Here is a 60,948-nt window from a genome sequence, read left to right on the forward strand (position 1 = left end):
GCCCTACATGTAGAAGTCAGGTTCTATTTAATTATTAAAGCCCCTATGGAATAATAAGAAAACAGATCGATCAATCAGATATTTAACAGTGCACAGGCAGTGGGACAAAAATATACTCAATAAAATATATTTAACCCCCTGTATGCATGTGCACACTTATAAGTATGCTCACATGCTGTAGCAAACCCATAAGAGTGCACCTTCACAGCCTATTAAAAAAAGCATTTAATTTTCCAGCTTGTGCTGGCAGTGGACTTTCTTGCCATTAGTCCTCAGTGCTTGGGCACTTCTGGGCAAGAAAATTAATAGTCAACAGGTCATAGTTCATACCCAGGCATGTAAATAAACTTTATAGTTTTCATGTGTGTTTCTTACAGAAAAATGTACTTAATTTGACCCACAGGAATTTATATTTAACTACATTTGTATCTTGATGATGACAGGTAATTTTTTTTTTCTATCTCATATGCAAAAGTATTAGGAATATTAATAAGATCACAGAATTATGTTTGTTAATTGATCTATGTTACAGCTTTAGAAGGCAATTTTGTGCATACAAATATAAAGAGACTAAAACTAGGATTTGCTTAATATACAGGATTCCATTTGCAGAAGTGTTCAGCTGAACTGTATGAGTTTGTGCTTTATTTTCTGAGGTTGACAATGAAGAAGAAGGTTACATTTTGGTCAGAGGTGAAGGGCTGTACTATACATCTTTCTCCTTTTCCACAATACTACTTGATTCCTCTGAACTTGAGCATTCTAAAATTTTTATCTCATTATGATTAATTATATCACTGCAATTCCAAATAACATAACAGTAATATTTATATGGAAAAGCAAAATGGCTGCTTTTGTTCAGAATTCAATTTGGCTCCTTTCTAGCAAACAAACTGAAAAATTTCAGTTTTCATTAAATTTTCCCCTTTTTTAGCTATTAATCATTTCAGCCTTTTTAATCAAAACCCTTCAGTTTCAGAATATTTTAGCTAATTTCATTTAATCTTTTTGTGTACATTTCATTTGGCTAGATCTAAATAAATTGCTGAACTAACAAAAAGACCGGATACCTAAGGAAATTGTTTCCCTGAATTTAATTAGGCACACAGGCTTCCTCTGGACATCCTCCTCTCCACAAAATACTTTCTGGAGTGACTTCACTCCATTTCCATGTTTTAAATGGCCAGATTTTACAGAATATTTAAGTCACACAATAATAGAGTCACAGTCTTAATGGGGGAAAGTAATTGGGCAATTGTTATTCCAGATGCTTGTATAGAAATACATATTAAAATAAATTCAGATAAGTAATATTTAGCAATATTTCCTCTTATTTGTACCCAGAACTTGTTGCATCAGCTCAACAGCAATAACCCATCACTTATTACCGATGTCTCCTCCATGCTGCTGTAACAGAGGATCACTGCAGTCTCTGAATAAGTGGGTTTCAGCTATACCTTAGACTGTACACCCAGGACATGATTTAATTATCCTGCAGTATGAAAGCTAATTTTTATACTTTTAAGAGTGTGGATTTTGTAAATGTGAAGGCATTTAGGTGTTCATTGAGACTTCCAAAAGCATCAAAGCATATGAAATTGTCAGGAGTTCAGTCCTCCTACACAGCACCCATCTGCCTTGTTAGGCACTGAAATGCTTGTTAAAGTCTTGCCCCTTGCTAAGGAAAACTATGGCCCAGAACTGATTTTCCAGCCATTCAAATGAAGGTAATTATTGTGCCAGTGCTGTAGCTGACCCACCTTCCAAAGTACTGTTAGAGGCGAGAACTCCTTCCTGTGATGAGCTTCCAGCCTGAACACTGAAAGTGATGGTGAAGCATTAACATAACTTCAAATACCAGGCAGAAATAGCCCAAACCCACTGATGTTAGGCTGACCCTAGACTTTCTAACTACTGATAAAACAGACTCTTCCCCTCTAAAAGACACTAGGAGATATTTAACGAGGATGTTTTAGGTTTTCTTCCACTGCGTAGGAGTTGTGCCCCACTGAGAGCACTGACAGCTCTCTCAGCAGAAAGGCCTGAGCAAAGCTTGAGACTGACTTGTATTTGCAGGTGGATTTAGCCAGGATGGCTGGAAGAGCCCCTGACCTGCTGCTCCCAGGGGCTGCTGCCCACAGAGCAGAGCAGCAAGGTAGCGCTAGTGTTCCCCCTCGTGCAGAGCAGCACGGAGCATCACCCTGTGTATCAGCATGGTATGAAGTGCATACAGCTGCACTGGTACATCAGGCTGTGACTCCTGCCCTTTGGAGGTGGACAAGCATCCTGTTCAGCTTCTCCCTCTCCAGGGACACCAGGCACTGCAAGAGGAGTGGTGCAAACAGTGGGAATGGCTGCAGCTACACCCACAGCTCTGCTGTGAACACAGGCAGCAAAGGCAGCAGGAGCAAAGGCAAGCAGGAATGCAACAGTGACCAGACATCAGAGATATGGCTAAGAAGAGATTTTTTAAAGCAGCATTTCTCAGAACAAGCAAAATGCCCAGAATGGGAATAAGTCTTAAAAGATATATGGACAAGTCCTTTCTCCTGCTGTCCCCTGAAATGAAGAGCTGGTAAGGAACAGTTGTCCTCTGCAGCCCTGAACTGAGAAGGAGGGACTTTGTGGCTGCATTAATAAATTAAATACTGCTAGAGACCAATCCCTGGCAACTTAAACAACTGGAATGGCACGGCAATGTCCCCAGTGTCAAACTGGATCAGGAGACTTGTTAACAATTAAACTGAAAAAATGACTGGGCTACAATGCTTGTATCTATGCCATAGCATTTTTTTATCTACTAGAAGGAACAGAGTCCTCACAAAATCCTCTACTGATATTCCTCAGTGGGCACCAGTTCACAGGAGTTTTGCAGCTCCAAAATCCATTCAGTTCATGGTTTGGGAACTGTCTCTGGTGTTTGCTGTAGTCATACCTTTCTGGTTTCACACAAATTTCTGCAGACATTCAAACCTAAGCTGCGGGCACACTTGTTCAATCTCTTGAAAAAGAACCAACCCCACAACAAATTACAATCCCTTCCACAGGGCCTGTTATTACCTTGCTAATCAAAGCAAGTACTATCAAAGGACCTGCAGAAAGGAAACTTGCATATATACGTCAAGCTTGTTCCAATTTAAAAAATCACTCATTGCCTAATTCATTAACCAGTAGGAAATAGAAATGAAACGTTAAATTTAGCAGAGATGCTACTGCTAATTATTAACCACAGTCTCTCATTAAGCACTTGCCTATCATTCTAATATACAGTATGAACAAAAGAGGATAAAATATAATCTATAATTAAATTGGAACCTAATGATATCCAATCGAACAAGCATGTGGTCATTTTCTCAGAAGATCAACCAGTAGCTTCCTCTTGCTATTGTTAATTAACAGGGGCCTCATTGTCTGGAAACAGTGTGCATTATTTCCATATCACATTCATTACTGTCACAAATAAGGACAGAAGCGTACTTCACACCTAAACAAGAAGCACTGTCACAGGATGTAGCTTCAATTGCTATCTTTGTACTGCTTTATTACATAAGGGACAATTATCTTTACAGGACAATATCTCCACATGTGACTTAGGTTTGACTCTTCTCATGGTCAAAGGAATTGCTTTGTGTAGACATTACACAATTTACTGCTCTCTTTGCTGGGTTCCAAAGCAAAACTGTGCAACTCTTAACTGCCCTACTCATCAACTTTGAAAGGCAGATCAATATCCCATTGCTCTGTCCTGGTAGCAAGTTAGTAATTTAGAAACCACCTATTCACACTTGTGTTGAGGCCAGTGTTTCTCACTGCAAATGATGAAATTGCTAAGGTAAATGCTGCCTGTGTGGAACTCGGGGTAATAGCTCACAGCAATATTTGCAGCTGTCGCTCTTCCCAAGAAAATGCAGATTATAATGGCCTCTTATTTTTTTCTGTGAGGCTTGAATCAACTGAATCCAATAGGCATCAGTGGCTTTCTCAGTTTTTTCCATCTAGCTTTGCAAATCTGAAGTGGGTACTGGGGAAAAGAGAAATTTTGTGACCTATGTGAGATTCTGCTGCTGCCTTGGCCTAACTCAAAGAATTCCTAGGAAATCATATTCAAATTTGAGCTTGCTTCTAAAAATACACAAATGGCAAATGCCATCCTCTCAAATCCATTCTCATCTCCCACCATTTAGGAAATCAACTACAGATGAGCCCGACTGTGACAAACCATGAGAAAGTAAAAGCAGTAGGATTTAAATGATACAATTATAGATGTTGGAAAGTTAGCTGCCTAGGTGTCAACTGCCCTGGTCAATCCACAATCAAAGGCAACTGCATAGAGCAATTCATTTGACCAATCTCAGCCTGAGAGAAATTGCCTTCTGGAAAAGCCTGGTTTTATCCACTGACTACAAGAGTGTCTCTGCTAATTATCTTTGACTTAGCCACCTTTTAGACAGATAGTTAAGTAGAGATGCATGTCACCTTATGTGCCACCTTACATCTACCATTCATGAAATAAAGATATTACATATTGATGCAGTTTTCAATATGTTAGAATTCTGGGCTTCCAGGCTGCACAACTATTTTCTAGGCTGCCTCCAGTATTTCTGCCCTTTGACAGGAACAAATGCCCCTTGATTTTCTTTACTTTTCAGCTCCACTGAAATGCAACGAATATTTGAATATGGGTTTCACAATATTTGGGGGGTTTAACAGGTAGCTTTAAAAAGCCCCTATCCTGCATTGCTTTGTTTTGCAGTTGTGAGCACACAGCAATTCCCTACAGCTAAGGGTTCTCATTTTTCTTTGCTCCAGAAGTTCATCTTAAGACATATCAAAATAGCTAAAAGAACACTTGAAGATGGTCTTTTCTGAAAGAGATTATTAATTTACCTTCTGATTTCCCATGTTTGCTAAAATCTGCATTGCTCTCTTTACTAATTCCTCATCTCTTAACCTGCCATTTAAGTTTTTGCCCTTGGCCTTCAGAACCAAACCTTCCTCTTTCTTGATCTTGCAAATAGGTCAAGGGGCTGGTTTTTTAGTGCTTTCTATCACTCTCATAGACTTCACTACAAGGAAGGCTTTGAAAACGTCTCTGAACAGTCAGCATTTTCCCTGGTTATTGCCCCTCTCCTTTATTATCAGAAAATTTCAAATTACCATTGTAACATCTTAATTTCTGTCAGATTTTGTGACTGTCTAATCAGCATTAGCAATTTAGTATAAGCATGTCCAAAAGGTAACATTCATCTTGTCAGGACAGTTAAAGAACTAAAAATGAAAGAATTTGTCTTCAATAATACATTACATAAAGATTTGCTGTGAATGCTGCATTCCTAAATTAAGCTATTCCTACTCCTTTCCTCTAACAAGAAAGGCTGTCATAGTCTCCCAGTCAGTTTCAGTATTTTAATATTTTCCTGCAACACATTGCAAAACAATGCAACCCAGTGCCCACCAGAATCTCACCTGCAGCTTTTGTCCCCCATCTCCCTCTGCCAAGCACTCAAATGTGTACCCCTTTTTGCCTGCTGCCTTCATCTGGCATGGTTTAACCTGTAACCACTTTCATCACTGCTGATCTCATCACAGATGGATCATGTTACTTGGCAATTGACTTTACCACGCCACCCAATGCCTTGGAAAGTAACTTATTGTCTCCAAAGTCCAAGTCAGTGGGATATCTGACTGTGTTTTTCACAAAAGACTATCAGCTTTTCAGCTATACCTACTTTGGAATAACACTGTTCAGTTCCAGTCTGACCACATCTGTGAGTAGCAGTGTTCATATATTAGATCTGGAAAAAAGCATTAATAAAAGGTGCCAATGATAAGAAAATTGAATAGTAGGATTATGTCACAGCATAAGCCACAGCACATGTTGCAGTCGAGATGGCTGTGATACACAGAGTATCATCATACAATTTCAGAAAGCTTCAACCCATACAGAGTAACACCAAACCACATCACAAGGCTTCAGGTGCCTGCCCATACAGAGCAACACCTCAGCACTTCAGAAGGCTTCAGGTGTCTGCCCACACAGAGCAACATCTCAGCACTTCAGAAGACCGCAAATATCTGCCTTTCTTGTTCTTTAGCCCAGCCTTTTATACCTCATGTTCATGCATTGCACATGTGTGCCCTCTGGTCCCTTTGGTAATTGGTCAACACACCTGGGCACTCCATGGCTTATTGCTTTCAATGCTGTTCACCTGCTTCTCACAGCTGTAGCCCATCAGGGATGAAGCTCAGCTGCAGCCCATTCCCAATTACCACAAACTGTGCACCTACAAGATTATACAAGCAAACCTAAGTATTAAATCATAGGACAGAAGTGAGTAGTAGTGCCTCTTTGCAGTAGGGACAAGATTCCAGCTCCACTCACACCATGGTCCTGTCTCTCTCCTTGGCCTCAGAGGCCCTGCTTGCAGTTGAACACTATGGCCACTGGGTATGTGCACACACAGGGAGGAATTTCTCTGGACTTATGCAGGTAGTCCTCCATCTGAATCAGTCAGCTGTGTAACCATCATTAATGGCATGGAGAAGTTTTAGGCTTTGATTCATCTGATTTATTTAGATATCTGCTTTAAGATGACATGAATCACATCTTAAAACTGCCTGTCTCTCACCACAGAGCTGAGAGTGACGGTGATTTAAATGTACATAGAAACAAACACCTAGAAGTAAAATCCATACTAATGTTGTAAACAGTACCAGGGCCAGGTGGCAGGAGCAGGCCAGACAAACGCTCTCTCCACCTCCAAGAAAAGATGGTGATGTGTGACCAGCCCATGGGAAAAAGCCTCATCCTTGGATTCCCCCTCAGTTCTTCTCATGAGATCTTTGGGGGAGTGCTAGTTAAATGAGACCAAAACTATGTCAATGACTTTTCTAGCAAGTTTACAGTATGGACAATCAAGCTTGCAGTCCATGGTCCATAGCTTGGCACTCTTGATTTAATGTATGTTCCCAGAGTGTCATAGGTACTTTTTAACAGAATCCTGATACCAAGTTTCTCTTTCACCTCTGTGTGCTAAAACAGTCTTGGGACCAGGAAATTTTGGTAGCTGTATTATTTCTCTCTTTTCTCAGGACATCTAGGAATTTTCAGGATCATCACCTTCTCACGGACAGTATTGCTTTGTTGAACTGCTTTACTGTTAGACAAATCACAGTTTAGTATCACATGCCATCACCTGGTAACTTCAACAACTGCACTCATCTCCATCTGTTATTAAATGTTTACTTAAGCCTGGAGGGCATGAGGTGCCCAAAGACAAACACACAGAGGAAAAAGGCATCACTTTGTGATGCTGTTTCCATACAAGACCAAAAAATTTACTGAGCCCCTGTCCACAGCAGTTCTATGACCTGTTCTACAGGATGGGAGCCAGAGCTTCCCTGCGACACTAACATGCTGTCTGCTTATCCTGCCCACCGATGCATGAACCTTCCAGCCCCTTTTACAAGGAGGAACAGCTCCAATAGGAGGGGTTCAGCACCCCCTCTTTTTCACCCAGAACAATGTAGCTCAATGCTTAGTTTTCATATATGCAACATAGGTCTGAAGCTGCTCAGTCAAAGAAGGTAACAGAATAAATAAGCTCCCATATACTGTTTTATTGCTTTGGTTGGGCTGAGCTCTATTGAGCATCTATTAAATCTGCAGAATTACTGGGTCCTGTCAGGATATGGTATGAGATAAATAACTCTGCACAGCCCTGTAGAAAACAAGGTTATTCTGGCATGCACAGAAGGAGTCCCAGCTCTTGCTGGACTGTTACAGAAAACTGAGCTGCCTGTGAAGCTCAAGCATTTCTGGCAACAACTCCACGGGAGTTTTGAAGATTTAAGTCTTTGACACCCAAGATAGAGATTAATTTGGGTTTATGCTCAAAGGTCTCAATCATTTGCCCAATAGAGAAAATGCCATTTCCTCATGGTGGTGTAAAAGGGACATCCTGAATCTTGATGATATAGTCAAAACTGTGGGTTCTCTGTCTTCCAGCAAGTCACTTGGCTATGCTTTGAGGGTGGAGGTAATCTTGGGCCACTGGTTACAGAATCCCTAAAACAGTCTTTATAAGGATTTTTCAATTTGTATAATTTGATGTTTTCAAGAAAGGCAATTTGAACATACCGAATATCTTGATGCAAGCCTGGTAGCAATGTCATAGCAGGTGTTGAAATTTGTAATTAATGCAGAGCTAAAACACCTTTATTTCATACTTTATGATTAAATTTTCTCTTCATAACCCCTGCAGTAACTCTTCATGGGACTGTAATATCATCTGTATCATATTTTTAGAAAAATATTCCCCCAACTATTGCTAGGGAACAATTTAAATTTCTCTATCCTGGATTTTAGTCTCAACTTTAAGGATTTCTTATCCTCATCTGCAGCACAAGCTGCATGCAATTTTATACCACTTCTTCAAATATAAGTAATCTTAAAATTCATCCACAAGAATGTGACCTCTGTATGTTTACCTGGCACAAACTCTAGAAAAAAATTTCCCTGCTGGGAAAAGCTCAGATTGGGGAATCATTCCTTTCTGACAGACCAGAGCATCAAGTTCATAGCCTTTGTTATTTTGAGACCTCTCTATCCACAAGAAGTTCTCTTGCGCTGCCCTCCTGCTTGGCCTCAGGGAATTTAGCAGTGAAGAGCCAGGATTTAGCCTCTGCCCCACTAGAAATGACTCATTCTCCCATCTTTGTGGCTCATTTCAGGCGCAGCCTCAGCCTATAGCAGCTTACAAGACTCATACTGAACTGTCTTAGGAGGAACAGAAAGTGAGACAGGGGCACGGGGATGGAAACAGTGATTGCAGCCAGGCTGTCATGCGGACTCCCACACCCATAGGGTGAGCATGATTCAAGCAGCTTTGACTCTTGGGAAATAATATGATGATAGTTCTGTTCATATAAGTTTGTGGTTCTAGAAGGTTCCCCAGTTTTTTCCCCCTGATTGGTTGTCACTTGGTGTAGAGTTTTCCATATTCCTAATCATTGTTTACCCTCAGACCCACCCCTCAACTGACCCTACATATGTATCCTGCCTATCCTATTCTGGGTCTTTGGAATTAGTCCCATACCATTGCTGGGCTTCTCCTGTTTGTTGTTTTTGTCATTAAACCATTTTAGTTTTTGGACAATTCCACCCCTTTATTTATCGCCACCTTAGTCCCGACCGACACAGTCCCAGGGTCACGGAGCTGAGGCCACAATGAGTTGCCTTTGCCCACCTGGCCCAGCTGGAGAGCTCTTCCTTGGCTTCTCACAGCATGAACAGGAAGAAGAGGTTTTGAATGACATCTCTTTATTTCCTTGTCTTCAGAGTCTGCTTTAATGAGATATGCAGATTAGCAAACCAAAGTTAATTATTTTCTGACACAAATTAGGGGAGATGAATCACTGATTACTAAAGCAACTTTGAGATGTCTCTTTGCATGGCTTATGTAAAATAAAGGGAAAATTGACAGCCACACAAAACTCTGGTGATGTCTGTAACACCCTTGAGGAAGTAAGTAGGGGTAGATATTTCCACAAGTATATTTCACAGCCACCAAAATCATAGAATCATTTGGGTTGGAAGGGACCTTAAAGATCATCTAGTTTCAATGCCCCTACCATGGGCAGGGAACCTTTCACTAGACCAGGTTGCTCAAAGCTCCATCCAACCTGGCCTTGAACACTTCCAGGGATGGGGTATCCGCAAAGACTTTGAGCAACCTGCTGGTGTCTTACAAAAAAAAAAAAAAGGTAAAGGTGAGTTTCCCAAATGTGCCAAAGCATCTTGAGGAGCTGATATTAGCCATAATGGGCAGGAACCCACTTGCTCACATTTCATCTGCCTGAAGGCTCAATATGGCATTCAACCAGGTTCTTCATACAGTTTCTGACAGAAAAAAACATAAGTGAGATTAGCAGTTATCTCTCTTAACTACAAAGGCAGCCTAAGATCCCATCTTGGTTTAAATAACTGTTTGACATTGAAGTCAAGCAGACAGCTCCCATTCTAGACACCTCCTTTTGCACATTTGTCCCCTGGGCTTTTCTAATCACTCTGACAAATGGCTTTAAAAATACAGATTAAGTGTTCTTACAAAAAAGTTACTGGGTTTTGGGGAAGGAAAAAAGTCCCATGGAAATTTAGCTTTTCATCTTGTCTCCTAGCTCTAGAAGTCATGGATGAACAATACCCCCTGCAAAACAACTATGCTTGAACATATAGGATTCTATTTGTATTCATAAATTAAGTTACAGGCATAGGCCCAACCACGGGATTTTCTAGAATGGCTACATCATTAGAATAATCCATGGCATAAATTTGTCTCAGGCCAACTAGCACTTTCCTACACAAGCTGCAGGTATAGTTTTGGAGTTAATGTAAACAAGGGATTTTTGGAGTTAATACAAGACAGGGATCAATCAATAAACACACATTTTTCAGAAGCTGAAGAGCTCCATAGTGTGGTAATAGCCAGATAAGGCCAGCTGGCTTCAAGGCCAAAAAAGGCTCCAGGTTTTGCTGAATTTACAACTGGCAGTATAACTACAGTATATCAACAGCCCAAAGCAATGAAACCAAAAGATCCATATTGCCCCCTTAATCATTCTTCTGAAATTGCAATGAAATTAATCCATTTCGAGGTTAAAGGAGGAAAACTGGCATTATATGCCTAAGGCTAAAAATATAACATAAACCAACTAGAATTTAATCCCTTTGGTGAAATCTAGATTCTGGATTTTGTGTTCACTGTTGGTGTCACTGTTTTCACATGCAGCAGTGTAAGGAAAGTCCTTGGGGGTTTTGAAGAGTTTAACTGAAATAATCTGGGCAGGTTACTGTGATAGCAAAGAGTTGGGGTGTAACACCAGAGCTGCACAGGCTCAGAGGTTCAATGACAGGCTCCAAGAATATTGACACTTGTCCAAATGATACCTTGCTTCCTGATAATGCATATTTGCACACTGCCATGTGTGGCCAGCTTGTATGATCATACTGTTTACTTCTCATGAGGCACCTCCAGAGGCTAAAGACATGAATTTGAAATGTAGATGTTATAAGACAGGCCTTTAAATCCATCCACTCTGTCTACTGTTTTGCTGCCCTCTCAGTGTGATTTCAGAAGCTTTAGCAATGCAAGAGCTGTGAAAAATAGGCTTTTGCTCAGTGTACTGGAGCCTTGACATCTGAGCCACCCCAATCCAAGCACAGTAGATTTTGTGACACCTAAAATCAGCATCAGCCTTTTCTCCTCTGCCCTGCTAAAAGACAGTATATTGGTGGCTGCTCACCTGAGAGCCCACCGTAGCAAAGTTCTGTGAAGCCCAAAGGTGAATATGTGCCAGTGTGACCAACTCTGGCACGCAGGTTTCAAGCAGTGAAACGTTCTGTATGTTTCCTTGAAGACCATGTTTCCATCAGTATTGGAAAAAGCAAGCAAAGTCTTTACATCTCACCCAAGTAACTCTCGTAAGCAACAAAGAATGTTGTGGCCCTAAAATTTCACATTTCACAATAGGAATACAGACCAATTTTGATTGTTCCACACGCATGAACTTTCAACTACTCAGTGTCAAGTTTCCTTCTGAATCTCTTAGCATCCATTCAGGACCCTGCTCATTAAACAAATGTCCTTCAACATTTAAGAAGCTGCTTGTTTTAATTTTAGCAATGTAGCAATGACATGTTCTTGCATTTCCCTTCATTGCCATACTGTCAGCCTCCCAAATTAACACTCAAGATCCTATTTCTATGTCATAGACAGAGGTGACAGAAGAATTTATGGGGTTTAACTTGAAATATTGCCCTGTTCCCTGCATTTAAGTTTTTTTCTCTAAGTTACAACTAAGTTTATTTCTCTGCTACATCCATTTCTGTTATACCTGGTGATTCTGCACCAGCATTTGCCTAATTAAAGCAAATGTCCCTATATGACACTGATGATGTTAAGATTTGGAACAGAAACTTCAGGATCCATCCCAGTAGAGCAAAAAGACAAATGTCTGGATGCAGATGCACCATAATGCATGGAAGAAGCAGGGTGTAAGAATGGCATGTGTTGGCACCTAGATAAGCTCATCATCAAGTTCATAGCATATCTACCAACAGTTTCTGCAAGTCTCACACCCAGGCTGGGTTAAAAAAGGAGAGCCTAAAATAAAGAACATCCTACATCAAGAATAAAACAAAGATTCAAGACATTACAAGATGATGGTAAGAAGATGAGGAACAGGGAATTTCATTTAAACATAAAAAAACCTTTTTACCTGACGGGGTATTTAAAAATGGTAGTTGTGGAGTCTTCACTCTTGGAAATATTCAAAACCACACCTGGCATGGTCTAAAGTAAACTGCTTTGGTTAACCCTGCTTTGAGCAGGTGTATTGGAATAGATAATCTTCAGAGGTCCCTTCTAACCTCCACCATTCTGTGCTTCTAAGAGGGCTGGATCCTTAAAAACTCTTCTTAAGGAGACAAAAAATCATGAGCAAATTCTCTGAATGAGGTACAATGGGATAGTAAGACGAGATCAAGGTCATCATCAATTTCTGTGGCTGCAAAAATGCTTATCCAAAACTATCAACTGGTCATCAAACTATGGAGAACCCAAGAAATTTGATGAGTACTCAATAATCAGAGTCCTTTGTATATTTTTCCTCCACAATGTATATGGACCAGACTATCTTGTCTACCTGATCAACATGATCATCTCAGATGCCTGGTGGGTATGTGACTTGGAGACCCATGTCTTAGTGCTTGAGATCATTCAGGTATGAGGGTGGGAGAAAATGAGATAACCTTTCCTTCCATATAACATCTGCCTTTGAGCTTTATAATATTGTTTCTACAATGGTGCAGCATTATTTCCTACAATGATGTGATGCAATATATAGCAGTGTGAGCAACCTTTTTCTTCCACAGAAGCACTGTAAAATTCAGTGCACAAAATTTAATGTAACATTTCCTCATATGGGATAAATGAATACTGACCCAACTCCTGACTTAATTTTTAAACTGCAGCTGTCTGCTTGTCTAAAATATATGAGCTAATTCAGTTAGGGGAAGCCCGAGGATATTTGTTTCAACCCAGGTCAGCCCACACTATCAGAATGAACCCTTCTTGCCCCAGATTAACTTATGAGTACTCAGTTTAAAAATACAACACATTACGTCTAATTTTGCACATATGATTTTCCATTTTAGTGCTAGCAAACAGTGCAAATTGCCATGGCAATGCAGTAGTTCAAACTACTCTTATTTCTGTTAGTTTCCATCAAAATCTTAAGGACTGTAAGACTCACTCCTGTTCAACCATTTTACTCTTCTCCTTCCTTGATCTCCAGTCTCAAGCACGCAACACTTCAATGAACAGACTGTTCTGACAGTACCTACAGTACAATGATGAGATATGCTGCATGTCAAAGGCAAGCAGCACCATCTGCCAGCTCTTTCAGAGCACTGCAAGGAGCAGCAGGCTTGCACCAAACTTGGGCAATCCTGCAGTAGAAGTGGGTGAGAAAAGGAAATATGATATTTCTCACACACTCCCCAATTCTCTATAAAATTCCAAAGTAAAGATAACTGTTATGTGCCATGGAATCAGTTCATGACTCAAACTAATCAAGATTTTTTGAAATACACCAAACTACAACATATTTTTCTGAACACTTGGATTTGTTGCAATAAAAAAGCATTCAAAGTAATATGCTACTTTAATTGAAAGGCTTTGGGGAAAATTTTCCTAAGGTCCAAGATGGACATCTGGCAAGAGACTTGACCACAGGCATTCACATATAACCAATATTCTCTTGTCTCAGATGATTCTCTAATTTTTCTCCCAGAGAATCTCTTAAATAGAGTGTAGGGGCTGTCTCTAGTCCACCCATTTATATTCTTTCACTCCATTTGCTCTCCATCCCCTTTCCAGATGTGTGAGTATCTGAATGAATATGTCTCCCTGCACAGGGACAATTGGCTAGAGACTTTCTAAATATTCTTTTTTAAGAAACTTTAGGGAAACAATGCTTTTTCTGGTAGCATACAAGCAGGTTAATTATGAAAACAGCCTCCTCCTCCTCTGAGGAGGAGTTGATGCAAGACATTCTCCCCGATAAAAGATAAAAAAAGATAAAAAAGTAAACACAAGATAGTTCTCCAGACCTCTAGCTTCCAAAGACTAAACACATGCCACAGCTCTGATCTCCTAGAAATACCCTTTCCTCAAACTGCTCTTCTGTACAGTAGTGGGAATTAGCTTTCTGATGGATGACATGTTTTAATTAGTGGCAATAGCAGACTGAGTGAAGGGAAAGGAAGATAAGTAAGTTTGTAGATATACAAGTTCTGGCACAGAAAACATGTAGCACAGCAAGATCTAAAATCCAAAAGGATCCAAATACTAACACAAGGCAAACACATGCCTTTTCAGATGCTTAATACAGACTTCACATACTTCTAAAAGCCATCAGTTGAGTCCAGACAGAGTACCAGCTGGTGTCTGGAGATAAGGTGTTTTGACTTCTAGCTTGTCACTCATTTGTCACTCAAATGAAAAACTGCAGAACTCACAAGATGACTAAGACAATATTTGAAAAATAAAGGGCATCACTCCAGAGAAAGACAGTATTCCACATGCTAAACCAACAAGTGTAGGCAGAGGATCAGCACTGAGTTGGTAGCTGGTTCTACTCATATAGTGTAAATCAAGTTTGTGAAATACTAAATAAATCAGAGTAGCATAAAATATGCATCTGGGATGACCAGCTTCTGGCTCATCACACAACCTGCCTGGCCAGGTTGGCCAGTGGCAAGACAAAAGAGACCCCGTGTGGCTTTCAATTGTGGTTCCATGTTCCTTTGCAGCCTTGCTCATGCTGAACCTCTCTTTCCATGGGAATGCCGCAAACCGCAATGTTACTAACACACAATTTACTATATTTAAGTGGTTTTGTACTAGAGGGACTCAAGTGAAACTGGCTGTTGTTACATTTTAGCATCTTTCCTGATAAATTATGTATCTTCCACATCTTTTTCACATGCACAGGGCTGCCATGTAGATATGTGCCTGCACTGTAACCCTCACCATCCCTACACTTACAAAGATAAGCATGTAGCAAATAAGGTTAAATGCAAAATGGAATGTGCATAGGAGAAAGTCACAAGACTCTTTACATGAGAAAAGCAATTTTTTTTCTGTTTTCCAATTTAAAACATGGACATATTCTCAACTTCTTGATACTCATTAGCTTGATAATGAGTAACCCACATTATTTGCTTCTGGGGTCATTTTATTTATTTTGCAAGTTCACTAAGTTTTGCAAATTCTCTGGAACTCAATGCACATGCGCACACTCACACAAGTCTGTTACAAATTCTTCTTGTCAGAGATCCACCAACTGAAGTGAATTGGAGATGCTAATTTGATCCCCATATCTAAGCGATCTATGACTAGTGGCTCAGCCTAGTATTGGGTGCTGAGATACCAACATATCCCAGAGATGCAACTGGGGTGGAGTTGGAAAGGGGCTGCCAAAGAAAGCCTGGAGCTGCAGAAAGATCTACCCCATGGGGACTGTGTAGCTGGAGGAAAGGATCAGGCACTTTGTCTAAGGTCCAGCCAAGGACTGAAGTTCAATACAGAGACAACAGATAATCTCAAAGCTACACCTGTAAAAGGCTGGAAGGTGTCTTTCCAAGTAAACTAAAGACTGATGCCAGAGGCCACTTTGGAAGAGTGCCATCAGCCCTGCTCCTGGAGCTCTGGGCTTTCTCTCAACCCAACACTGAAGTAAAGCAATGGCATTACCAGAGGTCATATCCAAAGAATTCTGATTGGGAAAGATCACTGGCCTGTGGCTTAGCTTTTTGCTTGGGACAGGACTAGATCTGAGAGCCACAGAAACAGCAGGAGCAGGGCTGCAAGATGACAGAAAGGACTGCAAAAAGTATTCTTGGGCGTGGTGTAACTGGGAGAAGGTTTGGGCAACCCTGTCCAAGTGACACTCTAGGGTTAGGTTAAGAGAAAAAGCCAGCACAAAACTACAGCTGTAGGGACCCAGGAAAGTATATTCCAAAGCAAACTAAGGGCTAATGCCGTAAATCTTCTCTAAGGAATATTCAGCTCAGAGGAAGCTCTTAGCTTAGCGGTAGTGTGGCTTATTCTCACCAGAACTTTCTAAACCTCACTAACACTTTTTCATTTAATAGTGACTAAAGAGGTTGCATACAACAGCACTGGTAACATCACTAGGAGATTACATCACAAAGGAAGCAACATGAAGCACTGCTGATTAGGTGACAATTTGCTAAAACACAGCAGAGGGTGTCATCTATAGGGGTTTTTGTTTTAATAATGTTTAGGTGCATTACAAAGCTCTTGCGTGTTTGTGTCCCTATCCAGTGGCCCAGAATGCAGGTTTTACTGACTGTCCCCACGCTCACAGTCACAGGCAAATGGCAACTCAAACCCAGTACTAATCAAGAGAGCTTATAGAAAAATATTGCAAACTTCTTACAGAGTAATGGCCACTGCTGCTTTCTGTTGTATAAGAACTAGACCCGCTAGCATAACCTCAGTGACAAATAACCTTCCCTGCTGCCTTCTCTGTCAGTGCTGTCAGAAGTCTCTCTTAGATTATATGCACACAAAGCCACTCACACACATCTCCAAGTGTTGTGCTGAGATCCCCATGAGCTAAAGGCATCAGAGCTGCCACTGAAAGGAACATACTGTGTCTGTAAAGGGCACGTAGTCTTACACAGAGAAATGGCACAGTGGCACCTAGTGGTTATCACTGCGTAGCTGATACAAATAATCCTTGATTCATTAGGGCCGTGCCCTGCACCAGAGCTCAGACAGGGAACTATAAAAAACTGTAGGGCTATAAAAGCTGAACTAAAAAATACAAAAGCTAAAGGGCCGGGGAAATCTGGAGCTCTGTCTTTCTGCCTCCCTTTCCCCTGCAGAAAAGCCCCCAGGCATGAGGGGCAAACCCCAGGCTTAGTCATTCTCTATAGCTGTTCCAACAAACAGCTTTCATGAACTCGTCCTTAACTTCTTCTCAACTCTCCTTCATTTGCCATCTATTTTCATTGTTTACTCATTACTAGGAAACAGGCCAGTCCTGTTCTTTCTAAACCTCTGTTACCTTGATACCCTTCTCTAAAATAATTTCAATTTATTGTTGGCATTTTGTTCACCAAAGCAGTGCCATTTTCTTTGTTACGGTGCAAATAAATCTATTATTCTGCTAATGAGGGAATTTATGTTGTCCATTAGCAACTCAGGCTAAGAAACTCCAGAAAAGCAAACAAGGTTGATGGTAACTGCCCTACACAAGCTTTTTTCCAACCCCATCCCCAAAATAATCAATTCCTCAATGAAAGCTAGATAAGCATTTGAAAAAATAAAACACCAATATGAAATCGGGCCAAAGAATAAACCAGACTGTACCTTGGAAGAAAAATACTGCCCGCCATTGTGTACAAATACTCTGGTGCATTGCACTGCCATCCCAGACTGACCAAGCTGAAGGGAGAGGAGCATGACAGGGCTGCAGAACCCTGTCCCATCAGCCAGTATCTCCAGGGATGCAGGTACCACTAGAGCTGACTGGATGTGCAGGCTCCCTCTTCCAGTCAGACTTACTTCCACCAACCTGAAACAAACAAACTAGTAGAGATCTACATCGATGACACCTAATAAATATACCCCTTCACTGCCACTCATGGTATTTTCCCCTTCTTTTTACAGTTTCCCTTGGTGTACATACACTGCTGTACTTTTCAACTCCCTCAATATCTGCTCTCTTAGTCTTGTTCCATCACTTCTCAAATATCCTTTAAAATCAACGCTTCTGAAAGCTTCACTAAAACACAGGAAAAGCCAGACTGGCCTGTGTTTATTGGAGCTTAAGGCAAACTCTCCTGTTCAGGGGTAGAAGGGAACCAGTACAGCCCAAAGCAGCTAAATGAGGAAGGTTTCTATATTTGATGACTTAGTAAAGCAAGACCAGGAGAGGAAGCTAAGGGGGACTCACAAGCTATACACGAGATGTCTGAAAACACTGCTTTCTGCTGAAACACATATTTGTAACAAGATCATACAGCTTCAGCCTTTCAGGAACAGTTAAAAAACATTTGAGTGGTTTAAAACTTATTTACAGTCTCTCTAACACAATCTGACAGGAAGGTCTGTGGTGGTGGCTCTTAGATTTTCAATGGGCTGGTGCTTTGACTTTCTTGAGCAGAGATGTTAAGCAGCCATACAGATGCTGCAAACACATGCAGTGCTTGTCTAGCAGAGTTACAGTGATTTGATGTGTAGAACTACACAGAGCTATTAAGCTTGTGTGGCAAAAGCTTACCTCAGCAGACAGTCTTGCACAGAAATAGTTTGTCATGCAAAAGAAAGCATTAACTATGCTAGCTGTGTTCATTGTACAGGTAGGTGGCAGAGATGGGCCTTCATAGAGTCAGGAACACTGGAGGTGATCCTCAGAGCCACACTTAAGTCTGGGTGCTCATGGTCAGAGTCCGAGTTTTAATATCCCTAGGGATGAAGGTTGCAAAATCTTTGTGTGCCAATGCTCAGTCACTCTCAAAGTAAAAACTGTTTTCCCATCATGTAACCATTTCCTTTGTTGAAATTTTCCTTGGTTTAAACATTTTTCCTGGTCCTTTCTCAAGACATAGTGGGAACTCAGGCTGAGTTGGCTCTGTGAAGGCTCTCCTCACCAAGGAGAACAACCTGTGATCGTGGACATTCAGAGGGATTTCCAAGGCTTTTCTCTACAACAGGCCAGCCTGTATTTCATACATTCAAGTCAAACCTATTTTTCTTAATGAAAGACAGCTATTCTTACTTTATTACAACAGATTTTTCTCTTTGGCACAAATGGTCAAATAAAACAAGGCAGTCATTACTCTGAAAAATGTCAAGACACTTAATGGACTTCCGTAGCATTAGGTATCCATTATACTTGTCTTTTCTTGACAATCCCAGGGTGACTTCCAAAGTGACAGATGGTATAGCTTGCCATACAACTACACATGACCTAGTCAGCCCTGAGATTCATGAAGAAACTGTAATTCTATGTTTAGCACAGAAGAGAGGCTCAACTGGAGATGCTCCTAAAGGATCTTCTGAACTACAACACAGTCCCAGCACCAAGCATCATGTTACTTCCTGAAAATCTTATTGGTTTAGTTGAAATGGTTTTGTGTAATTTTTTCTTTTAATGCAGAATATTCAGGTAGATCTGCCAGAAGAGACAAAGGATTTTATTTAGTGCTGAAAATGCTGTTTCTGTGCTGTCAAGCCTTGTTAGATACTTCAAGCTAGAAGGTTTGAGACTTGCTGTGCTTGCAAGTTGCTTGATCAAGCTGAAGAATGCAGGGAAATGGACCCAGAAGCAACTCCTTTTTTTCAGCAAAACAAGAATTTATTTTTCCATTCTGTTCCTATTCCCACTTTGGAAATGTAGGCACAGGAAGAATTGTCATTATATACTCTTTGGGACAAATTCTGGGAAGTCCTCTCTCATGTAACTAACTGAATTTGAAAGGTTTTCATGCTTCTAAACTGGATGCTTATGCTTGCACCCTCTCTGATTGTAGCAGTGTGATGTCATAGCTAGTCTCAGGTATCCCTGTCCTTTTCCAGGTGTCAATCACCTTCCTTCTCCCCACCCCTGACCCCTGCTGGTGCTGTCTGTCAGTCCTGGCATTCCAGAGGGGCATCGAGTGATCGACAGAGTTCAAAAGATGCCCTGCATCCCTGGGGGCCATTGGCCCACCTAGGTGTCCCTTGCACCTGAGATCTGCCCACCCTGCACCCAGCTGGTGGAATCCCTGCCCCTCCCCTCCCCCTCTCCTTGGGCTTAAAATAGCTAGCAACCACACGGTTCAGGGTTCTGTTAGAAGCTGTTATGGGATTCAGAAGCCTGCCATTGGAATAAACTCTGGATTGGACTCTCTAGCAGAATCCACTCCCCTCCTTCACCATTCACCTTAAAGCATCTGCACAGAGGTAAAACCAGAGCTTTGCGTGTCAGGGCATGTCCATAGGGCCAGCTGCAACTCCAACAGCCAGAGGTGTCTCTGAGGTGAACCCACCGCAGGTGCCGCCTTTCGGTCACGCAGCAGAGGCTAGGCAAGCCCAGACAAAGCCCCTCTGGACATATATTGGAAATTATTTCCATATCTGATATTTTGGTATGTGAGACATCTCCTCCTACATTATGCATTCTCTTGCTTCTCATAAGTTTAGCAGCATCCTCAGCACAGAGGCATCCTCAATAAACCAAATCTTTATTGACTATTCTATTTTCCTTTTGCCACTGAAATCTGAGGGTTCTATGCTGACTTAAGCATAGAAGTCAGAACTATTGGGGTCCTGCTAGACTCTTGCTTCTGAACCTGCCCCTTCCCTTGTGCAGATGTTTCAGGGAATTTAGATAGATTTAACTGCTGAATACAAAACCATGAGCTGTCAGCTGGGTCTCCCCACATTCCTACTGTCACTGCTTCCAGCAGCACCAGAATGAAATGGTGTCACATTAGTAACAACTTCATCAACAATGGTCACTCCTCCCAGACTTCTTCATGTGCAACAGTAAAATTGGTCTGGCAGCTATTATTGTTAGAAGTACTAAAAAATAGTATTCGCTGCTATTTTGAAGGAGCGGGTGCATCAGATCCCAGGAGAACAGAGGCTTCACAGTTCAAGGGAGGGACCTCTGACAGGTATCCTGCATCAAACAATATTCTAGAAAATGCCACTAGAAATCCTTCTGGTTCATCTTGCAATCTTGCTGTCCCATGTGGCCCAGATGAATGACAGGTGACTCTCTGTGTCAGGGTGTGTCACTGTTACCTATCTCACTTGCTATCAGGATATAACCTAAGAGAGAAGCATCTGGGAAATGTGGTACCTTCTGCTGTCGTGCATAAAGAATAAACCTCATACTGCAGCAGTCTGAGTTGTGGCTGCATGATCAGGTCAGACTGGGTGCCTCTAAAATGACTGGGTTTTCAATGCCATTTTGAGAGTCCAGAGGTGATGACAGAATGGCTGTGAAAGAAGCTAATCCCAGATAAATAATGGGATTATTAAGAAGTAGAATGACAGGTCTCCCTGGGAACCCAAATGTTAGTAAAGAATTGGGAGAGAAAGGCCTGGTTTTGAATAGGTGAATGCTCCATTTAAGCAACAGAAGAGGACAGATGGCTGATTCTAGTCCTTTACTAACTCCAAGTGACTAAAATTAAATGTATGTTAATAACACAAGAGAGAATTGTGTGAATTTGCCTGTTCCATTAGGCAAAGCAGGTTTTGCTATGAACTGCACTACAGAAATATTCAATGCCATCTCAATTTGGAAGTCAGAAAGCAACCAGAAGTTGTCCTGTGTAACACTCATTATACCCATCTGCCAAGGCAGGAACCAGGCAAGACCCCTGGAATAACAAGATTATTTCTTACACTTATAATACTGATTATCTCGGTGTCCTATGTTCTTCAAACACAGCATCTCCTTTGCCTGGTAACCGATTTGATATCAGCTGGCTCCCCTGCACACCTCCATGAGGTGTCCCAGGCTCATACATGGAACGATGTATCCGCGTCAGCCTGCTGATCTCGGAAATCTGCCGAGTCCCTTCTAATCCTGTCCCTGCAAATATCTAGGTGTCTTTAAATGTAGACTAAATAACTTGTCTCATTAACCTCTGCAGACAAAGTATCTTTCCTCTATTCCCCTTTGTATGTACCACGAGTCACATGAGACTTTTGGGCATGTCAAAGTCCATGCTGCAATGGCGAAACAGCATCCAAATCTCTGTCGAGACTCCATTCAAGCACTGTCTTCACTGAGATAGTAAAGCCCCACGCGAGCTCATTGCCACCCTTAATGCGTTCTGTCTGAAGGGAACTCATTTGTCACATAGCCTCTATCGTTTCCCTGTTTCCATCGTTATTTATCACTCGACTACTATTTGTCCTGGTGCAGGCTTTATCAGCACTATCTTACGCGTATTTCCAGAAATGCATTAAAAAATATCAAACTGTTCCTGCAGGAACTCGCCAGGAATTTGATGAGGCTATAGAAATGTTAAATACAACCATTCAACTTACTGTAACAGACACCCGTGGAAAAGAAATCACTCTTGTCTTTCTGCAGATCCTTCTATTGGCAATTCTCTCCCCTCACCCCCAATTTTCAATTTTCTCTGTTAATTTACACGCCATGAAACAATTCTTTTATGATTTCTGGGTTTGAGAATTTTACCTGGAGCTAACATCATGCTAATTGCTTAACAGTGCCATAAAATCTCATGTTTATTTTTTTCACCATACCAGTGGAACGTACAAGACACTTTCAAGAAATACTCATTGATGGCCTGCAAAGCAGCTCCTGTTTCCTTTAGGAATCAGTAAAATAACAGACATGTTTTGTTTTAAGATCTACAAAGTGCCACAAACCTGAACCTGCTGGCTCAGCAGCCTGCCACGTTTAAGGATGAAAATGTGAAGACATCAGTATTTTGTAGGCATTCTGATTAAAACGTTTATTCCATGTATCCATGTGTCCCCATTTCTGGAAAAACTTGAGTCTGTTCTTACCATGCTAACAATTTCATTCTCTCAAAAAACAGGACTGAACCCTACTGAAAAGTGCTATTTGTGAGCACGAAGCACTGGGGGTGTGAATGGGGATAAAATTTAGAAAACTTCAGACCCAACTGCTGAAAAAAATCTATTTCAATGGTACTTTAAATTCAGCTACTATTACTACACTACAAAATTCACAGCTGACTTAATCGTGCAATCCCAGCTCTGCAAAATTCTTTGTCTGGACCTGTGCCCAATATAAAGCCCTAAACCCTAGGCCCACCTGCAATGTGCAGTCTTTGGGGGAAGAGCGGGGCGGAATAGCAGCTTTTTCTATCGGTTGTTTCCAGTGTTTTTGAACTCAGATGCTGATACTTCATACTGAAGAGCCACCTACATGCTCTGCTGCTGGACTAAAATTCTCCACATGTCGATGAGACACAGGCAGGTTACCCGGGGCTTAACAGGCCTTTTATCAGCATGCACCAGTCCCCCCTCCAGCTTGTATTTCCCCAGACTGCAGCAGACTCAGCCGGGCTAATTTCTGCAGGCGAGCTTGCGACTTCAAAATGTTTTTTGGTTTTTTTTTTTCAGATCTAGATCCCTGCCTCGGTTTTCGCAGAGGCCGTAGCAAAGCAGCTCGACCACCTAACAGGATGAAGCCCTGGCCTGCCTTCCTTCTCCCTAAAGGCCTGCGCGGGTTCTGGCCAAGGCCCGGGCACCCGCCAGCGCTGAGGCGGGACCGGCTGGGGGCGCTCTGGACAGGGCAGATCCTCGGAAACTGCGGGAAGCACTCTGATGGAGCTCTCCCCAGAGCTGACCACGGCCGTGCCCCCAGCAGCTCGGAGCCTCCAGCCCCTGCCCAGCTGCCGTCGTCGTCGCCGCCGTCGCCGCCCTCCTCCTCCGCCTCCGCCCCTCAGCACCTCCCCAGCCCCCCGCGCGCCGCGGCAGCTGGCGCGGCCGTTCCCCATTGGCTGCGGCGCTGCCCGGGCGCCGGCGCGGCCAATGCGCGGCGGCCACGGCGCGGCGCGTGGCTCGGGCGGGGCGGGGCACGCAGGCCGTGGCGGCGGCGGCGGTGGCCGAGGGAGCGGGGCAGCCATGGGGGTGCGCGGCGCGGGCCGGCTGTGGTGGGGTAGGAGCCCTGAGGGCGCGGGGGGTGGTCTGAAGGGGCAGCGGGGTACGGTGGGAGGCGGCTTCCCTTCCCCGGCTTCGTGGGCCCCGTCGCGGTGGGAGGGAGCGGGGCCCGAGGCCGTGCGGCCGCTCCGCGGGGCGGCGGGTGGAGCGGAGAGCCTCCTGAAAGGAGGTTGTAAGCCAGGTGGGGATCGGTCTCTTTTCCCAGGTGGCTTGCAGTAGGACTAGGGGATATAGTCTTGAGCTGCGGCAGGGGAGGTTTAGGTTGGACGTTAGGACGAATTTTTTCACACATAGCGTGATCAGCTATTAGAACGGGCTGCCCGGGGCGGTGGTGGAGTCACCGTCCCCGTGTTTAAGGAAAGACTGGACGCGACACTCAGTGGCATGGTCTGTTTGGCATGGGGGTGATCGGCCATGGGCTGGACCTGACCTCAGAGTGCTTTCCCACCCCATTGGTTCTGTGGGGGCAGCGCTCGCCGTGGCGGTCCGGCTGTGGCCGGTCTGTGCTGCGGGGGCGGGGGATTGCTCGGTGCGGTAGCGAAGCCCACAAGAGCTCCTAAAGATCCCAACAGGAAAAAAAAAAAAAAACCAAGAAAAGAAAACGATGGTTGTCTCTCATCCTAATCAAAGACTTTCTTTGATTTGAGTGATTTGAGTATGCGGCGATGTTGTGCGTGCTTGGCTGCCCTGCCTTGCGATCTGGTGCTTTGAAGGCAACAAGAGAGCAATGACCGAGGTCAAACGGAGCAGTCCGAGGGGGGCTGGCATTCCCCATCCCCTGTGCCGCCTCTTGTGTGCTGGAGGAATCGGTAAACGGTTCCCAACTCGGGCCCTTCGATGGAAACGCCGAAGGTGCCGGGAGCTCTGCCCCGGGCTGTGTCTCGCCGAGCGCGCGTGTGCGGGGATGTAGGATCCCGGCACACCGAGCACTGCTTCAGGAGGGGGTAATTGTAGGAGGAAGTTCGCAAAATCTTTATCATCATCCCGTGACAGAAGCTTTTTATTATAATAGATCTCCTGACTTGCAACTTTGCGGTTCAATTAGGACTAGTAATACCAGCATGGAGCTGCCTTACCTGGTTTATTGATGCTTTTGTCTGTCTGATTTGCTTACGTTAGAAAACAACTTTTGAAGTCAGATTATCTATTTCTTTTTTCCTTAATAACAAGGACAGATTTGCATTTATCTGGCTTGATGCTTATAGGAAAATGATCTTTTTCTTTGCTGAAGTTGAATTAAACCTTGAATGTTTCACTATAGAAAGGAAAGTTGTGCCATCAGTTCATGACTCATAGTTTAAAAAATGATGCAGTGACAGGGGACTAGGTGAATTCCATCATGTACTTTCTTTTATGAGTTCTCTTTAGTAGGTCTATTTACATAAGCTAGAACTTTTCTCTTTCAAGGGACAGAAGTTGCCAAGTGTATTCTGTCTTCTGAATGTATTCTACCAGAGATCACCTAAAAGGTGAAGCAAGAATATGCTGATTTCAATTTAATGGTATCATTCTGTCTAGAGGAGGTTTTTTCAGAGCAACTGTAACATTCAAGAAGCTTTCTCCATCCTTTTTTTCTTACTCTACCCCAGCAGCAGCTGCCGCTGTAGGTCATCGTAACATGCTGTGACAGCTACAGATCCCCTTGGAAGTCAGTTTTTCAATGCTGACAAAGTGCTGCTTGTGTATGGGTGTACTGAAGGGACAGAGCCAATCTAACATATACATCTGGTGGTGGAAACCGATTTTGATCACCCCATCCAGAAGAAAAGGGTTAGAAGAAACCCTGCTAGAAGAAACCATTAGGATGGGGTAGTGGTGCAGTGGAGAGGGTACTGGTTTATAGTGTGGCAATTCAGTCCTGATCTCTGCTTGAGTAACCTGGAAGGTGTTACTTCTGTCAGCTTCACTTTCCTGCAGAATAGGGGCAATGAAACTGGCTTTTGTTTTGTGGGACTGATAAAGTATAGGTGATGCTGTGCAGTCTGTAGACCATGTGCTGTAGAGTTTCTGCATCATTGACCTGTTTTTCTCTCATGTTGAGTGTTGAGAGAGAATCTGCAGCTTCCCATTCAAGTTGTTAACCACTTGCAGCAAAGCTTTTTTATGTCTGGTTCTAACTTGAGTGTCTGAGCTCTTACTCTCTCCAGTCTTTAGTGGATTAAGAAAAGTTTTTTGCTGGGTGGATTTTGTTACAGAAATGCTTGTCGTCTCTCTGTCTCCTTGACTAGGTAGAAGGAAGGATTATGAGGTTTTATGTACAAAGTCTCAAGTAATAATAAGTTCCAGAAATTATCAGAAGTACAAAGGCATAGGAGAAAGCAATTTCCTTCTATCTTGTAACGTTATTTTTTAGCATTCTCAGGGTGCTTGAGTTGTTAACCAGAGAGATTTAGCCATTGTTCTCCAGTCTGTTCCTAAAGACATAATCAATGGTAGACTAAGATCCTCATGAGCCAGAATGATGCACTACCAGTGCATCAAGTGCTGGTTCTAAAATCACTGTAACTGTGCCAAGCCTAGTTGGGACAGTCCTGCATGATGTGATCCTATAAAGGATGTGCTTGAGTGCCTGCTGTGCAAGAGGTTTGAACTATTGGCTTAGGAGTCTGTATAAGAACTGAAAGAAAACATTGCTGCTGATGGTGGGGATCCCTGCAGAAGTTCTAGTTGTCTGGTGCCAGCATGAGTTAGGGTAGGAGTTTTGACACATGTCTCTCTGGAGAGCCATAGCAGGAGTGGGGTAACTTCACCTAGCTTTAGGCACAAACCTTATTTTATGTGATCCTGTGGAATCATGTTTTAAGCAAGGGAGAACATCTAACTGGAATCCCTTTCCACCACTGCTGATTTGCAAAGAGTGGGGAGATAATTTAGCCATGGCAACAGGGGAGTCGTAAATGTTCAACAGGACTGCTGATGTCTTTGCTTTTCTTTGTAGGCACGGTGAGCTGCACTTTGTTCCTGGCAGTTAACAGTTTATATTCGGCCAGTGATGATGTGATAGAGCTCACACCAGCTAACTTCAACAAGGAGGTCATTCAGAGCGATAGCCTGTGGCTCGTGGAGTTCTATGCCCCTTGGTAAGAACTGCAGCTGTGTACTTGCTTCCTCGTATGACAGAGAAGCAGCACAGGAATCTGCTGCTCAAGGTTTCATTCAATTGTTGGCAGCACAGTTGTGAGTTTGATGGCCTCATGAGTAGCAAAATAGCTGTACTTGGGATTCCTGCTTTAAATTATATTCATGAAGGAAAAAGGCAGGAATTGGCATTTCAAGTTTGCAGATAGAGCCTGGGAGCAAAACCTATGCCATTTTTCTACTTGATTATTCTGCTAAATTAGTATTAAAAATGACTGATTAAAGTGGAGTAGGTAAGTGAGAAAGTCCCTCTCTTCTGTGTTTTTGAGCCTAATTTTGATGTGAAAGCACAGATCTGAATTCACACTTCAAATTTCCAATTTCCATTTAAAAATACTGGCTTTGTGCATCTTAATTTAGCATCTCTCTTTGTCTTCTTTCTGCTCAGGTCCAGTGTATGGAGTCTCTATTCCATTTAAACTCTGGTGATATATATATTGCATCTTTGTACAAATCTTCTGTGATATTGCCATCCAAAGCTCCTCATTCTGGAGAAAATGGCCTTTTGTTGCGACAGCTTGACTCTGGACCGAGAGGTTTAGGGGAAGCCTTGCTATGCCTTTTGTAGTGTTGCTGCAGTCTATATAATGTGGAGGTTTTTCTTCAGAAGCCTGAGTGATGATATGAACTTGTAGCACAGGCTCTTTTCCTCTTCATGAGTAAATCCTCAATCTCCTACAGTTTGCTGTGACTGTGAAATAGCTGTCAGATCTGAATGACATTTACTGTTTTTTGTTTGTTTGTTTGTTTTTTCTAAAAGGTGTGGTCACTGTCAAAGGCTAACTCCTGAGTGGAAGAAAGCAGCAACAGCTTTAAAAGTAAGTTTAACCTTTCGGATGTGCTTGTAGAAGTGTATTGAAGAGCATTTGGCTGTTTGATATCTGGATTGGGAATGTGGAGGGGTTTGGTCCTTACAGCCATTATCACTTGTCTAGCCAGAAAAGTGTTATTCAGGCACTTGAAAACTCAGAATTTTTGTTTGGTTTGGTTTGTTGTATCCTTTTTAAAAGAAGCCATTGAATTGTAGAGGAAAAAAAATCAGTTCTGTCCCTGTGAATTACTATTCTTGAGGACTGAAAACAGCTTTGTAAGCCATTGGTGTTGACTGTTTTTTTTAATTACAGAAAAATTAGTCGTGATGTGATTAGCTGAACTCTTGTCTGTGCAAATTATATATATTCTCCTTCTTAGAAAACCAAACAAAAAACCCAAGTAAATAATAGCCCAAACAATTTAAAATTTATTTTGTCACGCTGAAGAAAGAAATGGACATTTATAGTGTTCTGTAGTTTAATATTTGTGGGGTAAAATACCTCTCTTCTGTTGCAGTCCTAGTAACTGCTCCTCTCTCTTCCCCCCTTTCCTTGTGCCCCCAGCAGGGAAAAGGTGTTAAATTGCTGTAGAAGTCTCGGGTGTCATTTTTTGTTTTGTTTCTGCAGGGTGTAGTGAAAGTGGGTGCAGTAGATGCAGATAAACATCAGTCCTTGGGTGGACAGTATGGAGTCAGAGGGTTTCCAACTATCAAGATATTTGGAGCCAACAAAAACAAAGCAGAGGATTATCAGGGTAAATGTGATGGATTTTTAGATGTTGCATGCCTAAAACCTTCCCTGAATGCAGTAATCATGGTAGCTGTTAATGCTGTGTTGAGTGGTTTTTCCTTCCTGTCTAGTGCTTGTAGTAATGGAGAGACAGATGGATGGGAGTGTTTTGACCAAACTGTGAATGTCCTAGCATTGTTTAACAGTCCCACCTGCAGTTCATAGCTGTTGGAGCTTGATAGGGAGTTTCAAGGAATTATTCCTTTATTCATGTTTATTTGGAGCTTGCCATAGAGTCACTCCTCATAAGAAAAGCCAGGTAATGAAAAGGTGCAGTCTTTCTTTCTGAAGTCTGTCTTGCTGCTTGAGTTTAAGTCAGATGTCCCACCACTAGTATCTTATCACTCATAGCCCAGTCCTGTTTTTCCTGAAAGATCATTAGGGTGAGGGAGGATTAAGTTTGTAATTAAGTTAGGAGCATACCTTAAACTGGCCTTTTGATGGTTTGATCATTTATTTTGCTACACTGCAGGTGGCAGGACAAGCGATGCTATTGTTGATGCTGCTCTGAGTGCTCTTCGGTCCCTGGTGAAAGAACGTCTTAGCGGCAGAAGTGGAGGATATAGTTCTGGAAAACAGGTATTTGAGGGAATGTGTGTTTGTTTTTCAGCTGGAGAACTGTCTTGCACAGGAGATCAAAGCTCCCAACTCAGTCACAGAATTGGGAGATGTCTTGAGTTTAATCTAGTCCAGGTGCCCTGGCCAGTGCAGAGCCAGCTGGAGCAGATTGCTCAGACTTGGGTCTCTTAAAGTTGTATCTCCAAGAACTGAGACTCCAAATGGACTGTGTTCTCTGGGCTACCTCTTTCAGTGTTTGACTGTGTTCACAGTAGAAATATTTCCTCTTATGTTTTAGGTTACAGAATCATAGAATGATATTTCTTATATTTCTACTTTGTCACTTTTGTCTCTTCTTGCAGCAAAGAGCCTGCCTTTGTTTTTCTTTACTCTCCTGCACCCTCTCATCACATGTCAAATTCTCAAAGCCCTTAATCAGCTCTGACCATTGTCTGGACTTGCTCCAGTGTGTGCTTGCCTGTTCTGTGGGGGAGCCTAGAACTAAACCCAGCATTCCAGGTGTTTCACATTGTGCTGAGCAGAAGATTGCCTCCTCACACCTTTTGGCAACTCTCTGCCTAGTGCAGCTCAGGAGGCTGTTGACCACCTTTGCCCACAGGGTTGCAGTGCTGGCTCATGTTCACCTTGTCCACAAGGACACTCACGTTCCTCTTTGAAAATTTGCTTTCCAGCTAGTCAGTTCTCAGTGCATACTGGTATATGGGGCTGTTACTCTGTGGGTGCATCTCCATTTGAACTTCGGGGTTCCTGTTAGCCCCATTCTCCAGGTGGTTCAGGTACCATTTGCCTAATCTAAATTAGGCATATTAAGTTTTTTTAACTTGGTAGTGTTTTTCTGAAGTTGGCTTGCTGGATTTCTTCCTGAAGGTAAATTGAAAAGCTTCCAGCTCCTGTCACTATTTCTGAGTTGTGGTGCAAATACATTCTGACATCCTTGGGGTGGCCACATAGAAGACCTGGGGTGGACTGTAGCCTGTAGTGTGTATCACACTTGTTTGTTTTACCTGGAAACCAGAACTTGGTTCCAGATGGAGTTGGGCGTTGGAGAGCACTTTATTCATGGATGGATCAGTGCATGAAGAACTGAAAAAGTGTTCCCCCGTGTTCTTGGTAGTCAGTTTGACCCAATTTCTCTTTTTTCAAGAGAAGGTTCATTTGCTGTGTCTTGAAAATGCTGTGGGGAGTAGGCTGTATGTACTGTCAGTTCTAAAAAAGGAAAGTTGTATGACCTAACACTGCCTGTTTTGTATCTTGCTCAAATAAAATCATTTGGTTCAATGTGACACACACAGGAGTTGGCCTGTGTGGGAAACCTGTGTTTGGTTACTTCTTATGTGAGGGTCTGTTTGTTTCTTACAGAGCCGGGAGAGCGGAGGTGGAGATAAGAAGGATGTGATTGAGCTGACTGATGACAGCTTTGATAAGAATGTCATAAATAGTGACGATGTGTGGATGGTGGAGTTCTATGCCCCATGGTGTGGGCACTGCAAAAAGTAAATGAGGTTTTACTTTAACAATTCAGTTCCTGTTAGTGCCTGTTTTGTGTAATACCCAATCCCCTAAAAGAGACCTTGCATCTCTGGTATAGCAGAAGTGAGTTTTTTTGTAAGGTGATCTAACAAAAATTTGTGGGCTTCTGATTAGGGCCCCTTTGTGCTGCTCTGGCTGCACTCCTCCTTAGCAGTAAAATTCCCAGTTATCAGTGGGAAATAAGATCTGGAAGTTATATTAAACTTTTAGTTCCTTCAGATGAAGGACATCAGTCTTGTTTGGATAACCCTCTTAGCTGTCATTCTCAGCAAGAAACTTTTTTTCTTGAGTAAAACATGCTACGCAGTGTTGAAGTGGGGTATACTTTTGCTAGCTCTGAGAGAGCTTAGGACACTTGTAATCTCTGTTCTTCAGCCTGGAGCCAGAATGGGCAGCTGCTGCCACTGAAGTGAAGGAGCAAACAAAAGGAAAAGTAAAGCTGGCTGCAGTAGATGCAACAGTCAATCAGATGCTGGCAGGCCGATATGGGGTGAGTGTGCTCTGCAGTGGTTACAATTTCCTTTCCATCTCTACCAAATCAGATTTCTCTTCAATCCTTACTGAACTGTTCCTTAGTCTGATACTACTTAAATGTTTTGTGCCAAAAATAAGTGACACATTCCTCAGTTTGTTTCCCACAAATAAGTAATGGATGTCAGTAGCAGCATAAATAAATAGAGGAAAAGCATTATTCTGGATATTGCTGAGGAGAAAGGCTATTTATTTCCATAACATCTTGTATACCTTTATCATCTGGAGTGAGAGGTCTCTTTTTTGAGACTGGTTGAGTAGGCTGGTTGAGCATCTCTGGAACCTTTGAAGCCAGTTAGCAAGGATCACTCATGACCATATCAGTTCCCCAGATAGGTGTGTTGCTTGCCAAAACAGAATGGATACTCTTGAATTTTTAGTACAGTCCACAGAGCTAACAGTGTGCTGCATGGTATCCCTCTAAATGTGTGTGGCTGACAACATTGAGGGAACACTGAGCAAAATTTACTGGAAGTATAGCAGAAGGAGTTTAAGGTCCACTTACTGCCATGTAGGCCCAGTGTTGTCCACCCCCAGAAAAATCAAGAAATTAATGTTTAATATATATCAGGTTAAGATAGTCCTCATGGTGCTTAAACCTGCAGTGTTTGGTGCATCTAAATTGAGATAAAACCATTGCTGGTTCATCAGGCCAAAAGACAATACACAAAGATGTTGAATCTCCTCTCTTGCTCTTAGTCTAGAGGACATCAGACAAGCAGATAATTTCTACCATAAAGATTCAGGTTTATCTGTGTTTACGGCTTAAACTTGTCTTGCAGATTCGTGGATTTCCCACCATTAAAATCTTCCAGAAAGGAGAAGACCCTGTTGATTATGACGGTGGGAGAACTAGGTCTGATATCATTGCTCGTGCTCTGGATCTGTTTTCTGATAATGCACCACCACCTGAGCTCCTGGAGGTACCTATATATCATTTTCTCAAATTTCTTTTCCATCATACTCTTGGAAAGACTTTTTACTGGTCTGTATGAACTCTAAGTAAAACTGCCTAAGTGTGGTGCTTCTGCACTGTTTTGCTCCAGAAAGTAAACGTTGACAAGCTTTGAGTATCAATAAGCTGAATGTTCATTTCTACCTTCAATTTGTTGTTGTCTGGAAGATGATCAGAATTGATACAGTGAAGGCATTGACAGGATGGTGCCAGGGTATCTGAATCTGCTCTTGAGGAATGAGTGAAAAAGTTGAGTTCTGTTCCCTGTCTCTTTTCTTACAATAAGAGGGCAGGGCCTTGCCATTTGCAAGCTGTCCATTAGGAGATGCATGATGAGTAGTTTTGCTTGTTGTCCAAAAAATTCCACCCTCTGTCAGGTGTCTTTTTTCAGCTTGCTGTTGGTAGATTTGAAATGGTGATCACTTGTCTCCAAAGTGAGGTGCGTGCAGGACAGTCAGTTGGGATGCAGGAAGGAAAAAGCCAAAAAAATATCTGTACTATTAGTAAAGATATTTTTATATGGTGCTTATTTCATCTATCTTATCCTTCTTAATTTTTCATTTTTTATGCATTCTAATATTAATACATCAGTACATGTTGATGTATGTGTATATGCATACAATGGATTTGTATATATCAGAGGCTGCACACTTTGAAACCTATTTACTGGTAGGATGCACAAAGGTTGGAGACCACTGTTGTAGGTCACTGGATCAATTCTTTTTTGACACAGATCCCACAAAACCAGTGTTGCTGTTACTGTTGCTTGAACATCCTCATCCACAGCAAAGGCTGCTCTGCTGGCTCTCCTTGTGCTCAGAGGCATTCACATGGGCCTGGGGGGTGCCCTTTCCAGCCTTGGGCAAGAACAGTGATTTTGAGCAAGAGGTGACATCTGACTGTGCCTTCTGTAAGCCTTTTTTGGTAGTGCAGTTTCTTGTTGCTGCAAGTCTCAACAGAAGACTTTGTGAACTCTTTGTAAATTACTCTTATACTGCGAGACCAGTGAAGTAGAAGAGACTTGTAAGCTTTTGTGTCAAGTTGTTTCAATGCTTACTGCCTTGCAGGATGGAGTTATTAGGCTGTTGGAGGGAAGTACAGTCACAACTGAAGAACCGGATCTTACTGTCAATGACTTTGTGCTGCTTTCTTCTAGATAATTAGTGAGGATGTTCTGAAGAGTACCTGTGATGCTCATCAGCTCTGCATCATTTCTGTCTTGCCTCATATTCTTGACACAGGTATACATACAAGCAAGCAGACTTCTGTATGAATTTGTCACTTAAAGCATGTAGTTGTGTTTTTTAACTCGTCCAATTCTGTTTAACAAACAGGAGCTTCAGGGAGAAATTCTTACCTGGATGTTATGTTAAAAATGGCTGAAAAATATAAAAAGAAAATGTGGGGGTAAGTGTTATTGTCCACTGGTCATCTTGGAAAAGATGTGAACATTTCTGGGGGTAAATGGGATAAAAATTGTATGATACTTATTTAGGCTACAGAAAGGGCTGTTCCTTGTTCAGAGTAGCATATCTTGGTTTTTCACTAATTACTGGAGAAGGGGATGCTGTGACTTTGAAAGAGCCCTTTTTTTTTTTTTAATTTCATCCACTTCTCAAATTCTGCATTTACAAGTTGTATCTAAACATTAATGAGATTAAGCATCTTTTACTCTTGTCCTGAATACTCAAGTATTTTAGGGAGGTTTCTTTTACCATCTTTTGCTGGTTGGTGAGTGTGCCAGTGTGACTATGGAATTCTCGAAGAGACAAGTAAATCGCAGTTTATCATGCTCTCAAAGAAACAGGCCAGCAGGCAATGCCTTAACTCCTCCTCCTCTTAGGTGCAGGTTAGGATCTCTGGGACTTCTCAGAAAAGTGAGAGCTGTTCTGTCACACTCACTGCTGTGAAGAGGAGCGAAAGTCTGGGGGAAATGCTGAGATTGGCTCATTCCAGAGGGTCCTCAGGGGTCTTGCTAAGATGGGAGGAACTGAGACTGAGTGTCTTTAGCTAGAAATCATCCATAGTGATATATGGGCAGGACTTTGTAAGGTTTAAATCTGTGACTTGAGTATTTTAAACTTTTCCTTTAATACCAGCTAAAGTGTACCTGTGTGTTCATGTTGCTAACATAGTTCCTCCCCTGCACTGTGTTAAGTGGCTGTTCTTATCTAGCTTTTGGTGGCTGTGTGGGTGGGACTGGCCTAGAGGTGCTGCTGAGAGGGGCCTTTCTTCTGTTGCAAGGTTCAGGATCAGGACTTTCCTTTCCCTGCTGACTTTGAAAGTGTCAAGGGCAATAGAGCCCTGCTTGAACTCTGCAGGGTTGCATGATATGTGATTTGAAAATTATTGTGGTGCCTATCTTCATTATTAATTTTCTATATCATCTTTTCCTCAAGGTGGCTGTGGACAGAAGCAGGTGCTCAGTCAGATCTTGAGAGCTCTCTGGGGATTGGAGGCTTTGGGTATCCAGCAATGGCAGCTGTTAATGCTCGGAAGATGAAATTTGCCCTTCTGAAAGGATCATTCAGCGAGCAAGGGATTAATGAGTTTCTCAGGTATAAAATCATTAATTGACTTAAATTTTTCTGTATCTAGACTATTCCCATTATCTTGATTCTATAACTGTGCTTGTCTTGGCAAAGAAGCTCTGAGCAGGTGCAGATGCTGTGCATGATCCAACACATGCAGGAATCACAGCTGTAGAAACACATCTGAAGAAATTAGAGAAGAAATGAAAGAGGGCTTTCTCCAAATCTTAGCAGTACAGATCAAAAGTTCTGGTACCAAAAGGAGACATCCCCCAGACAGGGAGACGAGGCACACCCCACAAGCTGAGCTGTGGATCTTTCTGCGTGATTATAGAGAAAATTTGAAGAGATAGGATAGAAAATCTACTGCTGCTCTTGCTCTGGTGGTTAAATTTAAAAGACAGCAAGACTCAGAGAGAGAATTCCACCAAAAGGGAAGCAGCTGCAGTAGCCCATAGCTGAACTGCCAGGTATGATAATGATGACATCATGTTCAATTCCCTTAAAAGAAAATCCAAAACATATGTCCAGGGAAAGAAGGATTATCAGGCTTAGAGGGGCCCTGCCTCGAGCCAGGTAGAAACTAAGGAAAACCATATTTTCTTGACTGTGTAGAATCATTAGCCTGGCACATCAGAACCTCAAAAATACAAAGTCTTAGTCAACACTAGTGCACAGTTCAAATTAATCACATCAAGACATACGGGGGCAGAATATGTTTCTATTGCTAGCATGACAGAGGGATCACAAGATTTTACTCTAATGAAAGCTGATGTAAACCTGACTAAAAATAAGTGAAAGAAATACCCTATTGTGACTAGTCCAGAAGCTCCATACATTTTAAGCATAGACTTCCTCTGAAAAGGGTATTTCAAAGACCCAGACTCAGGTGGGTATTAAGATAGCAGCTAGAGAGACAGAAGGCATTAAGCAATTAAACACTTTGCTTAGGCTATCAAAGAACCCATCTGCAGTAGGAATTCTGAAGGGAGAAGAGCAGTGAGTACCAGTTGCCACTTTGACAGTGCACCGCCAACAGTACTGAACAGCTCAAGATGCTGTGATTCCCATCCATAAGATAATCCATGGGCTAGAGAGCCAAGGGAGGGTGGTCAGCAAAACCCACTCACCCTTCAACAATCCCATTTAGCCTGTACACAAATCTGAAAGAAAATAAAGATTGACTGTAGACTATTGTGCCTTGAATAAAGTGACTCCACCATTAAGCACTGCTGTGCCAGTCATGCTCAGAAAATTCCTTCAGGGTTTGGCCCATATCCTCTCATTCTCTACACCACTCAGGATTTTCCATGCCTGGGTTTACTTCTGGGTCAGGGGTCTCATCCGCTCCTCTGGGCATGTCAGCCCCCATTATAGACAAGCTACAGACCATGTATAGTATCTTTAGCATTCAGGGGAAACAGAACATTCTCAAAAAGTGACTTAATAGATTCAAAGGAGAAGAAAGAAAGGAAAGGCTGAAGAGCCTCATCCCCTTCTCCTCCTCTAACAAGCTGGGTGCAATTACCAATAAACCCCCAAAACATGCTACTGGAATGAGGATGCAGGGTAGGACGAAGAAACCATAAACCATACATCTCTTGGACAGACTCCAGTACCTTTGTAAACTCCCTATAAATCATTATCACCAAGCTTAACACAATAGCTATTCTAACCCATGCTCCTCTACTGTAAAAGCTATGTGTTACGGACAATAGTGAAGCTATTTCTGGATAAGAAAATTAGCCTAGGGACCAGAAATGTATTAAAACCTCAGAAAAGCCTAAGAACCAGAAACACATGAAGGCCTTCCCCCCAAGAGACATTATGAATTCAAGCAACATGGCTACTGACTGCTTTATCCCAATACAGAGCAAGCACAACCAAAATGCAGTTTGTACAGGTTTTTCCCACTTTCTCAAGCCCCATTGTCGCTGCCAAAATAGTGTACTTGTCTTGCTTTAGGACAACTTTGGGAGAAAACTTCTTAAGGGGTTCTTCTAGAAAGTAAATTCAAACGACCCCTCCCCCAACTGGCTTGGGAAAAGATTTCCTTGGAGAAAAGTAGAAAAAAACTGCTTATTTAACTGGCAAAGCATTTAGCAGCACAAAAAAAGGAACAATATTTAACAATAAAACCTCTTGCTGCTCTGAAGAGATGACTAACTCAGAAAGTCCCCTTTGTGGGTTGCAGTTAGGCTCACTCAGTGTGTTTTCAGTCCTTCCAGCGCTGGAAATGCCACAGCCCAGGCCCAGCCTGGTGGGCCACACATGTGAGCTGCTGGTGCTCTGCTGGGTTTTCAGTCCAGAGCAGGTTAAAACACTTCCAAGAAAAAGAAAAATCACAGACCAGGGAACTTCTCTGCCATAGCTAGCTAAAAAGTAACTATAAACAAAGGAAAGCACTCTCCTGCCATCTGTCTGTTCCACAGACAACACTGTTCAGGAGAAGGATGTGGGGGAGTAAGTGCAGTTTCTGATAACAAACTCTGCGCTTCTTCTCTCTCTCCCTTTGCTCTTGGAACCAGTTTTAAAGGTGCAAAACTTATTTCTGCCCTAAACAGACAAATGGGGATAGAAGCATTATAAAGTCACCTGAGGACACACATAAAGGACCAGCTGCCATAAATTATGCAATAACTCTTGAGACCTTACATTAGAAGTTTTATTTCCATGTCTGTCCTTGGAGAATGGCAGAGAACAGAAAGAATTGCAAAAGCAAATGCAACAGCCTCTCCCCACCTTGCCATAAGAAGCACATTAATTGAATGTGCATTAATACAGCAGTTCCTACTGGATTAATGGAATCAGTGCTATATTCTTACCTGTGATCAGACTTTGTTCTTAATGCCAAAAAAAGGAACATTCTTAGGTCATCAAGTTAAAGGATACAATGCAAGAAGAGAAATACCAGATGGTTTGTATTAATGCATGTGAAAGTGTCTGCCTTTGTGAGACATGGCAAATTTTCTTAGTTTATAAAGTCCATCTTAGTGAAGCCTCTCCTGGGTGAGGCTGGATGGTGCTTCAAGGACACAGTAGCCAGTAGCTCATATTGCATTAGGTAATTGGTTTGGTGTTGTCTTGTCATGCAGCACTGCTTGCTAGAATAATCTCTTCCTAACACTTCAGCTCAGCTATGCTGCCTAGAGAAAGTAGTACACAGCAGACAGCTGGTGTGGCTGGCCATTCGCTCAGCTGCTGTAGGCAGCTTCTGCAATCTAATAAGCAGTCTCAGCAATGTTGATTACAAGTAAGGAAAATGGCACTGTGAAGAGCAGAAAAATTATGAACTCCGTTAGGGGAGGAACACTAATTCAGTCTTCTTTGCCTCTGAAAGATGCAAAGGGATTAGCTCCTCAGCATTTTAATGCTGGGCTTTTTGAGCAAGCCTAACTAACTAGCAAGCTTAGGATGGAGTGTCTCAAACAAAGCTGGTTACCTCAAACCCTTTGGAACCCATGGAGGCTGTCTCCACTAAAGAAGATCGCTGGTGATTTCCACTAACACTTGCAGGTGACTTCCAGAACTAGAATTACAGTTGCCTTAAGTGATAAACTGTTCAAGAGGCTGCATTTATCTGTGATTTTTACACTGCTGAAATACGAGTGTATCTGACAGATGTCTTTGAATCCAGTTGTAAATTTTCAATGCTGCTTTAAGGGCTCTGTCATTTTCTGCTTCTTGAAATTTTAGCATCCATACAGTTTAGATCTACTTAAAGAGATGAAATCTTGAACTTGTATTGCTCTTATCTGAAGCAGGCTCTGTTCCAGGTCGGTGGAGGTTGGGGGAATTTCTTAAATTTAACTTCTACTTGTTTTTTCTCAGGGAACTCTCCGTTGGTCGTGGTTCTACAGCACCAGTGGGTGGTGGAGCTTTCCCCAAAATTCATTCAGTTGAACCTTGGGATGGCAAAGATGGTGAGGTAAGAGATACTCCATTTCTGAAAGTGCTCAGCAATGGTGTTCAGAAGTGACAGGATAGAGTAACTAACACCTGTCTGTCAGTGTGAAAGTTCCTGTTCTCATAAGATTGTGGCAAGTTGTGTTGATGGTTTCCCATTATCTTAATCCTGCCATCAGACCAAATGGTACATTGATCATCTGACATTGCAGGCAGATGTTCCTGCCTGTTAGGATGTGATCTGAAAGCTGGATCACTTGACGCAGAAATGTGTTACCAGCACTGACTAAGGGAGGTGGTAGTGCATGCATTCAAGATCCTCAGTGTTGTGGAGTTGTGAGTATGCTGACCTTGCCATCAAGGTCTTAATGCCAGAAAGCTTGTTAGGTAAAGCCCGTGTAATAAATAACATGGTGACCAAGTCTGCCTTCTTAAGGTTCAGCACTTCTGTAAAAACCAAAGTTACTGCAGTCCTTTGATCTACTTCAGATAGATTAATACTCAGAATAGGGTAGTAGTTTTGTTCCATAGGTTATTTGCATAGTCTTCATCTGGAGTGTTTTGATTGGTAAAAAAACAACCTCTTAGTCTAAACTCCAATCACTTGTCCTGTGCTTAGTGCACTTGGAGTTTTGTGAATGAAAGAGATAACAGGAGAGAGCTTTACTCTCAGGATGAAGTAAGAATCTTTCCAACTCAGGGATCTCCTGGCATTAAACGCTTCTAAACATGTACTCAAAACCTTTCCTTTTTAACAGCTTCCAGTTGAAGATGATATTGATCTCAGTGATGTGGATCTGGATGACTTGGGTAAAGATGAGCTGTGAGATCTTCAGGAAACTTCTTTTCTTGGGAGAGCCTGTGCAGCAGTTTGCAGCCTGGATTACAATCAGACAGATATTTCAGTGGCCTTTTTCTGGAGAAGTAGCACATGACACACTGTGCTATTGGATGCACTGCAGCAGTGGACTGTACACATCTCAAGAAAACATTGCAGAAATTCTATGAATTGTCATAACCAGTAAACTTGATTGTATTCTGTGTAACAAATATTTTGAGGACAACATGGATATTTCTTTGGAACATCTTGGGTTTTATTTTGTTGATAATGTGCTGTTTGAGTGTTACTGGAGGCTGTTAGTGTAACCAATTTTGACTGTAATTTTTTTCATGGAGGTGGAACCTGCTCAGCTTCTGTTTCAATTAAAGAATAAAATATTTTTTTGACACACAGTGTTAGTCTTGTATAGAGTAAGAAAGGTGCACATAGTACAAGCAGTCCCATTTTGGATGACTCTTCAAAGTGAACTTTAGAATAGAGAGGCTCGTGCAGAGGAGAGTCCTAAACCACCTCCTTGCTGTGAGATCTTGACAGTTTGGCTAAAGCTTCATAAGATGGACAATCTTAGTTTAAATGCTCTTCAGTCTTCCTTTTCCTATTCCTTCTCAGGGGCTTTCTCTTTATGCCAGGCTTCATAAGATCATTAAAACAATGGAAGTGGGGTTGCTGCTGCAATGAGAGATGCTGGGAGCTGTTGGTCTTTCCCCTGGATTAGTGATGAAGCTAATCTGTGTTTTAGGGCGTAAGGATTTCCAGGTGCTAACAGAAAACCACCTTGGTGCTGTCTTCAGCAAATAAAGTAGTATTTCTTCACTTCCCATCTGGCATTGTTTTGATCTGAAATTGCTGTTTCCTTTGGAAGGGGAATCAGGACTGTGAATAGGGATGTTTACTGCTGCTTTTTTAGTAAAAATACTATTATTTTATTGCTCTCCATGTCTTGTATATTGGTGTCTAGTGAAGTGACCCTGATGTGATCAGCTTGTTTATAAATCAGGAATGAAAGAGCTGAAAGATTCCCCTTCTTTCAAGGAAATAACATAATATGGATATTTGTCATCTGGTGTCTGTAAGAGATTGCCCGTAGCTCATCCCCGTGAAAGGCAGAGTCAGAACCGTGGGCACCCAGCAGTAACTGCTGATTCTGTGCAGATGTGCTCTAACTCTTAAACCATCCCAGCAGATGAGCTGTATTGGAACTGTTCTAACTGAAATATCTTTGCAAAAACTAAACTCATGAGTACTTGGGACTGTAAGTCATATTATGATAAGTTCTACAACACTTTTGAGGATCTTTCCTCTTAGGCTTTTGGGTTTTTTGGTTAAATTAAAGGAACTTTGGGCTTTGCTCTGATGCTTTCTACTTTTCTGTTTGGATTTTTTTTTAAGTTTGCTTTGTTAGAAAAAGAGGACTGTATACACCTAGTAGATCCATTAGCCACCATACTTTTTAAATTGTTTTATTTCAAGTCCAGTAGATATTCCATCTTTGTAATTTACCAAAAAAATAAATACTACCATAGTACCTCTGCCTCTGAAATATGTTTTTGTAAAACTATGAATAAGAGATAACTTTTATTGTAGTCACTTTAAAAATTACTAGAAGTGGTAGGAAGATCATCCTGTTACAGTATCTACAGTATCTGCATTTTAATTTGACTTTCAGCAGCTAAATATTGTCTTACAGTAACATGACAGTCTTGAAAATTAATAGACGAAGCTTGAGCGATTCTTCTTTAACTGCAGTCAAGAAGACTGAGGTCAATCTTGAAATAGACATAAGGATAATATTCTTGATTGCTCAGTTGTAACCCAGGGATGTCCATGCCAGGCTGCAAAAGGAAGTAACGGCTTTAGTACCAGTAAACATGCGCAGCTCCAAGCTCCAGGGGATTGCTTTTGTGCTCCTTTCCCACAGATGCAATGGAGCTTTGTATGTGCCATGCTTAAGGTGGGGAATTCATCTCTGAGAATCTGCTATGCTTCTTGTTTCGGGTTGCCTAATGTAATTAGCATTGAGAATTCATATCTATGCTGTTATGAACTTGTAGCATTTTTGTGTGCATCATCTCTCTCCTCCCTTCATGCAGTGGGGGACCCATGCTTGCTGGTTTTGGGCTGTTTTGAAGGCCTGCTACCTCATTTATTGCTTTAGCCTAAATTGGTTTGAATTGTAATTCAAGATATGGGGAAGAAGAAAGCAAGTACTGCTGCTTGTTGAAGGCCTAGGTTATTTGTGACAGCCTTTTACAGGGGACAGAGGTGTGACAGTCCTAGGTTTTAGTTCTAAATTAACTTTTCTTGCTTGTGTTGATCTGAATGTTTGTAGTAGATTTTAAGCTTTTTATATAGGCGAACAGCCATAATTGAGGAGACCTATTTTGTTCTGGTAGCTGTAAACATCAGATGCTTCAACAGAAAATATAAGCAATTTCTCTGCATCTACATCATAATCTGAGCCTACCCTAATCCAGTCTGTAACCAGCTGGGATTAGAGCTGCATCCAGGACTCCTATCATTGCAAGATGTGAGCAGATGCATGCTCTAACCCCAGGACAGCGGAAGTGTTCATTCAGCTAAGCTGAGAGAAGCTACAGCATGTGCTCTTGCAGTCCAAATACATACATCCATTATACTTGCTGCTGCAACTTCATCCAGATGTTTGAAGACCACATTCAGGACGTCTCTCAGGCGCTTCACAGACTTCCTGTTTGGCTGCAGCAGCATTGCTTGGAAATTCACAGGGAGGCCATACCTCGGAACACAACATACCTGATCATCTGCTGGGAAGGGCCACAGCTGTCTGCTCGAGCCCTTCTCCCTCCTCAGCCTCCAGGCATGCCCACTGGTGGTGTGTTGCAGAAACAACTCTGCCTCCTTATTGGAAATTATTTTCTTTTTGAAGCCAAAAGTCAACTAAACAGCATCTTTCTGTTTTCCCCTTCCCTATAAGTACCCCCAAAAGATCGTTTTTCATCATATTTGTCTGTCACTTTTATTTGTGGACCTCTGTATTGTCTGCTGTGAGCTTCTGGAATGGTGTGTGTAAGGCACACACCTTAAGCAAGACAAAACAAGGTGTGTAAGGGTTCCTCCCACAAAGGAACTGCACCAGGAAGAAGAGCTGTACATTTTGACTTCCCCAGGAATCTCTGCCTGCACTCTGTGTTTACTCACCTCAGGACAGATTCAACAAAAACTCTCAGGGCTTTCACATGAATCCAAGCCACAAATGCTTCACTGAAGTTCACCTTCAGCCAGCGCAGTAAAGGGCCCTGTGAGACCAGAACAGTGCTGTAATGCTCTCACTGAGTGAAGAAGCTCCATAGCCAACACTGTCACTGAGGCCATCATGGGCTGCTGGGATAGTTCCCAGACAGCCTGATAGTGGCTCCCAGTCTATCAGAAACTCAGGTGACCTTGGCCAAATTGTTATGCTTTTTCCCATGCCTCAGTTTTATGGGCTAAATGGAGCTCACCAGAGACAGTTGGAACCATAAAGCCATTTCTGAGAGAGGTGTTTAGCCATCCTGGTAGCAAAGGCTGCCACTACGTGGGCCACCAACTCACAAGGTGCTACTTACATATTGTTGTTTCTTGTCAGAAGCTAATTTCATCAGCTCTTCCTTTTCACATTTCAGTTCCTTCTCATCATAATAAAATTCTCGAACCATGAACCTACAAATGAATGACATTTGCTCTCACAAGCCTTAGTCCAGGCAATGTGTACACTCATTTCTTTTTTCTGAGGAGAAGCAAGTGTGGGAAGTTGCTAGCCATTTAACAAGTTAAAGTGTGTGGAGGGTAGGAGTTGAAATCACCCCCAGAAAGCCAGCAGAATGAGAGCAAGAAAGGGCAATTCCAGGATCTGTAACTTGGAGCTTAAAGAACAGGATCATTGATTCTGCTACCACAGCTCCTTCCCACCCTGCCTTCTCAGTGGCTTTAGGACCAACAGAAACACAAGCAGTCCTAAAATTAGTGATGGATTCAGCCTGCTGCACACACAACACACCTCACCTGATCCTCATCTCTTGCTAGCCTGCCCTGCCCAGCACTCAGGGCTTCTTACCTGTTCTCCCTGGCTTTGGCCTTAAAGTCATCCATCACTTTTCTAAACAGGGTCACAGTGAAGAGTCCTCCCTCTGCATCCTCAGCAATCATTCTGTGGGAGGGAAAGCCACTGCTGTGATTTGACATGGCAAATCCCTCATGCCTTTTTTACCTACCTCATCTTCCCCTTTTGCAATTCTTTCTATTTTCATTTATGATACTGAACAACACCCTGCTTTTTGAAAACTTCTGTGACAGAAATAGGGAACAATTACTTTACTTGCACTGGCTACTCTATCTCAATGTAAAACTCAATTGGTTAATTCCTGAGTCCACTGTAATACACACACATTCTGCCTGCCTGATTTTTCTGTGTTTCCTGATAACATTCCCTCACATTTACATGCACTTGTGTTTTTGTGACAGGCATTAGACAAGACAGCTTGTTTCTTTCTGTATGCTTTCCACCTTCTGCATTTCAGGTAATACCATGGTCAGCTCTGGACTGGATTTCATAGTCTGCATGAGCTGAGCAATGGAATATTTAAGTCCTAGGAAAGATTTTTTTACCCAAGGTGAAAGGATGAGTTAATATGGCTTTTGATAGTGCAAATGACAGTATGCTGAATTATTCTATGCTACAACAGGAAGCAATTAAAAATGCAGATTTAGTGTTTCATCTTTTTATAAAGTACTTTCCATAAAGCTCTATATGATTGCATATGTCTGAACTATACCTCAATTAATGTAATAAATTGCCTGTTTTACACAAAAACAAGCAACAGCCTGGTTGAAAGTAAAAAGAAATAGATTACTGGAAAAGGGAAGCTAATTGTAAAAAAAAAATGACCTTTTTTTCTTTCATCTGTACTTTCCTTTAACAAACTAATTTCTATTTGAATTGCAAATACATTAATGTGGAGCCTATGCATTTAGACTAGTGATTTCCTCTAGGATCCACCAGTTTGAGGGGCTCAAACAAGACATTCAGGGGATCTCTGAAACAAACACAGAGCTTAATTTGGAATTTCACTTACTTGGTGGAGCGAGGTACTACCATATCTGAGAGTGATTCATAGGTCTTCTGCCACTGTACATAGCTTGACCTTTGAGCAACACAAAACAAAGCACAGTAAATAAATACTATATACTGGAAAGCAAATGTTATATATGTAGTTAATTAACCTAATAACTTCAGGTAGAAGGGTTGAACTCTTTGTGCTTGGTTATGTCATTAAAATACATTAAGGCTCTCCTATCCTTTCCTCTCCTAGTCACCAGCTGAGGAGATGCTTCCCTCAATGCTACAGCCTCAGTCTTCACTTTGGATCTTGGCTTGAGGAAGGGTCACTATCAGGAAACTGATGGTGGGAAGAAGGTGGCATATACTTCCAGGCTGCCACACAGTGTCCTCTGCTCCAGGACCCCTGCACAAGCTGCTCTGGTCCATGGGTAGGTGTGCTACATCTGCTGAGTGCAACCCCAGAGCTGATCTGGTGCTAGACTGCACTCATGGTGAATCCCAGCTGTGTGAGAAAGGAAACAAGGGTATGGTAGGAGTTTGCAAAGAGAGAAGTCTCTTTTTAGTGTGAATAAACTCACATAATGAAGTCAACAAACTTAGCTTTTTGCAACCTGTTTCTCAGAGACAGAAGAGTGATGGTGCTGTATGTGTGTTGGGACAGGGCTATATGGAGAGGAAAAGTTTTGTGTAGGGCTCTGAGGAGAACACAGAGAACACTTCCCCATTGTTAGCAGTCATCCTATGTATGGCCACTTTCAATGGCATAGCCAGCAGAGAGAGATTGTGAGTTGAACAGGTCTAATTCCTTTTAGAAACTGGCTATGCTGCAGTAAAAATCTGGGTTTCTTTCAGCTCATATTATTCCTATCAGGAGACTCAGAACCCACTCGTAACCACGAAGAACCCTCAGGCCAATTGTCCTGCTCCAGCTTTGGCGCAGTCTTTGTCTCCCTCTTTTGTGCTAGCACTACTCTTGGCAGAAATTATTCTTTCTTCTTTGCTAAGGGCTCCACCTGTGTCCACCAGTAGGACTCATGAGCTGCCCCAACGTGATCAGGTGTCACCTGGTTGTGGTGCTTAGGCCTGGGACTCAGTACCACCCGGGGTGTGTGCACACACTGCTGCCTTACTTTGGCACCACGACAAGCAGCGTGATAAGATACTCGGAATTCAGAACAAAGTCTTCTTTGTGCACAATGTCTGCCAGAGTCCGGGTCAGCAGATTTCCCCTATGGTGAAGAAGACAAAGTAAAAGTAACAGTAGCAGGAACTCATCAGTGGAACATTGGAGGCATTGTGCTGTGGGTGGAGATACTAATTTATACTGGGGGAGAAGAAGGCTCAGAAGGAGGCGGCTAAAGGACACAGCTACACTTCTTAAATGGCTGTTTTGTTATTTTTACTGCAACTAAAAGAATCAAAAAGTAACTAATACTAAAGGACACAATATTGGTGACTAGCAGGAGGCCAGTTTATGCATTTTATGTAAAACACACCATTCTGCTGCTATTGTTTTTACAGTAAGGGTGTAAATACTTGGGAAGTGCACACATGTTCCCAGTCATCACTGCATCTTGTGGGAAGCACCTGCTCCCTCAGGAAGCCTGTGGAGCTGCTTGTGTGACTGTGCTGCAGGCAGAGTGAGCCATGTATGCACAGACCTAAGCCATCACAGCAACCTGGCATTCCTGGACTGGACCAGCACACTGAGACACCTCCTGCTGAACGGCAGCGAGGGCAGCAGTCTCATGCACAGGTGGGACCTGCAGGAGGTTTCCAGGAGGTCTCCACACACTAAGCCCACCTGATCACATTAATTCCTGGGACATGTAGATAGCCAAGGCTGGAAAGCACTAGGTGTGAAGAGGAGCTGCCCTCCCTGTCGCTGGGCAGGAGTGAAGAAGGACCTAAACTAGTAGTTTTGGGTTTGAGGTTCACTGGGCCAGTCTAAATATCAACTAACTGGCTGATAACTTCTTAGATGTTTGTTCAACCCAAGTTATCTGGCCCTGGTGGACACCAGAGTTGACAGCATTTAAAGATGGATGGAATGATGACAAGGAAGATTGTCCCTGGCCATGAGGTCTCCATTCTTCTCCCTCCTCACATTGCTGGAGCCCTGGCCAGCAGGCTGCCAGCTCGGCTGGCTGCAGTGTCAGGCAGCCACCTGTGCCCTGTGCCCAATCCTGAGTAGGAACAGTGGCACTTATGAGCATGTGTTGGGTGAGGGCTTGCACAGCTTTACTATTTACTGGATTTTACCATTCCCCCCAGTGAAATCCCAGAAAAAACCCAGGTATCAGCACTGACATAGTCAAAGACCATAAGCAGATGAAGACAGAAGAGAGAACATTTGGGAAGCCTGAACAGTGCATTACCTGAACCAACAGAGGGAAAAACAGAAAACAAAAATATAAGTGGGATGCTAGTGAGGTGCAGGATTCAGCAAGACAGAGCTGTTTCCTATGGGAGCTTTGCAAATGCTGTTCAGAACATAGGGCACAGCTCCATGTGGCAAAGGAATCCACCAGTTGACACAGCTCATCTTATTTCTGACTCTCTGAAGTCCCATCAGAGCAAAACAGTTGACTTTTTCCTAGACTGCCTGCTCACAATGTCAGTAAAATCCTATTAGGAACTTCAGTCTCCCTGAGCTTATTTTGAGATATGCTGACCACACCAACTACCATCTGTTCTCACAGGGCCTCTAAATGCTCAGCATGTCCCAAAGCTGGAAAAGTTGTTCCCACCAGAACACAGCAATGGGTGTGACCACACACTGCCTGCATTTCAGCCAGCAGCAGCATCCCCAGTGCAAAATACTTACATAGTTTTCTTCTCCAGGCTTTGCAAATTTCCTTTAATGTTGTTGTACGCAGCTGACCGGGTCTTCAGGTCTGTTTCTATTTGAGTCACTTGCTAAACCAAAGTGAAAAAAGGGAGTCAGTGCAGTGCCTGAGGCCTTGTTCTCACCTCTGTCCCACAACTACCACCTTAACACAGAGACACAGCTGCCAGCTCCCCTAAAACCACCGGCCTGTGGCCAAGAGAGACCCAGGGTCAGAGCTCCCCTGGGGCAAAGGCCTCTGCAGAAGTAGGGTTCAGTCAGCTGTTGCTGTTGGTATGCTGGAGCTGTACCTCCAAGGGACAAGTTCAGGGTTTTATTTGTTACCTACATTGAACAACTACACATCATGCCTTTCTGAATTAACTGACAGTGTAAATAATTCATTCAGCCTGAAGGCTTTTGATTTAATGTCAGACTAACAATTTCATGAGAAACACCCCCAAAGTGGAGAATAATATGGCACTATATGAAAAAAAAAAAGAAAATTACAATGGAGAGCATTAAAGTGCAGAAGACATATTAAACACATCAATGTACTCTAGTGGATCTGATAAAGTGCCACATACTTACAGACTGGATAGGTTTCAATATATGTATCATTACTATTGCAGTAGAAATTAAAATAATATCAACTTTTTCAGTACAAAATGTGTGCTTTTGAGCTTGTTCCTGCCCAAACCAAAGGCAAATCCCTCCTCTCCCACCATGAGAGGAGGGATCACAACCAGCCAAAAGACATGCTTCCCCATGCTGACATCTTAACATCTGGAGTACAATTTACCTTTGCTAATGCTTCTGATATATTCTTCAGTGGCTGCTTTATGGGGTATTTGGCCATGTCCCACTCAAACCGTGTCAAGTAGCTAATTAGGTCAACTGAAAGTACAAAGAGATGCATGAAAGCAGATAGTGCACCAGATGGCAGGTCAAGCTTTGGGGAGTAGTCCCCAGCTATAGCTTAGGCATAGCTTTGATTAACTTTAGAGCATTAACCAGAAGCCCACTTCTTCATTCTTATAGAGATTTTATCTAGATCAAATATGCACAGATCCTATGCCCAATCTAATCAACTTCCTAAACATCCCCAAAATTGAAAAGTTAAACCAAAAATCTTTTCTTCATTACACCTAACAGTACAGAAAAAGTGTAAAATTATCTGTATCAGTGGGACACAGCAGTGTACAGCTACTCTTCTTCACAGTAAAAACAGTTTTGTGTAATCTTAATCTAGATTTCTGCAATATGCCTGAATTTAATCTCAGCAACAGCTATCAGAAAAATACTTTGTGCCCAGGATCAGCAGTAATATTCAGGGTTGCTGAGAGCTTGATCAAAGGTACTAAGACCGTAGCAGATGTCATTTCTCTGTGATTCAGTCAAGTGCTCACTAGAAATCAAACAAATGCAGGTGGGATGAGGAATTCCTCATTGATTTTGCACACAGAGGTCCCCATTTCACACAAAGCTAGAGACATTTATATAATAGCTAAATCCAGTCACAGCATCCAAGAACAGAAATTCACAGCAAAGACCTGTGCATGCAACCCCCAAAACAAAGCACCCTTGGACCACAGGGACCCATGGCATCTTTCCAGAATGAAGAGGAAATGAACACATACAACACCCAGCTCCTAGAACAAGATTTTTTTCATTTCACTGTTTGAAGATCAAGGGCTCTTAATGTTAGGAAACATTAAGGCTTAGTACATTACTGTACCAAATAAAGAATTCTCCAGCAGCTCATGAAATCAAACAGTTTCAGTGTCTGAGTCCTGAGAGTCTTTGGATGATGAACTCACCACTACATAGAGTTCTTGCAGACCTTTCTAGGATGGGGTAAAGTCATGCATCCTGCCACAACGAGAAGGGCTGGGACTGCCCCTCAGAAAGTTAGTGAGACAAGGGGAAGGCAGCAGGCAGGGTCTCAAGGTCTAGATAAGGAGGCCAGAAGCACTGTCACCTAAAGGGTAGGCTTCCTTTTTGACCAGGAGGGTAGTTATGAAGAATATCTGGGAAGTTGCTCTAAGGTGATAGGGAGCAAAACAAGCTCAAGGTGCCAAGTAAAAGGACATGCATGCTGGGGCCCTTCAGTGTTCTTTGCTGCCTTGTTCAGAGAGTGAATTCAGTCCCACAGCAAGGTCTGAGCATAATTTCTTATGATCTGGACTTTGAGGTTTAGGGGAAAACTTTTTGAACCAAGATTCACGAGAAGGAATGTGAAAAACTGTGTAATTGCCATACTAACAAGCTGAGGGTACTCTGCAGTCTCATGTGATACTGAATACCCTTGGCAGGAGAGCACTATCCTTTCCATGGGCTTCTCTCACCCCACAACAGAGTCAGTTTACCCTATTAGATTTCCAAAGCATGGAAAATCTTAGGTTAGGAGAAATAGGCTTCTTAGCAAGAGATAAACTGCCTGGAAGGCAGAGAGCACTTGCCATGGCAGTGTTCTTCCCCTCTTGCAAAACTACAGCTGTGTCAATGTCCCCCACATTCAATGGTCAAGAGTCATAGGGCAAAGATCCAACCTTCCTGCTAATATCCCATCAGGAATGAGCAAATTCTCCTGCACAGGGAGGGTGTAGAAAAGGGGCAAAACTGCAGAAGACTGGGAGAGCTATGACACAGCTGCTGCATGCATAGTTCTCCATTGATGCTTGCTCATGATCTCTGTGGAGAAGGCAGAGAGGTCAAAAATACTTCAGCAACAAAGTTCACACAGCATTTTCAGCACAGGGTACACAACACAAGGATTTCACCCTGCAGCCTCTCCTCTAAGCTCATGTGCTTAGGCTTTGCAGACACAGGCTCTTTAAAGACGGACACTGACCGATTTATAGCTGATGAGATATAAAAGTTCCCTAAAGAGCCTCACATGTCCTTTCTATCCTCACATTCCTTGAATCTCAGCAGCATCCAAATGTTGGGCAGTTGAGCACAGCAGGAGTTCTCAGCCCAGTTTTTCAAGCTCACTCCTGAGTGAGTTTGCCACTGCTAGCTGGCACTGGTGCAGGTTAGTTAAGCAGGCTGATCTTGGGGATGGCACAAACTACTGTGAACACACTAGCAGAGCTGTGTTTAAAATGCCAAGCAGCCCCAGCACCCTGATGCTCCTGGAATGGCATCCCTCATTTATGGAACTTGTTGAGTCACTTCTAAAAGGCTTCACACAGCTGCCCACCCAGGAGAGATGATTCTCTCTCCAGCCCACAGCTGCCCAGGGAACCCACAGCCTGCATGTCTCGTAATGTAACTTACACACCAGCTCTAAAACACAATGTTAAATACTTCCTCTCCAAAACACTCAATTCTTCAAAATTGTTATGCTTCCCATTTTGCTTTGTTTTGGGCTCACTATAAAGAATGGTTCTACCACTCACCAAATTTTTAAATTCATTTAGGTTTAACATTTCCAAAAATGGAAGAGAATTTGGTGTGAATCTTTGAAGAAAAGCTTTACTTACATTTCAAGAAAGGTTGTTTATGCTGTTATGATATATTAAAAGTTTCTATATTACACAAGCACACATTTCCCTCTATAAGAGGAAAATTTGCATGTGGCTGCTTTCAACTGTTGGCCACTGGAAAAAGGATGTCTCTGTGTGTGTGTGTGTGCAAGTTCATGTAACTAAAAGTGCTGTATTTTTTACTATTTTGCATATTTTTTCCTAAAAATCTAGCAAAAAACTTTTAGATACACAGCCATGACCAAACTGCTCTTGGGGTAATATACAAGTGAGCTAAAGTCAGCACTACTTAAAACCATCTTGGGATGGTTGAATAGTATGAAACAGGACTGTGCAACAAGCAATCATGTCTTACAATTTTGTTTCTGATTTCACACCCTTGAGGAAGTCTTCAACTTTATAGTTCTTTTACTAATCAGAAAGGGAAGAAGGAAGAATTAGTCCAGTAAAGTTGCTGATGTTTATGAAGACTGGCACTGGAATATATTAGGGGAATCCTCATATACTAAAGCTGACTTCATTTTTTAAGATGCAGTCAGTAATCTTAAAAAGGTTAATGTCCTAATTCAATATGATTTGTTTGGATGACCAAACCCAGACAGAGGAAATTAGTAACACATGCAAGTAATTTCCATATCCTTCTAAAAAAACACATGCAGAGCTGATAGGGAAAAAATGGTGTAAAAAGGGGAAACAAAGGAAATTAACGAAACCTGTTGTTTCTCAAGTCATAGGGATATCGTGATCAAGCTACGAGGTTGTTACTTGAGAAATCCATCGTAACCTGATCACTGTATCTCTACAACCAGACCAAGACTTGTGTCTAGCACTAATATACACAAATGCATGCATGTAACAACACCACAACCATCAGTCCTCAACATACTTTGGAGACATTTCATTTTATCCTTTAGCCCTGAAACACAGTAAATGGGATTATTGCATTTCTCGAACAGTTGCACCCATCAAGCACCAGTTTTATATCATTTAAGGACATTGCTAAAAGAACTTCCTCCCCATCCTTTATTAATACAGTACAACATTGCAGACAAAGGGAGATGGAGTGTACGCTCTTAGTTTATCCAAAAGCATCATGCTGTAAGTCTGTAATCAGGATGCATACCACATCCAATTTTGTTGTATTTTTCCAGAATAGCTGGGGAATGCAAATTCCTGACAGATCACTGTCTGCTGTCACACAACCATACAGAATGAGATTTAGGTGTCCTTAAGAAATCAAGCCCAGGCAGGGCACAGGAGTGTGCTAAGTCATGTTAGGAGTGAACAAGGATGTCTCTACTTTCATCTTCACTCCAAAGTTAGCTTCTACTGAGAAAAATGGGAGCAGGCTAGACATGTTCTTATAAAATGTTGCTGATGGCTGTCCTTTCTGAAGTGTGAGGGTTTCAATTCCACATATTCACATTCTGAAGCGAGCAAAAGCAGCATCGATGCATTTAAACCCCCACATTCACAGCACCTACCTCCATTGGCCAGAAGATTTTCCTGGACTTTGTCTTTTGAGTCCTCCATAACTTCTCCTATGTACTGGGCTATTTTCTTTATTACGCTTAAGTGTAACAAAAGAAACTTTGTTAGTGAAGAAACAAAATTATTTAAAAACAGTTTCACAGTGATCTGATAAACACAGAAATGCCCAAACAAAACACTTCTGAAGCAAGGCAGGTTAATTTGCAATTCAAATGATAATAAAAAATCTAGGACACAATGCAGAACTAAATGTCTTGCCTCTAAATACACTGATCTCTGCAGAAACATAGGTAATGTCATTTTGCCTGTGCTCTGGACTTACAGAATATCAAAATTCAGTCTTCTGTACACTCATTATATGCATAGCAGAAACCAGAAAGCAAGAAAGGCAAGAAACTCATGTTTAAAACCCTCAAGGTGATGAAGGCAAAGGAGGCTACATATAGACACTGACTAAAGACCTGTTCCATAGGATGCTAAAGATATTGTTAGGGCTCACTGAGAAAAGGTTCTCAGAAAACAGCAGTGTTATCTTGCTTGATGGGGAACTTATTCCTTTTCTTTACAGGACTCTTTCTCTCATCTCTTTAAGCATGGTGGACAAGACACTCCTTTAAGGTGTAGGAGAGCTAGATTCAAATCCTTCTGCCCAGTTCAGAGTAGTGATTTGTACAGAGACCCTCCTAGAGAACACAGTCTCCACTGTGCCACTTATTCTTTGCTCATTTTAAAAAATGGATTAATCAAGTCCCTCTAGCAGTAGTTCCCCCTGTCTCTAGTCAAACTACCTGTCTCATACAGGCTGCAAGACTTTCTGGTTGTTTAAGTATCCTTCTGCACTCGTAAATATTCAAAAAAATTTGGCCTGCAGTTTCCTAACTGTCCTAGGTTGACTACACCTTCTATAAAACCCTGCAGCTACAAGGCTACTGCCTGACCATTAAATTGGCAGAGAAACAAAGTGGACATAATCCTTGGCCTTGTGATAGGGAGTGTAACAGCAGGCTTCATTTCTGCTTCATTTCTCTTTCTTTCCTTACTAAGAGGAGACTACAGCTGCAGATGAGCTGGAGACTGAAAGGGCCTCTACGGTGTTTGGACATTGTGTAACCTGATTGGACAATGTGGTGTTGTGACCAGTCCTGCGGTTTTCATGAGCAGAAAAGGGACTTTGGGCCAGGTATATATACCAGGAAAGTGTCAAAGAAGAGGATTTTTCTTTCATGTGCTGCAAAGCAGTTGCATCTATCTTTGTTACCATGAGGAAACTTCAGAGTCTTGGGAAAGGTTTTCCAGTCCTGTGACAGATAGGAAAAGTCTGAGATTGCTGATGCTGCCAAGAATGCAGTACTTAAAATTTATGCTGTTTGGGGTCAATTCAGTCTGAAGAAGAGAAGATCTTGTGACTTCAATATATAAAGGGCTCCTATAAGAAAGTTGGACAGAGGCTTTTTACCAGTGCCTATAGTGACAGGACAAGAGAAAACAGTTTTAAACTAAGAGAAGATTTAGACTGGACATAAAGAAATTCTTTACTGTGAGCGTGATGAGGCACTGGCACAGGCTGCCTAGAGAAGTTGTGGATGCCCAGTCCCTGGAAGCATTCAAGGCCAGGTTGGGTAGGGGCTTGAGCAACCTGGTTTAATGAAAGATTTTCCTGCCCATGGCAGGGGGTTGGAACTAGAGGATTTTTTAAGTACCCTTTCAACCCAAATAATTCTTCTCATGACCCTAGACAGATGTAGTTCAGAGTGCCTGTAGGAGGAATCCATACCACTGTGCTCCAGTTCACAACCCCTTCTCAGAGCTGCTGCAGTATTTCACCACCTGGCTGCAGCCCCATAGGGCCCAGAAGCAGCTGAGGGTTGTTAGAGTACAGCACATCTTGCCCACACTCAGGCTGGGGGGGGTTGAGGGATCCAGACAGAGGTTCCCTGACAACTGCAACCTTGCCAAGCACTTCTACAAATTTCAGCTTGTAGATAGAGCTGGTTTTTGTCTCCTTCACAATGCTCAATGAGCCCAAAGAACTTGTAACAAAACAGCAGTTGGTAAAACCAGCGTAGCAGGAGGCTAAAGACATTATGGAGAAAGCAGTTCACAGGGACATGCATAAACCAGGAGTTTCTCCAAAGGGCCTGAGCTGCTTTCATTACTCTTGAGTGCATCTGGTGGCTGACTGACAGGTGGGAGACAGCTCTGGCCTCTCTCCATGCATACAGAGGGTGGGACAGGTGTGTGCTCTCATGCACCTGACAGTCCTACCTGCCCAAGCAAGGCTTGGCTCCCTTCCCACCCACACATCCCATGGTCCCTGCAGCAGGATACAGCCACACTGTGTGTAACACACTGTGCCAGAGGAATGTTCTCCAGTCCTGCCTTAGCCTCTGTGCCTTGCATTGCATCCTGTGAAAAGCAAGTGGGATTCACTCACCCAATATCTTTCCCATGCAAAAACAGAATCTATCCCCTCCACACCACTCACGTCTGGGGCAAATGACAGGAATCACACCCCTAGAGGAGCCCCACTGACTACACTGACATCCAACAATGGACAGTTTTCACAGCCAAGTATCAGATCTCTGCCTTAAGATAAGATGAATCCCATCTTGAGCAAATATCATGATCAAATGATGCATTATAAAAAGAGAGAGTTTTAGCAAAACTGCTTCAAGAAGTAGTAATAAAAATCTGTCAAGGCAGTAACTCCATTTAACCTACTATTATGTCTCAACACTCTGATGTTTTGCTTCTGCAATGGCTGCAATGCCATTAGCTTCCAAAAAAAAGTCTAACAGTCTTTAAATGGTACTGAGAAAGAAAGGGTGCTACCCCCCAGGCCTCCAAAACACTGCAGGGAGCAGAAATCCTACCACCTGAGGCACTCCCAGGTATGCCACTGACTGAGGACCAGAGAGAGCCCCTGGGTAAGAGTGACCCAGGAAACTGTCAGCTTTTGAGAGAGCTCCATGCTACCACAGGATGACATGGAAAAACACTCCTCCTCCCTGTGTAAATAAATAATAAAAGTATGTGGAAACAATAGCTCCTGCAAACTCTTGCCCCTTCTCTGCTGTCCTGGCAGGAGGCAGTGCTGACAGGTTTGCACTGCCTGGCTTTACTGGCAGCTGTGTTTATCCAGCAACAGTTCAGCAGGCAGCTCTTTCACAGGACCAGGAACATAAATGCTCAGGTCATCTGAACAGGCTTGTAACCCTTTGGATGCCATTCACTTCAACCAAGTGCGAGTGCTTGGCATTTTAACACTTCAATCACAATTTAGACATAAAACCTGAGGCATTTATTTAATGCAAAATGCTTTTGTATGTCCTTGTGGGACTCAGTCTGCTAATACCTTTGATTATTGTCATTCTCTGTTACTACTCTAATGCATTTTTTCTTATTTTTCAAAACATCTTTCTTATTTTTAAATCTCGTTGATCTTTCCTGGTTACCTATCTTGACAGGCAAATGAGACAAACAGGAAGAGTCCTTGCCTCAGCAGATTACAGTGGATGGGCCTCACTGACACTTTTGCTCCATGTCCCTAGAGCACATCAGAGGGAAGAGTCATTATTGGCATTAAAAGGACAATTAATGGAGTAAAGTGGTGTTCAGCTTGAACAAGCAGCTGTATCGTGCTGGCAAGTAAAGACAAAGACAACAGAAGCCAGTGAGCCTAAGGAGCTCCTACTGACATTTCACTTCTAACTGCCCTCCATGATTTTACATGGATTCTGCACTCAGATTTTCAGAACTCTTAATGCTTCACAAAAGCTGGGAATTAGTTATGCCTTTCTGAAATATCAGTTCCGATGATTTCTGGCAGCCCTCAAACCCAGATCACACAGCTGCTTCCTATCTGCTACCCTGACTAGAGACACAGAATAACAGAATATTCTGAGTTGGAAGAGATCCACAAGGATCATCAAACACTTTCCATTAGAACACATGGCAGGTATGGGCACTGTCTCTCCCCAAATTTGCCCCCCTTTCCACTTTCTCAAGAATCTCTACAATTGAAGAAGAAGCTGGAACATGTTACAAAGAATATGGGACAGTATTTTTGTCAGAGTCACAATGGAGATGGTTTTGTTGATAAATTAAGTTGCTCTGTCTTGCTTAAAGTCATGAAGAAGCAGTATGGTTTAGTTTTAGGTAGTTCTGTGAGGAGCAGAGTGTTGGACTCAATGGTGATGGGTCCATTTCAACTCCAGATATGAATCATATCTATGATTCTCAAAGATCAATCTTGTGTGCAACCCAGAATTATCATATGCAATCATTCTAATACAACCCTTGTGCAGCACTAGGAAAATCAGGAAACAAAAATGCTACAGAGAAATGTACTATAGCAGACCAACTTTCACCTAAACTACCTAGCACAGATGCAAACAGTTTATATCAGGGTATCTGTATATCTTTGCAACTGCCACACAAATATCTATGGAAGGATTGAGCATATTTAGACAAGAAAATGTTTATCAGTCTGGACTGGGAAAAAAAAGGCAAAAAGACACGGAGCTAATGCATGTGTCTGTGACCAAAACTAGGTAAGCTGCCTATAAAAAGTAGAACAAAGCAGAAAAAAACAGCAGCTATACCTTCACTACCTCAAAGTCTACCTTGTGCCATGAAGTATCTTAAAACCTGTTATTTTCTTTTCTTGCTGTACTACATTATTCTTTTGTATGCCCAGGTCAGTTTGTCCCAAAAGGCAAACTTGGTAATTGTCATCAAGGAGATCATGTGAGTCTTTACTTAAGAAGGTTTGATGCAATATGAGTCAATATTCTGGTTTTTAAGGAGTTTAAAAGCCTGAGAGGGAGCAGTCTGGACTTTATTCAAAAGAATATAATCATTAGAAGTCCTCTGTCTGGTTGAAAAGGGATAGAAGGTTCAATAGAAATATTCTGTCAAAACAAGATCAGGGAGGGCTTCACATTCTCTAAATGTTGCTTTATCAAGTTTCTGGATGAGGTGGGAAGGATGTTCTTTAAAATAAAAACAAAAGCACAAAACAAAATAACCCCACAACCCACCATTTAAAGCAGTTTCCTTATGAGAAACAGCATCCCTAGCACTGCCACTCGACTGGATTGCTGTGCTGACAAAGCAACAATGGATATAATTCAGCTAAATTTTAAGGAATGATCCTTTCTTTGTGATAACTCCATGACAATCAACACAAGGGTTAAACAAAGCCTATCCACTTTAGTCCAGTTGTAGTCCAGGCTGAACTGAGTCAGACCAAGGGGAACACAAGGACATACCATCCCATAAAAACAATGTCTGTTTCTCATTTGTAGGTGGTAAATAAGATCTATTTTACCTTTCAGCAAAGGTATCAAGTTTTCCCAACTCATCTGACAGACCAACAAGAGCATCCAGTGTCCCCACCTGTGCAAAAGACGAGAATTAGGTGAAAGATGCACAACTCTGTCTAAGGCTTTTGTTAGCAGAGCCTTAAGGAGACTGACTTGTCCTTAGTACATGTGAATTTAACAGTTTGGCAGAACCTTATTTACTTGGTGGAAAATAGTAGCAATTCCTTTACCCAAGAACTAGGGCATAAAAAGCCTTTTCCAATAAAGGAAAAAAGTATGCGTAACCTCAAGATTACACATCAGTGTCTTTCTTCCTGTTTTCACTTCGTCCTCTATCATCAAGCTGCATAGAGTAGTCTTTAACCAGACAAAATAGTGACTGGAAATGCACACATACAAATAATGCACACATTCAAACAAGTCAGATGTACTAAGAGAACAAAGGGAATCAGCACTTATTCAAAAGGGGCTGTCTGTCTGTGTTCTCTGTTATTACCAAAGCAAGTCTCTCACAAAGCCATTTCTGACCAACATCTGCTTTTTGAATCACTGTCAGTCATAACCCCATATTTATGGTATTGCAGCATATTGCCAAACCTTTTCTTGTAATGTTGCCAGCTCAACATTATGTAGGGTCAATCTAAGGGAGAAGAAACAAATTTTATGTAGAACAAATAGAATGCGGATGGGCATCTTCAGATACTCCAAATGCTTTACTTCCTTCAACATAAGCAGACTCTCACCACCACCAGTGGGGTAAGGTCCACAGATGATAAAAATAAGGTCCATGGATGATAAAAATCTTATCAATTTCAGGTGTGCACACAAAAAAGGAACACTCTTTTCTCTATCAGTAGTCTTGCTGCCATGGCTGTGGATAGTCAGCTGCTCCCTTTGCATTAGCAATCCAAGATGTACCATGCTGTATGACTTTGATGACTAGGAGCACATTGTACATGGAATGCAATAGATCAGCTATTTTACATCTCACTCATGCTTACTCCTTATACATCTACCCTTCCAATGTGAAGCTCAGCTTCAAGAACAATGACTTATTTCTCTCTGAAAAATTTTCAGTTGACTGAACAGAACTCATCCCCCAACCACAGGCTCCTTCTACTCTCTGCATGTTATCCCAAATAATAAATCCCATATTTATTCCAAAAGTCTTTAGCCCTGGCTAGCGCTGCTGTTTTGCCCATACACAAACGCCTTCCTCACTTACCTTTAAGTCTGGAATATGGAATTTACTGTTGCTGGACAGGTTGGATTTAGATGTCACAGTGTTCATTCTCTCCCATGCCTGCAGATTTGTTTTGTCTCCTGGGGCAGAAATTAACCAGAACTCCGACATGATCTAATATTTTCCCTTCACTGCTGGTCACTGTAGAAACCCAAAGCAGGTAAGTGGCTAAAAGAGCACCACACAAAATGCGTCCTTCCCTAAGAACAGAAAGAGTTAGGACAGATCACTGATTTCTTTTCTTCAGAGACACCAGGAGAGTGAGTCAGTTGTGCGTCTCAGGCTGAAATGGAACATGACCTTCTCCAGAATGTCACGGAAAGAGTGTGGCTGTTCCTTCCTTCTCAGGATTGTTCCATCCAGTTTCTGCATGAAGAAATGAAGCTTCCTCCTCCCCTTTTCCCTCCCACCCTGTTCCATTTGCCTTGCGCTTTAAGTTCAGTGCCTATTGGGGAGCTTGGGGGTTTCATCAAATCACCCAAAAGTAATAAAGAATTTTTGCTTGATAAATATTCTCTCTCAAATTGTTAGACATTTGCAAGGAAAAATGAAAGCAAGACCTCTGCTGAACATAGAGGCTGCAAAAGATGCCACTGGCAAGACAGAATATTGCTCTCCTCTGTGTTTTTTCTTCCTAGGCTCGATAGGAAGGAGCTGGAGGAAGACAAGCCCTGGAGTACAGGGACGGTATCGGCAGAGCCACACAGATGGAACAGTGGCGACAGCAGAGGGACAACTACTGTGGCGCGAAGCAAAGAGATGAGGGTAGGTGAGCGAGCAGCTGGCACCACACCGCAATCCTCCGTTCCTTCCCGAGCTCCCGCGGAGCATCCCCGCCACACGGCCTCGCTCCCAGGTGCGCGGGACAGGGCGGGTGCGGCACTCACCCCTCGGCACCCGCGGCGGGCCCCGCCGTCCCCGAGCGCTGCCAGCGCGGCTGGGAGAAGCTGCTGGGGCTCGGCGGGGCATTGCCCGCTGCTTTACTAGCCCGCTGCGTCTCCTGCCCGCTGCTTTACCAGGCCGCGGCTTTATCTGCCCGCTGCCTCTCCTGCCCGCTGCTTTACCTGCCCCTGCCGTGCCTGCGGGCGCCGCTCCCCGTGCCCGCGCCGCTCCCGGCGGCTCCCGGCGCGGCCGTGCCCGGAGCAGCGGCCGGGCAGGGTCGGGGCGGAGCGCAGCGAGGCGCGGGGCGGCCGCCGCATGCACGGGTGGGTGCAAGGGGGCCAGGGCTCCCTCCCGGAGCACAGGGGGCTGCCGCGCCTGGTGCCCTGAAAGCTCTGACTAGGGCAGCTTTGCATCTCCTCGCTGTCTTTTAAACTGGAGAAAATAATGCAGAAGCCATTTGTTTTTATTAAACACTGACTACCTTCAGCAAGTCTGAAGCTTTTGGAATAATTAAAGACTTCTAGGAAACTCTTGTTTCCGGGACTTCCCTAAGTGCTTCATTTAACAAATATGTGGCGCAAGAGTCTGCACAGTAACGATGCTTGATGCTTACGTTCCTGGTGGTGCTTCTTTCATGTGCAGCTGTGGCTTTTAGTCCTTAGCAAATCTTGAGCTTGTCTTACATTGCCTTAAGCTTGGTTAACACATTGGGAGTATTTCACAAGTTGTGTGGAATGATGTTCTCCAGGCATTTCTAATCCAGGCATGCTCTGAAGGTAACAAGTGTCTAAACACTCGGTACCTGCCTCTGAGAGGCATCTCTGCAAGAGGAAGTCGAGCCCCCTCACTGGGGGGTGTGGACTCCAGTACTTAGGAGTACCTGTCATACTTCGGCAATCTCAGCTATGACTGGGGGCTTATTTTCTTCCAAAAATGGTGTATTTTTAACTCATGTTTCTCTATAACAAAGGTAAATGAGGCCCCTACAAGAAATTAAACAGAAGGATGCTCTTGGTTTTCCACGTGACCTGTCATAAACTGAGAGGGTTTGAGATGCTGGGGGCAGGCAGGTCTGGTCATGCCCAGCAACAGAGCTCTTAACACTTCCAAGAATGAAGACCCCTAAAAGATTTAAGTGTCTTCAGGACTAGGAAGCAGCAGCTGATGCAAAGCATCCTGAATGATGCCATGTAAATAATGCTTTAGGTAGCTAACATGTAGGTCAAGGTCTTAGACCCT

At 42.6% G+C, this 60,948-nt stretch overlaps 2 protein-coding genes across 5 annotated transcripts; one reads left to right on the forward strand and one right to left on the reverse strand.

The window, feature by feature from the left end:
* The first annotated feature begins 23,669 nt into the window (after positions 1-23,669).
* PDIA6 (protein disulfide isomerase family A member 6) lies at positions 23,670-39,763 on the forward strand. The gene is made up of 13 exons (XM_084202228.1): positions 23,670-23,757; positions 26,698-26,839; positions 27,658-27,715; positions 28,337-28,463; positions 28,971-29,077; positions 30,437-30,570; positions 30,983-31,097; positions 31,921-32,061; positions 33,250-33,334; positions 33,428-33,500; positions 34,493-34,651; positions 38,456-38,552; positions 39,289-39,763. Exons 1-13 carry the CDS (start codon positions 23,724-23,726, stop codon positions 39,355-39,357), a joined length of 1,341 nt encoding a protein of 446 aa, XP_084058354.1. The 5' UTR covers positions 23,670-23,723; the 3' UTR covers positions 39,358-39,763.
* A 1,234-nt stretch (positions 39,764-40,997) lies between these two features.
* On the reverse strand, positions 40,998-59,971 carry ATP6V1C2 (ATPase H+ transporting V1 subunit C2). Of its 4 annotated transcripts, none has more exons than XM_084202229.1 (14): positions 59,892-59,971; positions 58,810-59,027; positions 57,590-57,657; positions 52,251-52,336; positions 51,653-51,682; positions 48,078-48,172; positions 47,276-47,367; positions 45,579-45,677; positions 44,462-44,530; positions 43,444-43,536; positions 42,956-43,049; positions 42,549-42,646; positions 41,997-42,126; positions 40,998-41,203 (listed from the first exon to the last, which is right to left on the reverse strand). In XM_084202229.1, exons 2-14 carry the CDS (start codon positions 58,936-58,938, stop codon positions 41,108-41,110), a joined length of 1,179 nt encoding a protein of 392 aa, XP_084058355.1. In that variant the 5' UTR covers positions 58,939-59,027; positions 59,892-59,971; the 3' UTR covers positions 40,998-41,107. The 4 variants fall into 4 exon arrangements, with proteins under 4 accessions (XP_084058355.1, XP_084058356.1, XP_084058357.1 ...); XM_084202230.1 differs by having other exon boundaries at positions 58,810-58,968; positions 59,892-59,943; XM_084202231.1 differs by lacking the exon at positions 51,653-51,682.
* Positions 59,972-60,948: the final 977 nt, after the last annotated feature.

The sequence above is a fragment of the Fringilla coelebs genome, assembly GCF_963513975.1.
Source record: "Fringilla coelebs genome assembly, chromosome: 3".
NCBI classification, from domain to species: Eukaryota; Metazoa; Chordata; class Aves; order Passeriformes; family Fringillidae; genus Fringilla; species Fringilla coelebs.

Excerpts from the sequence above, each read along its gene's own strand:
- ATP6V1C2 (XM_084202229.1), bottom strand. The coding sequence starts at position 58,938 with ATGTCGGAGTTCTGGTTAATTTCTGCCCCAGGAGACAAAACAAATCTG. Across the intron at positions 51,683-52,250 it reads AAATCTTCTGGCCAATGGAG|GGCTAAAGGATAAAATGAAA; the intron begins GTAGGTGCTGTG and ends ACTGTGTTTCAG. Across the intron at positions 42,647-42,955 it reads CTGACAAGAAACAACAATAT|GGCCCTTTACTGCGCTGGCT; the intron begins GTAAGTAGCACC and ends CTGGTCTCACAG.
- PDIA6 (XM_084202228.1), top strand. The coding sequence starts at position 23,724 with ATGGGGGTGCGCGGCGCGGGCCGGCTGTGGTGGG. Across the intron at positions 33,335-33,427 it reads GCCTCATATTCTTGACACAG|GAGCTTCAGGGAGAAATTCT; the intron begins GTATACATACAA and ends TTTAACAAACAG. Across the intron at positions 34,652-38,455 it reads GGGATTAATGAGTTTCTCAG|GGAACTCTCCGTTGGTCGTG; the intron begins GTATAAAATCAT and ends GTTTTTTCTCAG.